The following is a 52,955-nucleotide window of genomic DNA, read 5'->3' as shown; positions in this document are numbered from 1 at the left end:
TTTTTTTTTCTTTTTAATGCAAAATAAGGTTTTTCCACTTCATCGGCTTAGTGTGTTTATATAAAAAAAATGACATAGAGCCCCAAACTGAAAATGCCTAACTTGTCAAAAATTTTGCTTTTCTGCGGTCCACTTATATCAAAGGAACAGAAACTGTTCAGTTTAACACAAGACAATTTAGTGATAATGTGTTATAGGACAGTCATAAACAACACTATATGCCAAAATTGTTGGCTTCCGGGACAAATGGCCGCAACACAAGGAAATAGGCAAAAAACACACCAAAACTTAAAGATTCGTGACAACTGCTAGTGTGTTTTCATGTATGAGGTGGCTACATGATGTAGAAAATGCAGGATAGCATTATTATACCCATTTTAAAAAAAATTTACTTGTAAGAATCTGTTTTGAAGGCTAGATTTGCAATTGAAATTCAGAGTACAGCACTTCATATTGTCTATAAGATGCTTATTTACACCGATTTGCTATAAAATTCACTATTGGAATCATTTACACACAAACAAGCACTACAGAGGACTAACATCTTCATTCTTCTGAAATATTGGATTCAGAGCTGCATCTCCTGATTCAGATTGCAGGACTACCGCACCTGGGGAAAAGGCCGCAGGCTAACTGGAGCTTATTGGCACATCATGATCTGCAAGCAAGACACAAAAGCAATGTTTTACACAAATAAAACTATCTGCCACTACTGTTAAAGTTTGAAAAAGGCCTGTAAACAACTCATTTGAGCATACAAACCTTTAATATAGTCATAAATGTGATAAATATGCAGAAAAGTTCATGAATTCAAAGATTTTCAGGACAAATTTAATGAATATATAGTCTTTGGACATTTTGCAATCAGTTTTTAACAACTCAAAGGTAAACCTCATCTTATTGAGTACCCAGATGCATTTGGCAAGCATTCAAACCAGACATGCTTAGAATTTCTTCTTACTGGAGATGGTATTCCTTTCTTGAAAATCCTTGCCGAGAGCCGGTATGGAAAACCACAGAGACCACAGTTTTACCAGCACTGGTTCTTGTCCTTGAAAATTCCTCTGTGGCTACAGCAACCAGGCTGGCTATTAAAATAAGCAATAAATTAGGGTTTTTAAAACATAATATACTGTATTAAGGTTGTGTTTTTTAATGCATTAAGGGAAAAGGCTCTATTCTTTATGAAAGCTGCTCACTTTATTTATTTTGCTTGAGAAATGTCAAGTTTTTCAAGAATAAATTGAATAAATGAATGAATTAATGAATATATATGAATGATTGATAGAATGAATTAATGAATTAATGAAAGGTGGCATTATTCTTAAATTGGGATCTCATTGTGTTGCTGTGATTGTTAAAGTATATGTTTTCTTGTCCATAAGCTGAAAATCATATGCACACTAAATAAACATCATTCTGCATCCTATGTGCAGTAAGTTTTGTTTAAGCTTATAGAATTGCAATTATTGTAATGTTTGCTTAAAAGAGCAAACAAAATGTGTGAATAGATGCCAATACAGACCAAAGACTGATACAAGTCAGCAGTTTCATTAGAAAATAATATTATTATCAAAGCCACATCAGAAATGATTGACAACATGAAAGAAATTCATTTAGGAATGGAACAAACAGTCTCAATGGGCTTTTATGACCAAACTGTCTCACTTTGTACTTCAGTTTGGATACCATTTTCTAATATATTATCTTGAAGTACTTACAAATTACAGCATGTTGGCAAACACCAAGTACAGCTTGCCTCTGTGTGGGCAGCTTGGGGGGGGGGGGGTCTCAACAGACAGTTCCTCCTGGGTCTGCTTCCTATGTTAAAAAAATCCCTCCATTTATACTTTGGAATTGAAAGTGAGGCTTTCATTCATTAGTTACCATCATTTGGAACTATTCCAAACATTAAATTGAAAGTGAAAGTAGTTTTTTTTAAAAATGTCAAAAATATATAAGAAAATTATATTATTATTAATTTATATTATGTATATAAGATTTTCACATTTCATACTCAAACACCAATATTCTATGGCAAGCACTGTCAACTGGCCAAATTTCAACCAGATAGCTGTATAAATTAAGAATTTATAACAATTTAAAATAGGCCACCCTCCAAAAGCTTCCTCTATATCAGGCGTGAGACCACAGTTATTTTTACATATGTCATATAGACACTAACCTGGCTTTTGACTTTATACACAACCCCAATTGAAAAACAAGGACATGGCATCTCTAGAACATTCAAGACACAAAATATAATCACAAGAAAAACACCATGTTGACCATTGACCCGACTGTCAAAATTGAGTTCAAATACATAACCCTTCCGCCAGGGAGTCAATCGGCTACAAACAACTAATTTTCAGACTTCCACAAGCTATGATTTTTCCAATATTTACATTGAAAACTATCAATTTCTGGAATAGAGTGTCAAATTCAGTCAAGTTCTCTGCAAAAAGAACATTTTTTGCTTCTTTTTCATTCAATTTTAATAAAATATTGATACTTGAACACAAGCACTCTTTGTTTCTGTATTCACATCCGGATCTTGGTCAACGGGGGGCAGATAACTGTGGTCTTGAGCCTATTTAAGCAACATTTTTTCAGAAACAGACTTCAAAACTCCTATAGTTCAGCTTCAGGGTATATGCAACACATAACTGAAAGTTTGGCAATGATATATCAAACACTAAATGAATGAGACAAGTTTAGCACCTGTGGTATTTTCATAAAAAGCAGAAACAGCCATTTCCCTCAAATGTTAAGCCGCAAACCTTTGAAGAGCCATTATTTCTTATGCATTGGAATAATTTGACCAAGTAAAGTTTTCCTTGTGCTTTTAATGGTGTCTATAGAACAGCACCACAAAACTGGCCTGCCTACTCTTTTAAGATTTTTTCTAAGCAAAATAAGGTTTTTCCACTTCATCGGCTTAGTGTTTTATATAAAAATGACATAGAGCCCAACTGAAATGCCTCAACTTGTCAAAATTTTGCTTTTCTGGTCCACTTATATACAAAGGTAACAGAACTGTGTCAGTTTAACACAAGAATTTAGTGATAATGTGTTAATAGACAGTCTAAACAACACTATATGCCAAATTGTTGGCTTCCGGGACAAATGGCGCAACAAAGGAAATGGCAAAAAAACACACCAAAACTTAAAGATTCGTGACAACTGCTAGTGTTTTCATGTATGAGGTGGCTACATGATGTAGAAATGCAGAGATAGCATTATTATACCCATTTTTTAAAAAAAATTTATTTAAGGAATCTGTTTTGAAGCTGATTTGGCATTAAATTCAGAGTACAGCACTTCACTATTGTCTATAAGATGCTTATTTACACCTGATTTGCTAAAATCTCACTCATTGGAATCATTACACACAAACAAGCACTACAGAGTTGACTAACATCTTCATTCTTCTGAAATATTGGATTCAGAGCTGCATCTCCTGGATTCAGATTGCAGGACTACCGCCTGGGGAAAAGGCCGCAGCTAACTGGAGCTTATTGGCACATCATGATCTGCAAGCAAGACACAAAAGCAATGTTTTACACAAATAAAACTATCTGCCACTACTGTTAAAGTTTGAAAAAGCCTGAAAACACTCATTTGGCATACACAAACCTTTAATATAGTCATAAATGTGATAAATATGCAGAAAAGTTCATGAATTCAAAGATTTTCAGGACAAATTAATAGAATATATAGTCTTTTGGACATTTTGCAATCAGTTTTTAACAACTCAAAGGTAAACCTCATCTATTTTGAGTACCCAGATGCATTTGGCAAGCATTCAAACCAGACATGCTTAGAATTTCTTCTTACTTGGAGATGGTATTCCTTTCTTGAAAATCCTTGCCGAGAGCCGGTATGGAAAACCACAGAGACCACGTTTTACCAGCACTGGTTCTTGTCCTTGAAAATTCCTCTGTGGCTACAGCAACCAGGCTGGCTATTAAAATAAGCAATAAATTAGGGTTTTTAAAACATATATACTGTATTAAGGTTGTGTTTTTTAATGCATTAAGGAAAAGGCTCTATTCTTTATGAAAGCTGCTCACTTTTATTTATTTTGCCTTGAGAAATGTCCAGTTTTTCAATGAATAAATTGAATAAATGAATGAATTAATGAATATATATGAATGATTGATAGAATGAATTAATGAATTAATGAAAGGTGGCATTATTTCTTTAAAATTGGGATCTCATTGTGTTGCTGTGATTGTTAAGTATATGTTTTCTTGTCCATAAGCTGAAAATCATATGCACACTAAATAAAACATCATTCTGATCCTATGTGCAGTAAGTTTTGTTTAATTGCTTATAGAATTTGCAATATTGTAATGTTTGCTTAAAAGAGCAAACAAAATGTGTGAATAGATGCACAATACAGACCAAAGACTGATACAAGTCAGCAGTTTCATTAGAAAATAATATTATTATCAAAGCCACATCAGAAATGATTGACAACATGAAAGAAATTCATTTAGGAATGGAACAAACAGTCTCAATGGGCTTTTATGACCAAACTGTCTCACTTTGTACTTCAGTTTGGATACCATTTTCTAATATATTATCTTGAAGTACTTACAAATTACAGCATGTTGGCAAACACCAAGTACAGCTTGGCCTCTGGTGGGCAGCTTGGTGGGGGGGGGGGGGGTCTTCAACAGACAGTTCTCCTGGGTCTGCTTCCTATGTTAAAAAATCCCTCCATTTATACTTTGGAATTGAAAGTGAGGCTTTCATTCATTAGTTAGCATCATTTGGAACTATTTCCAAACATTAAATTGGAAGTGAAAGTAGTTTTTTTTAAAAATGTCAAAAATATATAAGAAAATTATATATTATTAATTTATATTATGTAATATAAGATTTTCACATTTCATACTCAAACACCAATATTCTATGGCTAAGCACTGTCAACTGGCCAAATTTCAACCAGATAGCTGTATAAATTAAGAATTATAACAATTTAAAATAGGCCACCCCTCCAAAAGCTTCCTCTATATCAGGCGTGAGACCACAGTTATTTTACTATATGTTTCATATAGACACTAACCTGGCTTTTGACTTTATACACACCCCAATTGAAAAACAAGGACATGGCATCTCTAGAACAATTCAAGACACAAAAAATAATCACAAGAAAACACCATGTTGACCATTGACCCGACTGTCAAAATTGAGTTCAAATACATAACCCTTCCGCCAGGGAGTCAATCGGCTACAAACAACTAATTTTCAGACTTCCCAAGCTATGATTTTTCCAATATTTACATTGAAAACTATCAATTTCTGCAATAGAGTGTCAAATTCAGTCAAGTTCTCTGCAAAAAGAACATTTTTTGCTTCTTTTTCATTCAATTTTAATAAAATATTGATACTTGAACACAAGCACTCTTTGTTTCTGTATTCACATCCGGATCTTGGTCAACGGGGGGCAGATAACTGTGGTCTTGAGCCTATTTAGCAACATTTTTTCAGAAACAGACTTCAAAACTCCTATAGTTCAGCTTCAGGCTATATGCAACACATACTGAAAGTTTGGCAATGATATATCAAACACTAAATGAATGAGACAAGTATTAGCACCTGTGGTATTTTCATAAAAAGCAGAAACAGCCATTTCCCTCAATATTAAGCCGCAAACCTTTGAAGAGCCATTATTTCCTTATGCATTGGAATAATTTGACCAAGTAAAGTTTTCCTTGTAGCTTTTAATGGTGTCTATAGAACACGCACCACAAAACTGGCTGCCTACTCTTTTAAGATTTTTTCTAAGCAAAATAAGGTTTTTCCACTTCATCGGCTTAGTGTTTTATATAAAAAATGACATAGAGCCCAACTGAAATGCCTCAACTTGTCAAAATTTGCTTTTTGGTCCACTTATATACAAAGGTAACAGAACAACGTTCAGTTTAACACAAGAAATTTAGTGATAATGTGTTAATAGACAGTCTAAACAACATATGCCAAATTGTTGGCTTCCGGGACAAATGGCGCAACAAAGGAAATGGCAAAAAACACACCAAAACTTAAAGATTCGTGACAACTGCTAGTGTTTTCATGTATGAGGTGGGCTACATGATGTAGAAAATGCAGAGATAGCATATTATACCCATTTTTAAAAAAATTTACTTTAAGGAATCTGTTTTGAAGGCTAGATTGGCATTAAATTCAGAGTACAGCACTTCACTATTGTCTATAAGATGCTTATTTACACCTGATTGCTATAAATCTCACTCATTGGAATCATTTACACACAAACAAGCACTACAGAGTGACTAACATCTTCATTCTTCTGAAATATTGGATTCAGAGCTGCATCTCCTGGATTCAGATTGCAGGACTACCGCCTGGGGAAAGGCCGCAGCTAACTGGAGCTTATTGGCACATCATGATCTGCAAGCAAGACACAAAAGCAATGTTTTACACAAATAAAACTATCTGCCACTACTGTTAAAGTTTGAAAAAGGCCTGTAAACACTCATTTGAGGCATACACAACCTTTAATATAGTCAAAATGTGATAAATATGCAGAAAAGTTCATGAATTCAAAGATTTTCAGGACAAATTTAATAGAATATATAGTCTTTTGGACATTTTGCAATCAGTTTTTAACAACTCAAAGGTAAACCTCATCTTATTGAGTACCCAGATGCATTTGGCAAGCATTCAAACCAGACATGCTTAGAATTTCTTCTTACTTGGAGATGGGTATTCCTTTCTTGAAAATCCTTGCCGAGAGCCGGTATGGAAAACCACAGAGACCACAGTTTTACCAGCACTGGTTCTTGTCCTTGAAAATTCCTCTGTGGCTACAGCAACCAGGCGGCTATTAAATAAGCAAAATTAGGGTTTTTAAAACATATATACTGTATTAAGGTTGTGTTTTTTAATGCATTAAGGAAAAGGCTCTATTCTTTATGAAAGCTGCTCACTTTTTATTATTTTGCCTTGAGAAATGTCAAGTTTTTCAATGAATAAATTGAATAAATGAATGAATTAATGAATATATATGAATGATTGATAGAATGAATTAATGAATTAATGAAAGGTGGCATTATTTCTTTAAAATTGGGATCTCATTGTGTTGCTGTGATTGTTAAAGATATGTTTTCTTGTCCATAAGCTGAAAATCATATGCACACTAAATAAACATCATTCTGCATCCTATGTGCAGTAAGTTTTGTTTAATTGCTTATAGAATTTGCAATTATTGTAATGTTTGCTTAAAGAGCAAACAAAATGTGTGAATAGATGCACAATACAGACCAAAGACTGATACAAGTCAGCAGTTTCATTAGAAAATAATATTATTACAAAGCCACATCAGAAATGATTGACAACATGAAAGAAATTCATTTAGGAATGGAACAAACAGTCTCAATGGGCTTTTATGACCAAACTGTCTCACTTTGTACTTCAGTTGGATACCATTTTCTAATATATATCTGAAGTACTTACAAATTACAGCATGTTGGCAAACACCAAGTACAGCTTGGCCTCTGTGGTGGCAGCTTGGTGGGGGGGGGGGGGGTCTTCAACAGACAGTTCCTCCTGGGTCTGCTTCCTATGTTAAAAAAATCCCTCCATTTATACTTTGGAATTGAAAGTGAGGCTTTCTCATTAGTTAGCATCATTTGGAACTATTTCCAAACATTAAATTGAAAGTGAAAGTAGTTTTTTTTAAAAATGTCAAAATATATATAAGAAAATTATATATTATTAATTTATATTATGTAATATAGATTTTTCACATTTCATACTCAAACACCAATATTCTATGGCTAAGCACTGTCAACTGGCCAATTTCAACCAGATAGCTGTATAAATTAAGAATTTATAACAATTTAAAATAGGCCACCCCTCCAAAAGCTTCCTCTATATCAGGCGTGAGACCACAGTTATTTTACTATATGTTTCATATAGACACTAACCTGGCTTTTGACTTATACACACCCCAATTGAAAACAAGGACATGGCATCTCTAGAACAATTCAAGACACAAAATATAATCACAAGAAAACACCATGTTGACCATTGACCCGACTGTCAAAATTGAGTTCAAATACATAACCCTTCGCCAGGGAGTCAATCGGCTACAAACAACTAATTTTCAGACTTCCACAAGCTATGATTTTTCCAATATTTCATTGAAAACTATCAATTTCTGCAATAGAGTGTCAAATTCAGTCAAGTTCTCTGCAAAAAGAACAATTTTTTGCTTCTTTTTCATTCAATTTTAAAAAAATATTGATACTTGAAAACACAAGCCACTCTTGTTTCTGTATTCACATCCGGATCTTGGTAACGGGGGGCAGATAAACTGTGGTCTTGAGCCTATTTAAGCCAACATTTTTTCAGAAACAGACTTCAAAAACTCCTATAGTTCAGCTTCAGGCTATATGCAAACACATACTGAAAGTTTTGGCAATGATATATCAAACACTAAATGAATGAGACAAGTATTAGCACCTGTGGTATTTTCATAAAAAGCAGAAACAGCCATTTCCCTCAAATGTTAAGCCGCAAACCTTTGAAGAGCCATTATTTCCTTATGCATTGGAATAATTGACCAAGTAAAGTTTTCCTTGTAGCTTTTAATGGTGTCTATAGAACAGCACCACAAAACTGGCTGCCTACTCTTTTAAGATTTTTTCAAGCAAAATAAGGTTTTTCCACTTCATGGCTTAGTGTTTTATATAAAAAAATGACATAGAGCCCAACTGAAATGCCTCAACTTGTCAAAAATTTTGCTTTTTGGTCCACTTATATACAAAGGTAACAGAACTGTTCAGTTTAACACAAGAAATTTAGTGATAATGTGTTAATAGACAGTCTAAACAACACTATATGCCAAATTGTTGGCTTCCGGGACAAATGGCGCAACAAAGGAAATGGCAAAAAAACACACCAAAACTTAAAGATTCGTGACAACTGCTAGTGTTTTCATGTATGAGGTGGCTACATGATGTAGAAAATGCAGAGATAGCAATTATTATACCCATTTTTAAAAAAAATTTACTTTAAGGAATCTGTTTTGAAGGCTAGATTTGGCATTAAATTCAGAGTACAGCACTTCACTATTGTCTATAAGATGCTTATTTACACCTGATTTGCTATAAATCTCACTCATTGGAATCATTTACACACAAACAAGCACTACAGAGTTGACTAACATCTTCATTCTTCTGAAATATTGGATTCAGAGCTGCATCCCTGGATTCAGATTGCAGGACTACCGCCTGGGGAAAAGGCCGCAGCTAACTGGAGCTTATTGGGACATCATGATCTGCAAGCAAGACACAAAAAGCAATGTTTTACACAAATAAAAACTATCTGCCACTACTGTTAAGTTTGAAAAAGGCTGTAAAACACTCATTTGAGGCATACACAACCTTTAATATAGTCATAAATGTGATAAAATAGCAGAAAAGTTCATGAATTCAAAGATTTTCAGGACAAATTTAATAGAATATATAGTCTTTGGACATTTTGCAATCAGTTTTTAACAACTCAAAGGTAAACCTCATCTTATTGAGTACCAGATGCATTTGGCAAGCATTCAAACCAGACATGCTTAGAATTTCTTCTTACTTGGAGATGGATTCCTTTCTTGAAAATCCTTGCCGAGAGCCGGTATGGAAAACCACAGAGACCACAGTTTTACCAGCACTGGTTCTTGTCCTTGAAAATTCCTCTGTGGCTACAGCAACCAGGCTGGCTATTAAAATAAGCAATAAATTAGGGTTTTTAAAACATATATACTGTATTAAGGTTGTGTTTTTTAATGCATTAAGGAAAAGGCTCTATTCTTTATGAAAGTGCTCACTTTTATTTATTTGCCTTGAGAAATGTCAAGTTTTTCAATGAATAAATTGAATAAATGAATGAATTAATGAATATATATGAATGATTGATAGAATGAATTAATGAATTAATGAAAGGTGGCATTATTTCTTTAAAATTGGGATCTCATTGTGTTGCTGTGATTGTTAAAGTATATGTTTCTTGTCCATAAGCTGAAAATCATATGCACACTAAATAAAACATCATTCTGCATTCTATGTGCAGTAAGTTTTGTTTAATTGCTTATAGAATTTGCAATTATTGTAATGTTTGCTTAAAAGAGCAAACAAAATGTGTGAATAGATGCACAATACAGACCAAAGACTGATACAAGTCAGCAGTTTCATTAGAAAATAATATTATTATCAAAGCCACATCAGAAATGATTGACAACATGAAAGAAATTCATTTAGGAATGGAACAAACAGTCTCAATGGGCTTTTATGACCAAAACTGTCTCACTTTGTACTTCAGTTTGGATACCATTTCTAATATATTATCTTGAAGTACTTACAAATTACAGCATGTTGGCAAACACCAAGTACAGCTTGCCTCTGGTGGGCAGCTTGGTGGGGGGGGGGGTCTTCAACAGACAGTTCCTCCGGGTCTGCTTCCTATGTTAAAAAAATCCCTCCATTTATACTTTGGAATTGAAAGTGAGGCTTTCATTCATTAGTTAGCATCATTGGAACTATTTCCAAACATTAAATTGAAAGTGAAAGTAGTTTTTTTTAAAAATGTCAAAAAATATAAGAAAATTATAATTATTAATTTATATTATGTAATATAAGATTTTCACATTTCATACTCAAACACCAATATTCTATGGCTAAGCACTGTCAACTGGGCCAAATTTCAAACAGATAGCTGTATAAATTAAGAATTTATAACAATTTAAAATAGGCCACCCCTCCAAAAGCTTCCTCTATATCAGGCGTGAGACCACAGTTATTTTTACTATATGTTTCATATAGACACTAACCTGGCTTTTGACTTTATACACACCCCAATTGAAAAACAAGGACATGGCATCTCTAGAACAATCAAGACACAAAATATAATCACAAGAAAACACCATGTTGACCATTGACCCGACTGTCAAAATTGAGTTCAAATACATAACCTTCCGCCAGGGAGTCAATCGGCTACAAACAACTAATTTTCAGACTTCCACAAGCTATGATTTTTCCAATATTTACATTGAAAACTATCAATTTCTGCAATAGAGTGTCAAATTCAGTCAAGTTCTCTGCAAAAAGAACATTTTTGCTTCTTTTTCATTCAATTTTAATAAAATATGATACTTGAACACAAGCACTCTTTGTTTGTATTCACATCCGGATCTTGGTCAACGGGGGGCAGATAACTGTGGTCTTGAGCCTATTTAAGCAACATTTTTCCAGAAACAGACTCAAAACTCCTATGTTCAGCTTCAGGCTATATGCAACAATACTGAAAGTTGGCAATGAATATATCAAACACTAAATGAATGAGACAAGTATTAGCACCTGTGGTATTTTATAAAAAGCAGAAACAGCATTTCCTCAAATGTTAAGCCGCAAAACCTTTGAAGAGCCATTATTTCCTTATGCATTGGAATAATTGACCAAGTAAAGTTTCCTTGTAGCTTTTAATGGTGTCTATAGAACAGCACCCACAAAACTGGGCCTGCCTACTACTCTTTTAAGATTTTTTCTAAGCAAAATAAGGTTTTTCCACTTCATCGGCTTAGTGTTTATATAAAAAAAATGACATAGGAGCCCAACTGAAATGCCTCAACTTGTCAAAATTTGCCTTTTCTGTCCACTTATATACAAAGGTAACAGAACTGTTCAGTTTAACACAAGAAATTTAGTGATAATGTGTTAATAGACAGTCTAAACAACACTATATGCCAAATTGTTGGCTTCCGGGACAAACTGGCGCAACAAAGGAAATGGCAAAAAAAAACACACCAAAACTTAAAGATTCGTGACAACTGCTAGTGTTTTCATGTATGAGGTGGTACATGATGTAGAAAATGCAGAGATAGCATTATATACCCATTTTAAAAAAATTTACTTTAAGGAATCTGTTTTGAAGGCTAGATTTGGCATAAATTCAGAGTACAGCACTTCACTATTGTCTATAAGATGCTTATTTACACCTGATTGCTATAAAATCTCACTCATTGGAATCATTTACACACAAAACAAGCACTACAGAGTTGACTAACATCTTCATTCTTCTGAAATATTGGATTCAGAGCTGCATCTCCTGATTCAGATTGCAGGACTACCGCCCCTGGGGAAAAGCCGCAGCTAACTTGGAGCTTATTGGCAACATCATGATCTGCAAGCAAGACACAAAAGCAATGTTTACACAAATAAAATATCTGCCACTACTGTAAGTTGTGAAAAAAGGCCTGTAAACACTCATTTGCAGGCATACACAACCTTTAATATAGTCATTAAATGTGATAAATATGCAGAAAAGTTCATGAATTCAAAGATTTTCAGGACAAATTTAATAGAATATATAGTCTTTTGGACATTTTGCAATCAGTTTTTAACAACTCAAAGGTAAACCTCATCTTATTGAGTACCCAGATGCATTGGCAAGCATTCAAACCAGACATGCTTAGAATTTCTCTTACTTGGAGATGGTATTCCTTTCTTGAAATCCTTGCGAGAGCCGGTATGGGAAAACCACAGAGACCACAGTTTTACCAGCACTGGTCTTGTCCTTGAAAATTCCTCTGTGGCTACAGCAACCAGGCTGGCTATTAAAATAAGCAATAAATTAGGGTTTTAAAACATATATACTGTATTAAGGTTGTGTTTTTTAATGCATTAAGGGAAAATGCTCTTCTTTATGAAAGCTGCTCACTTTTTATTTATTTTGCCTTGAGAAAATGTCAAGTTTTTCAATGAATAATTGAATAAATGAATGAATTAATGAATATATATGAATGATTGATAGAAATGAAATTAATGAATTAATGAAAGGTGGCCTTATTTCTTTAAAATTGGGATCTCATTGTGTTGCTGTGATTGTTAAAGTATATGTTTCTTGTCCATAAGCTGAAAATCATATGCACACTAAATAAAAACATCACTTCGATCCTATGTGCAGTAAGTTTGTTTAATTGCTTATAGAATTGCAATTATTGTAATGTTTGCTTAAAAGAGCAAACAAAATGTGTGAATAGATGCACAATACAGACCAAAGACTGATAAAGAACAGCAGTTTCATTAGAAAATAATATTATTACAAAGCCACATCAGAAATGATGACAACATGAAAGAAATTCATTTGAATGGAACAAACAGTCTCAATGGGCTTTTATGACCAACTGTCTCACTTTGTACTTCAGTTTGGATACCATTTTCTAATATATTATCCTTGAAAAGTACTTACAAAATTACAGCATGTTGGCAAAACACAAGTACAGCTTGGCCTCTGGGGGCAGCGTGGTGGGGGGGGTGGGGTCTTCAACAGACAGTTCCTCCTGGGTCTGCTTCCTATGTTAAAAAAATCCCTCCATTTATACTTTGGAATTGAAAGTGAGGCTTTCATTCATTAGTTACCATCATTTGGAACTATTTCCAAACATTAAATTGAAAGTGAAAGTAGTTTTTTTTAAAAATGTCAAAAATATATAAGAAAATTATATATTATTAATTTATATTATGTAATATAAGATTTTCACATTTCATACTCAAACACCAATATTCTATGGCTAAGCACTGTCAACTGGCCAAATTTCAACCAGATAGCTGTATAAATTAAGAATTTATAACAATTTAAAATAGGCCACCCCTCCAAAAGCTTCCTCTATATCAAAGCAACATTTTTTCAGAAACAGACTTCAAAACTCCTATAGTTCAGCTTCAGGCTATATGCAACACATACTGAAAGTTTGGCAATGATATATCAAACACTAAATGAATGAGACAAGTATTAGCACCTGTGGTATTTTCATAAAAAGCAGAAACAGCCATTTCCCTCAAATGTTAAGCCGCAAACCTTTGAAGAGCCATTATTTCCTTATGCATTGGAATAATTTGACCAAGTAAAGTTTTCCTTGTAGCTTTTAATGGTGTCTATAGAACAGCACCACAAAACTGGCCTGCCTACTCTTTTAAGATTTTTTCTAAGCAAAATAAGGTTTTTCCACTTCATCGGCTTAGTGTTTTATATAAAAAATGACATAGAGCCCAACTGAAATGCCTCAACTTGTCAAAATTTTGCTTTTCTGGTCCACTTATATACAAAGGTAACAGAACTGTTCAGTTTAACACAAGAAATTTAGTGATAATGTGTTAATAGACAGTCTAAACAACACTATATGCCAAATTGTTGGCTTCCGGGACAAATGGCGCAACAAAGGAAATGGCAAAAAAACACACCAAAACTTAAAGATTCGTGACAACTGCTAGTGTTTTCATGTATGAGGTGGCTACATGATGTAGAAAATGCAGAGATAGCATTATTATACCCATTTTTAAAAAAAATTTACTTTAAGGAATCTGTTTTGAAGGCTAGATTTGGCATTAAATTCAGAGTACAGCACTTCACTATTGTCTATAAGATGCTTATTTACACCTGATTTGCTATAAATCTCACTCATTGGAATCATTTACACACAAACAAGCACTACAGAGTTGACTAACATCTTCATTCTTCTGAAATATTGGATTCAGAGCTGCATCTCCTGGATTCAGATTGCAGGACTACCGCCTGGGGAAAAGGCCGCAGCTAACTGGAGCTTATTGGCACATCATGATCTGCAAGCAAGACACAAAAGCAATGTTTTACACAAATAAAACTATCTGCCACTACTGTTAAAGTTTGAAAAAGGCCTGTAAACACTCATTTGAGGCATACACAACCTTTAATATAGTCATAAATGTGATAAATATGCAGAAAAGTTCATGAATTCAAAGATTTTCAGGACAAATTTAATAGAATATATAGTCTTTTGGACATTTTGCAATCAGTTTTTAACAACTCAAAGGTAAACCTCATCTTATTGAGTACCCAGATGCATTTGGCAAGCATTCAAACCAGACATGCTTAGAATTTCTTCTTACTTGGAGATGGTATTCCTTTCTTGAAAATCCTTGCCGAGAGCCGGTATGGAAAACCACAGAGACCACAGTTTTACCAGCACTGGTTCTTGTCCTTGAAAATTCCTCTGTGGCTACAGCAACCAGGCTGGCTATTAAAATAAGCAATAAATTAGGGTTTTTAAAACATATATACTGTATTAAGGTTGTGTTTTTTAATGCATTAAGGGAAAAGGCTCTATTCTTTATGAAAGCTGCTCACTTTTTATTTATTTTGCCTTGAGAAATGTCAAGTTTTTCAATGAATAAATTGAATAAATGAATGAATTAATGAATATATATGAATGATTGATAGAATGAATTAATGAATTAATGAAAGGTGGCATTATTTCTTTAAAATTGGGATCTCATTGTGTTGCTGTGATTGTTAAAGTATATGTTTTCTTGTCCATAAGCTGAAAATCATATGCACACTAAATAAAACATCATTCTGCATCCTATGTGCAGTAAGTTTTGTTTAATTGCTTATAGAATTTGCAATTATTGTAATGTTTGCTTAAAAGAGCAAACAAAATGTGTGAATAGATGCACAATACAGACCAAAGACTGATACAAGTCAGCAGTTTCATTAGAAAATAATATTATTATCAAAGCCACATCAGAAATGATTGACAACATGAAAGAAATTCATTTAGGAATGGAACAAACAGTCTCAATGGGCTTTTATGACCAAACTGTCTCACTTTGTACTTCAGTTTGGATACCATTTTCTAATATATTATCTTGAAGTACTTACAAATTACAGCATGTTGGCAAACACCAAGTACAGCTTGGCCTCTGGTGGGCAGCTTGGTGGGGGGGGGGGGGTCTTCAACAGACAGTTCCTCCTGGGTCTGCTTCCTATGTTAAAAAAATCCCTCCATTTATACTTTGGAATTGAAAGTGAGGCTTTCATTCATTAGTTAGCATCATTTGGAACTATTTCCAAACATTAAATTGAAAGTGAAAGTAGTTTTTTTTAAAAATGTCAAAAATATATAAGAAAATTATATATTATTAATTTATATTATGTAATATAAGATTTTCACATTTCATACTCAAACACCAATATTCTATGGCTAAGCACTGTCAACTGGCCAAATTTCAACCAGATAGCTGTATAAATTAAGAATTTATAACAATTTAAAATAGGCCACCCCTCCAAAAGCTTCCTCTATATCAGGCGTGAGACCACAGTTATTTTTACTATATGTTTCATATAGACACTAACCTGGCTTTTGACTTTATACACACCCCAATTGAAAAACAAGGACATGGCATCTCTAGAACAATTCAAGACACAAAATATAATCACAAGAAAACACCATGTTGACCATTGACCCGACTGTCAAAATTGAGTTCAAATACATAACCCTTCCGCCAGGGAGTCAATCGGCTACAAACAACTAATTTTCAGACTTCCACAAGCTATGATTTTTCCAATATTTACATTGAAAACTATCAATTTCTGCAATAGAGTGTCAAATTCAGTCAAGTTCTCTGCAAAAAGAACATTTTTTGCTTCTTTTTCATTCAATTTTAATAAAATATTGATACTTGAACACAAGCACTCTTTGTTTCTGTATTCACATCCGGATCTTGGTCAACGGGGGGCAGATAACTGTGGTCTTGAGCCAGGTATTTCAACATTCTACACATCTTTTCACCTTTTGTCTAACGTCCCAGCATGCTTTTGTCGTCTCGTATGTCAGCGACAAATACACCTGGGCATTATGAATATATATGGGCCGCGTCGCGACAAAACCTGTCTTAATGACATTGATGACGTTTTATGGAAAACCGGATTTAAATGACGTCACGTATTTTATCCAGGAAGTGAGAAGTTAGATTTGTAAACACTGAAGAAAAAATAGATATTTGTACAGGTTATTGACTTAGATGTGTTAAAATGGATGCAGAGTTGGAGGTAAGTTATCTTTTTATGTATTTCATTATTTTGTTCTGTCAAAGGAGGGCGTAAATTAGGTTTTACCATAAATATGCACTTAGGTATAACATGTAAATAAATGACGTTACATGCATACATCACCTTATATCGGCATCATAACATCCCATAAAACTGGTTAAGTTAACTTATTCCCTGTCTTAAACTCAACCCGTCAATATATACGTTTATAATTGGACATCGTAACGTTTTATAAATGAAAATTACTATTATTTTATTCGTATTTTGATGCAATGACATTCAAAATGAAAATCTCTTTGTTTTACTGTATTTGAATTTATATTGTTTAGTATTTTGTACAGTACTGTAATATGCTATTCCAATAGATATGTTCACTAAACGAATAAATATGTTCAAAAAACGAAATATGTTTAAAATGAGATGGAAAAAGTGTCGAGTCATTATATCGATTTTATGACCAAGAGTTGATGTAATATATAACGTTAATTGAGTGGCAAACTGAAGAGATTGTGGCGCAGTGGAAAGATCATTGTGCTGCACCCGGGAGACTCAAGTTCAATTCCTGATATGAGCTATACTTTTTTTTTGCTTTAATCACATTTCCACTAAATTGTGTTGGTATATATTGTTTTATCATTGATAAATTTGGAAAAAAATGGTTCAAATAATACAAAACTACCCGGTTCATATGACAGATATAATGAGGTTTTTCCTATAATATATTTTCAGGAGTAAGAGAGTGTGTACTCAAATCATTTTGGAAGAACGCCAGTTTCCAAACCATTTGCATCACAAGAGTTAGACGAGTCGTGTGAAGTTGATTATGAAGTCGACAACGATGATATTGACACAATTGGCGGGATATTGGAAGGACGTGTGAGAGATTATATTTTGCAGCAAGAAATCGTAGATGAAGATACAGACAGCGATGGCAATGGAGAGGCTGAATTAGATGAAAGCGATATTGAAGTGGCTGAAAATTGTGAGCTTACATATATAAAGAAAGTGTGTAAAGATGGATGTGGGTGTCAAAGGAAATGTTCACAACAGCTTAATGTAGGAAATGTGTATGAACACATACTTAACTTAAGAGAAATGGACACAAATGAAAAAGACATGTATATTATGGCCATCTTACAAGACGACCGCGCCACGGCAACAACTAAGAAAGGAAAAAAGAGGCAACGGATGCGTTATACATTTAAATTTAATGGGTCCATTGTTTGCAGGAGAACATTTCACCTCTGCTATGACATAGGAAGAAGTGCCTTACAAGGTCTAATGGCGCACATGGCAACAAATGGGATCGTTCCAAGGATCCATGGAAATACTGGAAGACGGCCCAAGCACGCCCTAACGTTTGACGATGTGCAGCGCGTGGTAAAGTTTCTCCTGAACTATGCAGAACGTGAGGGGTTACCAATGCCTGCAGCTCCAAGAGGGCGAGACAATATTCCACCAACTTATCTCCCTGCAAGCGAAACGAAACTGAAGACATTCAAGGAATATGAGAAACAGGCTGTATATTCGGTGGTTCCCATTCGATGTGTGAAGCTGACCGCCTTCAAGACAATTTGGTCGACATGTGTACCCCATATCAAAATCGCATCTCCGCGTGACGACGTCTGTGCTACATGCGAAAAAATCAGGAAACGCGTGATGGACGCTGTCGAGGAAGACGACAAAAAAGAAGCGGCGGATGCATACAGCGCTCATATAACGAAGGCACAACAGGTAAAGTACAAAGTTTTTTTGTATGCCAAAGAAGTTATTTTGTGATGATAATATGAATAACTGCCGCATCAATTCCCTGTTCTCGAGAGGCAATAAGAATGTGCCCGTGTAGTGGATCGAACCCATGACCTTTAAGGTGCGAGGTGCACAACTATCCACTAGACTCCCCCACCGTTATAGTTTTATTTATGTACATAAATCATGATGTGCATACTTACTTAAATCACAAATACGAGTCTGCTATTCTCACCTATTATTATACGACAATGTCAATTTCTGGTAAAAGTGAGTTATATTCAAGGTAAATAAAAGAGCCGATTATAACATTTTTTCAGGAACGGGAGTTGTACAATGACTGTATACGTCGCAGTACGGAGACGCGTCACACCGCTGAATGTGAGCGGTACCACCATTTCACGTTTGACTTTGCCCAAAGTGGTAGCCTGCCGCATTACTAAAGACAAATGGGGCCCTTATTCTTCTTGTCCCTTCGGAAGATTAGTATATTTGGATTCCGAATAGATGGCGACCCACACCAGCTGAATTTCCTCATCGACGAGAACGAGACCATGGGGAAAGACGGTTCGAAATCACACGGACCAGATGCCGTCATTTCAATGATAGACTGGACCCTTCAAAACTACGGCGGCCAATCAACGTCTTGCTCCATCCACGCCGATAATTGTCCAGGTAAATTTAAACACAAAACAAATCTTTCACAAAGCATATACAATTTATTACTAGCATACCAATTTATTTTAGTTCAATTATGTAAATATAAGCGGTAATTTGCATTGCTCGATAGACATTTAACACGTTCCGTAATTCGATAAGCAGGATGTTTATATCAGCTAGATAGTTTTCTGATATTTAGAAAACTAAAAAATATGTTTTTCTTTGAATGAAAGCGAAGAGTACAAACAGGCGACGTTTCTCTTTAACAAAGATCAAGATCATGTTTTCATTGTTATAACAATAAGTAATAATATCAGTAAGTAACGGTCCAGACTCAAGATCCTTTCATTTCAATCTTAAGTAAAAGTTGTTGATAGGAATATAATATGCTGCTTTCTTTCAATGCTCACTTCGATGAATCTATATTAATATTATGTTATTAATTAGGTGATTTCATATTGGCCTAGTTATTTCTCCGAGGTTAGCTGTATTTGTCTGAGCCCGAAAGGGCGAAGGCAAATACAGCTGACCGAGGACAAATAACTGGGCCAATATGAAATCACCTAATTAATAAGTATTTTATTAATTTACTATTACCATTTTGGTTAAAAACATTCTTATAACTTACCTTTAAGTTCACAGTTAAGACGTATTTATCCCTTTTTCATTCATGGTGTCTGCTTTTATAGATTTGACTTTGCTGATTTTGACATGCATCCTTAGAATAACATTGCACATACTCATTAATAAAGCACTATACATTGTAAGGAAGCATGTCTTTTCGTCTTAAATTCGTAAATCATTTGCCAAAACGTCAAATGTTTCACCTTCGTCGTCCATTTTACCGGTGTACAAAATCGTAATAGTCGTAAAATCCACAAACGGGTTAAATACAACTGTAATATCAAACCGTACAACGGTGGTTCAATCATTCAATAGGTTCAAGTATTCCAAATAGGTTTATAAGAAGCACAGCTTTTCAAAACTGTCGGAAAACGAAAAACAAAATGGCTACCTTTAAAAATAATTTCCGGCATATTTCTCATATAAGGCGAGTTTCGACAGCAAATGAAAATGGCCCATTTCTCAAATCCTATATTAGGCGAGATTTGTAGGCAATCAAAACGGAGGAAACTCATATTAGACGAGTTCTGTTGATATTGGCCGAGTTCTGGCATATATTGTCTTCAATTGTCTGGTATTGGTACCGCAATTGTCTCTGTATCTCGCCAAATACGTAATAGTTGATTAATAGTAGGTTATATTAAGTCTTAAAGGGACTAGACATCAGATGGCCCCAAATCGGCAAATACATTATTTCCTCGAAATAATCCTAGAAATTTCAATAAAATCTACATTGGGACCGATAATACATCGGTTTACATGTTTGAAATAAAATCTAAAACATTGAAATGTTTATTTGAGTAAATTTTAAAACTACAAATTTAAACAACGTCAAAATGTGAAGGTAACGTAGGGAAATGAAAACTAACGTAGGTCGCGTTTGTGTTATGTTTAGTAGTATTGTTGTTGTGGATGTAGTTGTTGTTGTTTCGTTAACTTGATAAGGTTGAATAAGGAACAATTCAACGTGCTTTAAACAATTTTTAAAAAAAAACCTTAATAATTCAATTTCTTCGTAAAGGGTGATAATGATTACAGCTCTCTTGTTTATACCATATTTTACAAATAGTGACGTCATAACTTTATATTATATACATCATTATAATATTATTTTACGATGTTTCCATTTAATTTTCATCTGTTGTTGGAGGTGGGTAGGGTTAAAATAAGCCAATGATTTCTTTCGGCATGCATGATATGCTTATAACCAACGAGAGACAAGCTTTTCTGATTCTCACTAACTGAACCGAGAATTTAAATATCCACTATACGATGATACTGGCGTTTTGAAAAAAACAATCCCCGTTCATTTAATGAATTAATTGCGGGATAAATGTCAGTATCGGTGTATAAACACAGTTGGGGTGATCAAAGTGCATACCCTTTGACTATACAACAGAACGGCCCAACCGTAACCGGAAACAGATTATCAAATGAAGTCACAATAACGCTGGAAATGATCATCCACTTGAAATAGCTATTAAACGTAAATTGAAACACTAATGGCAACAATACGTTTAACATATCATAAATTTACACTTTCTAAAATGTTGATTTATTTTTTACGGGACCAATTCGTTATCCGAACATATCCAATGATGTTGCTTTCATCGGATAATAACCGCAATAGCCGAAAGGCAGTTCATTTAAGGAGTGGAAGTTGAGGTATAAACATTACCATTTGTACCGCATAATGCTTTCAGCACAGCACTTAGTGCGGATTTTCTATTCTGATAAAATATTTTCTATACAAACACTAAATTCCAAGGTCGATATGATACAATATGAAATCAAGAACAACCTTATATGACAACGAGAATTAGAATAGATATTATCGGCTTATACTATGACAATTATAGGTTAAACATTGTACGCACGTTAACAGTAGCAGTATCCAATATTAGGTATCATATTGTATAAATACCACGAGATGCAATGTACACGTTCTTTAAACCAAATATGAGAACAGACAGAAATTTAACACTTTAAAACATTAGGATATCATATTTTCTAAGAAAATGTATTACATTGTTTTTTGTCATAAAACGACAGTGTAGATCGAGTTTAACTCAATTTTTAACGCCTTACTCATCGTATTGTGAAATTATGAGTCTTATAAAGCGTCAATTTTCCCGTTATTTAATAGTTTTCATTTGCTTTCTGTAACATTTTAAGACTATATTTTGTCTAAAGTTCCATCGGAATTGCATTTTGTTTACTTTCCACCTTCGGTATTGTTTGCTTACGCCATGGCACGTAGTAATTGAGGTTCAATTTCGATGTCAAACAGTTCGTTTTAAAGATTATTTATTTTCATTTTGTATTGAAATTTCTTGGAGAAAATAATATTGAACGGCGCTGTATTGAAATGCCATGATTTATGTTATATACACCTTGCAATTAAGAAATATGAACTGCTTTGTTATTGTGCCTCATTCATGTGGTTTAAGGGGTACCATATTATTATTATTATATTATTATACCAGATTTGTTGAGCGCCCTTTTCATAAAAAATACGTTCAAGGGTGCTTTACAATTAAACATGTGACATATCGCAGATATGTGGAAATCACCAAAAGTGACATATTTTAACATATTAAACCAATTCAAGTGAAACTCATATGTTGTAAAAACATACACACATAAAGTGTCTTAAAATGCTATATGCAATAAAATAAGCATAAAAAAGTAAAATGAGAATAAAAAATCAACAACATGAAACCAAATATATATAGTTACTGTATACTATATATAGAGTTACTGTAGTTCTGTATCGTAAAAATAAGTAGGGATAAAAACAGTCACAGTTGTTATCTATACGTTGTAAGAAGTTTTGAAAAGTTGTGTTTTGAGAGCTCTTTTGAATTAATTAAGTGATGATTCTTTTCTGAGAGTGTCCGGGAGAGAATTCCATAGTTTTGCGGCAGCAACTTTGAAACTCCTATCACCATAAGAGACCAGTCGACATTTTTGTGGCACAAGGGTGGTTGCTGCACTTGCTGAACTCAGGTTTCTAGTTGGCACGTAAACCTCTACTAAGTCGCTAATGTAAACCGGTAACTGACCATACAAGGTCTTGAAAGTTTGAATGATAATTTTATATTTAGTTCTATCTTGTATTTGAAGCCAGTGAAGGTCTTTAAGTATTGGCGTTATGTGTTCAAAACGGCTTGTTTTCGTAATGATACGTGCAGCTGTGTTTTGAACAATTTGCAGTTTGTTCGTTGTTGATTTCGGCACGCCATATAAGACAGCATTGCAATAATCTAGCCGTGATGTCACAAGCGAGTTTACGAGAGTCTTGGTGGACTTTTCCAACACGGTCAAATTTACCGGAAATGCCTGTGCGGTGTCCAAGTACGAAATGTAATGCACAACTGGTTTCAAAACAAACTTGATTCTGCTATAAGGAACTTAAAATAGTTCGAAATGTTACCAATTCGTTATCTATTTATAATCATTATTATTATTAGCAAATGTCAATTTTCGAAATTGGTTGAAACTACAAGCAGACGTATTTATATTGAACCATGTTATGTAGTTCTGAGTTTCCCTAACAAGCCAACCACCTGCTTACCATCTTTTCACTGATCACTGGATCGGAGTGGGGTTAATGATATATTCTAAATGCTGTATTCCACGGTCTCCTGTCGATCATTGTTAAAGCGCTTCCTGACCTTATCACTAGAGTGAATGTTACCACATACAGCCTGCAACTTCAGCAATGACTGACAAACAACCTTTTTTGGATTTTAGTAGAAATGCAAATATTCTGAATATGTGTATACAGCTATCCAAAATAGCAAACCTAAATAAACATGCGATAAATTCAAACACCTTCACCAGAAATCTCTATTCTTCAAAGCTCAAAATATACTATTTCTTTATTTCCAAATTTAAACACAGTATAACACTTTTAAACACCATTTTCCTTGACCTGCCAACCGTCTGCATTACTATAAACACAAACTACACTCTTTAATTCTCTGCTTAAAACAAAATGTTCTACTTAAACTCTGAAATATAATTTAAAACACTGGCATGTATAAAACTTCTAAATATGTTCCAAAAAGTGTATTTCACATTGAATATCAACCGTTTTGCTTTTTCTCTTTTACACCTGGGCCTGAAGGGACACAGGAGAACCATGAACACACACTATTGACTGCAACACAAAAATAGAGTTAAAAGAATAAATTCAAAGGACTATGAATGATCAGATTTTTAATTTCAATGTTATATGTGATTAAATACTCACCAACACTTTTTTGGTAATTTAGAACCCGGAATGGTTAGTGCTGAATGCTGTTGTGTGCCCCTGTCATCACACCATAATCATATTAAAATTAAAAAAGATAAATAAATGTTAACAAAGATGAAAATATATTTATGTCATTACTAAACTTACTTACTACTTATATGGCACTACATACTGTGTTTATTCGAAGTCCCGCTGTAGTCAGATAATTCTTAATGATCACTGTCACTAAAGATGATAAATTAAACGATGTTCATAAGGAAACACTTAAACAAATGTCATATGCAGATTATGTTTTAATCACACTATATTCCGTATACATATGCTCTGGATAGTGTCAACATCAGCACATAACACTTTGTCTTACACCCGAAAAGCGCTTGTTGTATATAATGAATGCATATCCTTCCGAAAATTTAAAGCGGATGTTTATATCAATTGTTTGCTTCCGTTCTGTTCCGGAAGAGATTCAACATGTGCATTAGACGCATCACAACATTTGCCACAGTTTTAATATCCTGATTCTCGGACTAAATGACGATACTATTCAATATGTAACACTTGATCTGACGATAATCTATCAATTTCGGACGACAAATTCAGTAAAATCATATTACGGAATTGGTTACCTCCTTCCAAAGACAATGAAAATGTTTGCTTTGTATTGATATACTTGATTTGCGTCTATAACCTTACAATATTAATACTGCAAAGGGAAATAAAGATTGATCCGATATAGCCTTTACTTTCTCAACTTATATTAACCACTAGTTGTTGAAACATTTATCACCTATCGAAATGTTACAAATATATGTATATGTATATGTTATTCACAATCAGTGGACGAATTCGATGAATGATGGACTCAAAATTTAGACGCTTTCGAGGCTCGGCGTCTTCCTGCTTTGTGCAATGGGAAATGAAAATGTGCGTTTTTCATTTCCAACTCAATTCATAGCACTTCAACTTTACTTACTTTTATTGAATGTATCTCAAAAGATTAAGATCTTAAATGAACGATTTATTGTTAAATTCCTGTTCCGTTTTAAGCGTTTTGTAGATTGGCGTTCTTATTTTCAACTAGGAGCACTTTAGATATTGACATTTTTTTTAATTTTACCCTGCTATCACCCATTCTGATGAACCGATAAAGGCATGCTGAATAAACTCACTGATATCCTCTGCAGGAGTGCATGTGTGTACAGTAATATCAAAATACACTGATGACGAAGGGAGAATCGCCTACCACAACAATGATATGAAGAATGCTCTCAGGAGCGTCGAAATACTATGGCCATATCGAAATTAACATAAACGGCCACTGCATATTTAGGAAGAGTGCCGTTAGATAGACATTGTAGTGCTATAAAAATGCAAACGAGAGAATAGCCGGTGACGGCAGGAACATGAACTTTGACGAGAGGAACAATAACGTAAAAAGCAGTGGAATCAACTACGGCAATTGAAGCACCGAGAAACACATAAGTGTTTCAAACTGGGCAACCGTTACACGTTGCGGTGATTTTTTTAAAGAAAATATGCATTTGCCGAGATTTGGACCATCTGGTGTATAGCTCATTGAAGATAAAATGTTGGAAAAATAGTCACATATTTATTTCATATTTATATTTTAAACCCTGTTTAATAAGCGTGCCGTCAAATATCGCCAAAGCCAATGACTTTCGCCACAACTCCCTCCACAGTAAATCGTTCGACATAATGTCGGTTGTTAACGTGCTTACAAAGAAATATCAGTCTGATACATACAAAACACAGAATTTAAAATGTTTCAAAATATAATTTTACTTTTATTTGAGGTTTAATATTGAGCAAGCATAGTTCATATATTCTTTGCGTGAGTGTAGCTGTAATTTGGAGATGAGCAAATTCTACGAAAGAATAGTTCCAATTAAAAAGCATTTACTTTAGTCTATAATATTGCATTGTTTACTTAAGCCGTAATCGGGTAATTAAATAGATACATCATTGAGCTTGAGAAAACTGTAGTACTTTTACGTATAACATTGGACATTTGGTATGATATTCGAAATCAGCAAGGAAATACCTTTCAAATCACACCATACATACATCATGGTCAACGGTCATCCAAATTAAAATTAAGTTGAATGAAACTATCAGAAAACGTCGGAGTCTTAAACGCAATGGAAACGGCGGCTTACCTTACGAAACAAAGCCAGACATGATAAGGCATGTGAGCAGACCCAATGCATACCAGTATTTGAGATATGGCAGACTGCACTGCCTCTTTAATATTAAATTATTTTTATTGCAACACCTACTTCGTAAAGTCGGTGTTGATGACAGGTGGTTCGTTTATGTCCACGCAGCCAACAGACGAGGCCATCGCAAGTGCGCCGAGGCTCATGGTATACACATTACTAATAAACTTTAACATAATGTTATTTGGTTACATAAGACATCGAATTCTAAATTGATTAATCTTAATCATTTTTGAGTGTTGGTCTGGTGGGGCTGGTTTTCAAAGTTTGTAATAAACGTACCTTTTCAGGTTAAGCTACATCTATCAACTTTGGCGTAACAAAAGTAAATTGAAAAATATTTTTAATTCTGTTTTGTTTTTGTTTGACAGGACTGATTTGCAAAGATTGTAATAAACGTAAACAAACATACATTCTTAGGGACATATTTTGGGGTAAAAAGGAATTGACCAAATGTTACTAAAGAAGATTTGATCAGATTTTTTATCAAAAAGCATTCGCAATTTTTTGGAACGGTCTGTCGACATTATAACTTTGTTTTGTGTCTACATACCCTTCAATACCTTATCAACAATTTCTTGTGGTTCCTTTATAATATATTTTCAAATAAGAAAGAACGTCAATAAAATAATGAAAACAGTCAATTGGAATTATTTCCTGATAATAAAAAAGCAAATAATTTTCTTAAATACCTTCAATCACCACCAAGCCCCAAGACATTGTTAATTCGGTTAGTACTGACAATTTTGGGACAAAAAAAATTCATTCTGTATTTCTATACAAACAAAATGAGCTGTTAAACTACTGACCATCAGATCATGTACGATAAGTAAATAGTTTGGTTGTCGTTCGTCCATTAGTCTTGGTCCATCAGCCTGTTTCAAAGTCTGAAACAAATATTTCCCGATGCTATATCGGTCCTTCGTTTTCAAACCGTGACCTCGACCTTTCACTCGTCTGTCTGATCTATATATATGCTTGTATGTAACTACTCGAGGTTATCCTTAAAAAATAACCTTTATTTAAAGAATGAATTTTATCGTCGGATTGATTTCTTTATCGTCGGAGTTTGAACGCAGTTGGGCTGGTTTAAGTGTGTGGAGACTCGAGCCGTATTTAAACCAGTCCAACAGCGTACATATTCCCGATAATGACATCAATCCCGCAATTCATTACTTATATTTACACAAAAAGTTAATTATTCATTCAATGGTAATTAAAAATACTTTATTACATTTTAAAAAAAAACTTACAGTAATGTTTTTTCGTCCATTCTTAAAAAAGTCCCGACCGTAACCGGAAACAGTTTATCAACTTACGACACAATTTAGCGGCAAAAATGAAACACTTTAATTCGCCTTGAAACGTTTAATTGAAACAATAATGATAACAGTACCTTAAACATATCATAAAACACTTGCTTACATAGGAATTATTGTTTTTCGGGCCATACTGACATTATAAAACAAGATAAAAACAATCAATTAACATGTTTAATGTAATGCGGTGATTCGCGATCCGAACATATTGTAAGATGTTCCGTTCATTGGGAAATGTTTGCAATTGCCGAAGGGTAGTTCATTTAAGGAATCGAAGTAGAGGTGTTCATATAATATACTGATTGGTCGCTAATTACAGTCACGCATTACTCACAAATGAACACATACCCATGAAACAGTTGAGGTTGCTACCAGAGTGCACAGCATTGTCTCGAGAATCGTATTAAAACATTTTTTATTGAATTTAAAAACACACACTTGCACTAAATTCTATGTTTCACAATAGGATGAACCCGTTTACCATATCTTACCATATCCTTTAAGAAATACGACATTATTCTAATGATGTTTCCTCTTTGCCGCGTTGTTGACATGAGTTATGTTGTTGCTGCTACTACTGGATTAATTGGATTTTAGATTGATGTAGCTAATCGGATATAACTACACGAATCTTTTCATTATATGTATTTTGGTGTCGTTATTAAATAATTAATTACTTAATTTTTTGATTATTATTTTTATAATTGAAATGCGAATAAACAGGTACTATAACAATGCAATACATGTTAATTATTGTATATACAGACATGATATCATCCAAGTTATGTTTGTTCTACATTTAACCCTTTCCCTGATAGATGATTGACCAAATAAGCAACCAACCGCACCCGTATCAGTGAAATGCTTATCAGTGCCTTATAGGGAGCTTGCCCCTTTCGGTTCCCTTTCTTCGTAGGGGATATTGTAAACGACAGTAGAAAATTAATACGTCCTCCGATAAAGCATATTTACTGTAACAAGCACATTTTTTTTCATTTTGATCTATTGATGTATATTTAAATCTAAGGAATTTACATGAATTGATAGGGACTTGGTCATAAATTCCTTCCCATACCTTTGTCCAAGCTTGATATGCCATCTGTCATCTGCTTAACCCTTTGGGTATTTTTTATGACCCGGATCACAGGCTTAGAAAGATTAGATGCCTGTCTCAAGAATGAATCATTTGTTAAAAAACTTTTAGTACTAACAGATTATTTTCATTGCACCAGATTTTTTTATTTTGTGTTGAAGGGATATATATTTCACACTTTGTAGATGTTATTTTATTGCAGGTAATGTTTATTTAGGTCATTGAAACTGAGATGAGTAACAATGCATATCTATCGTACTATGGATAGAGGCGTAGACTTGAGAATGTATGAGACTATCAGTAATGGCGTATATATGAGTATCTACCGCGCTATGGATAGACGAGTGGACTTGAGAATGTATGAGGCTATCAGTCATGGCGTAAATATGAGTATCTATCAGGCTGTGGATACAGAAGTAGAACTAAGTATCCATCAAGTAAAGAAAACAGCAAAATAATATATTGAAACGTAAAGCATATATGTACAAGCAAACACTTTCGAAACATTCTATAGCATAGTTTTGAGAAACGTTAGAACGCTAGCATATTTTGTGTCATGTGTATGCGGTACTGTACAAACGTTCTGATGTGCATTTCCACATTGTTCCACAATAGTTACTTGAAACACTCAAATGTCATTGAGGCCTCTTTCCCCGTGGCCATGTTCTTCGTCTTCACCAGCAACTCCGTATCTCCGAACACGAACGTGTCTTCTATATCCTGTTCTTCAAACGGAATGTCAATGCTGTTTTCCAGTCTTATAGTCCCAATGAGCTCACACCCAGGGTCTGTCACGTACTCGGGCTTCTCCTGTATCGTCCTATAGACGGGTGTAAGGGAAACTTTACTGTAAGGAGTACCCATCTTGGTCACCTGAACGTCCACTCCCACCTTATCGTTCACCCGCCTGTACACTTTGAAACAATTAGGCACCCACCACTCTCCATTCTTCCATACCTTCTTATCACCTGGGTGCTTCTTTTCATCAAACTCGACCAACACTTTTGTCCCATACGTGTATTTCATAATCCTTGAGCTGACAATGGCTGGGTTGTGTCCAAACCTCACTGCGCCTTTTAACACGGCGAGGCCCGCGTCTTCAGGAACGATCATCCTCACGGCTGGTATTTCATTCCTCATTCTTTCCTGAACGTACGGGCTTTCACCGAAGCCACCAACTAGAACGATAGTTTGCACGCGTTTCATTTTTGCTTCTGCTAGAAGTGACCTTATATGCTGGATCAGCATGTCGATTGGACATTTGAACCATGATTGGATAACTGCCCCATCAATTTTCAGCTTGTCCTGACCCTTCAGTGTCATGGAAATTTCCAATGCTGCAATTCTTTCTTCAATCGATTGTTTCGAATGCTCTTTAGCAAGTTTACACAATGAAGCAGACAAACGAACAATAATATGCTTTGTTTTAACGCTATCAAAGGATCGTTTTTTGTGCTCAAATTCACGAGTGATATCAAAATAATCACCCATTTCCGTACTTTGCAGTTCAATGAGAGCCCTTTCCCCAAACAAACAACCCAACATTTTCATGTAATTTTCATCAACAAAGATGCCTCCCCAAGGACCGCCGCTGGCTTTGTGGATTTCCTTCAAGTTTCCGTCTGGTTTTCTTTCGTGTACGGATATATCTGCTGTTCCCCCTGAAAAAATCGTTAGGATATTATTGTTTTCTAAAATGCTTACTATAGTATCCATGTATAATATGCGCACTTATTTTTGTGGCCAATTATCCTATGGTTAATGAAAGACGGACGGTTATAAGTAGGTATGACTTTTGTATTTTAATATAGAGCAACTTTTCTAACCTCCAAGATCGACAACCATGTACTGAGCTCCTGGAATCGATACAGCGCCTTTCACGTCCATACCCAACGTCTCACACCAGATCGAGGCACACTCCGGCTCCAAGGCAAGCTTAAGGCGGTTTGGGTCTATTCCAGCCTTTGAAAAGGTCGATACAGCAGCTTAGTATAGACCTAGGTACATACGAGCTTCGGTATCCTCTACCGGAGGTTTTGAATACATTGATGAGCTTGAAGCGCTGGATGTATTATTTCAGTAACGAGGTTAATGGTTGTTTTAACTGCTTTGAAACGTGACGTTATGGACATCGTTCCACTAGAAGCGTACTTTTATGTAAATATCGTTAGTTCTGATTATCATAGTGAGAGTCGTATGAGAGCTTATAAAATACAACGATTTCCATAATGTTTCAACGCGTTTACGTTATTGATCGCAAAGCCTCAATTCAAGTTGTTTTCAAAGTTAGTAAGCATGTCTATGTTTTTTCTTTGGACTACTTAATCTATATTCAATGGCCCATTTTACATTTTAAAAATACTAACATGTATATGACGAAGAAGGTCTAAACTATCAGTCAGTTATTCCAACAAAGTCTTGGTTGTCTATATAAAAACAAATTAATTTATAATGCAACGCAACAAAAAAACAATGACATACTGCAACTGCTGCATCCCTCATGAACCTCTTGGCATTGTCTTCCCAGATAGCCGGGACGGTCAACACATACGATATGTCCGTCTCTTCGATTCCTATCTTTTGCTTGTTAACCGCATCTAGTAAGTGCTCTCTCATGAAATGTATAGACATGACAAACAGCGGGAAAGCCTTCATCTGTTTTCCGCAAATGTCCTCCACCGTAACTTCTTTCGTCAAGTGCTAGAGGTGACATTAATTTTACTTTTATAAACGTTTTACGTCCTTATCATCTAGCTGAAGTTGGCTCCTTTTAGGTTACTTATTTAATTAGTTTCTTATTGATCAATGCTAGAAATCATAACAGGTTGTCTACTTGATATTTCTAAAGCGGTTACACTTATATGTAATGATACAGATATCTTGATATCTATCATGCCGCCGCATGATTCCCGTTGATTTTCTGCCATGCATTAAACTACGTGTCTCTTAATAACATTATTGTAGAAGGACCAAGCTGATATTGTAAATAGGATGATTCTCACTCAAAACGTATCTTACTAGTATTAAGGATGAGACGGTATTAAAAGTTATAAACAACATGTTTAGCAAAGTCTGTATTATTTGAAACTGCCGGCATAAATTGCCAGCCTGTGGTGCGGGTTGAAAACTCAAAGACTACGTCCAAAATGTCCGCCATAAATTTTCAGTAAAAGGTTTCTTTCTGAATATGGTATAATTATTCAATAGATTTGAATTAATACTAACATGGATATTACTTGTCGGATATTGGCATACTACATTGACCATTTCAAGGTCAATGTTAAGGTCACATCTAAAAGTTTATTATGATTATTTTGGATAGAAAAGTGGTGCAAGCTTTGTTAAATATATGTGTCTTCAATTAAAGACATACTGTTAGGTTCATTTGTCGGATTTAAAACACATATATTTCATCCGCGTGGTGGTGTGAAAAAAAGGGGTGTATGCAAATTACTATTGTCGTGATAGTTGTATGTTGTTCACTTTAAAGTATATCTAAGTTTATCTAAATGTGTGTCATGTCACTATTTCATAATTTGCTCCATGTCGGCAATCATTACTGACATCTTTGGTGTAATGCTCAAGGTCTGTTCAAATTATTTTTTCTAATTAAGTATATATTTCAAGTAAGGTGTTTAATTTTGGTTTAGAATGCGTTTTTCCATCGGGACTAAAATGGAAAGAAACTTGCTGTCAGAATTGTACAATAAGTTGTGAATGCTTAATTCTTTAAGATATATGAATATGACTGTCATGTATTTGTTTCATAATGTGCTTTGTATTGACATACATTAATAACATGTTAAGGTCAAGGCAATTTCAAGCTCAAAATACCCAAACAAGCATACACGAGATATTTTGTTTCTTTACCTATTTATATGTAATTGTTTTGTACATAACGTCTTTTTTTCTTATAAAAATGATTGTTAAACTGTAAATAATACTTTCCTCCATGTTCAGCAACCCTTCAGTAAAATCGTTTGAACACATCGAGGCGTCATACTAGCCTGTCCCAAGGCTGTTGACAAAAGATGCTGTTTCTGAGAGCTTAAATATTTAGCGTGTAACCACTACATTTTGAATAATGTATTGAAATGACTATATTGTAACAAAATGACACACCTAACATTTTAAAATCAATGTCGCAAAAAAAAAATCAGTCAAATAAGAAATATTTATGCTGACAGTTTTATATTCTACAGACTTTGCCAAACAGTTTGGTATATTTCATTTGTTGTTCTACTCTTGGTACCACCTACCCCCCTAAAAACCACTGAAAGTCACCCTGCAATATCAATTTAGTATATGAGGTTAATATTTGTGTAATCAATAACATAAATAATACAACGAGACCTACAGAGACAAGCACGAAAGTAAAACAAATAATAAGGGGGAAAAAGAAAATCATAATAACATACAATGCTAGTACAGGATAACATTATTAATAAAATACCTCATTACTATGCAGAACCATTTTAAATCTCCGGAAAAGCCTCCAGCCGTGATGCTCATCGTCTTCCGCTAGGTCTGCGTACTTATCTTCAGCTTCGAATCCAAACGAATCAAACTGTCCTTTGGGTTTGAGAAGAACGGAGGTAGGAGTCTTTAATGACACCAGTTTGGAAGATCCACCGCCTGCATACCAATTCTGGTTTGTCTGAATCTTTTTAGGATCGTCTCGAAAAGAGAATGCATAGCCGCTGTATGTGGTACCAAAGTCGAAAGCAGCAACTATCACAGTGTTGTTTTGAGCATTGCTGGCCATGGTTGCTTTGCCCTAAAAGAAGACAGATATGTGAAAATGAGAGTTGTCTAGTGGTAATGTTTCCCGTCGTCACTTAAGAGGTCTTGGTTTCCTATTTGTCCTCAACCAAGACATCAGGTCTAGATTCAAATTCGTTCTTAGGAGAGATATTCAACAGTAGTACCAAAAAATCCCTGCTAGCGATGAATTCAAACTTACGATTATTGATGAACTTTCCGCCATAACCCAATACCGCATAACTCTCATAACTTATTTTACCGCAAACCGTCATAACAGGATTCAAAATCGAATGTTTTATTCTCTTGACAAGCGGATGCTGTCGTAGATAATCTTGAAATATATCGTTGGTCAATATCATAAAGCGAAACCATTCTAGAGCACAAAATTGCTAAAAAATGATAAGTTCTATTCAATTGTTTTAAACATAATTGTTACCTTATTTAGTTTTAACACAAACATTGTCTCATTTACGAGAGAATGCATGTTTCAAAAAGAGATGCCGGGATGAAATATTGAAGTTCAGCTGTGATTTGGAGAAGTTACTTCATACTGAGATTTGGAAATGACTTAAGTAGTTTTGTGATTTTTGCAAACGTTGTTACTATCAATAAAATAATTTACAGGCAAAAGTGAGTTTCATTTTGAGAATGAAAAAAAGATTATAAAAAATATATTCATATACGAAACTAGGAGATTTCATACCATGAAATACCAAGATATTTTGGATGCATCATATCAATCGTAGATTTGGAAATGACTTAGTTTTTTGAAATAGTTTTGTGATATGGCAGCCATTTCTGATTTTTACCCAGGTGTTTATAAATATTTCCAGAAATTGTGGCAGTTCAAACGTTCAGTGTGAAACTGTACTTAACCCATAGCAGTTTATTGATTATTTACCACTGTCTGGCAGTGGATGGTGTTTCAATATTTTTGACAACCGCCTGTCTCTGCCGAAAAGAAATCATAAAGACGAAGAAAATATACATTGATGTATGAACCCTCCCTACTGTTTGAATGTGTATTCTCTAGGCAAATATATTCAATATTTTACGAAAGCACAGAGCAAATAATAGCGTTACGACTTTAAAGGGACTCGCCCATGTTTCGGCACCATATTATTGTTTTATTAAAATTATTATGCAATGGAGGTTTCACATTACTATGAAGGACGATTCTTACGGCCTCTATTTAGTCGCTGTATATAATCTGAGCCTATGAAATGTTGGGATAAGGATATATGGTTGGATTCCGTTTTCTGTGAAATTAATATGATTCATGGAGGAATACATATTATGTTTTATTGTTTTAATCTATCCAATATTTTTTAAATGTTATCCTTGATGGTGAGAGTGCATTATTCATTTTGAAGCATGATAAATAGTGAACTATTTTCAAAAATATATTGTGTGAATTTGGCAATAAACTAGTTTTAAAAACTCCACCAGTGCCACAGGTAAACATGTCTGTGATGTTGTCATTCATGGGAAGCGTTCTACTCACTTCATCCATAGTATTGCTTGTTTTGTCAAACATAGGGCATCAAACAGTTAAATTTAATATGCATTTAATATTCTTTTACATGATAAACCACTAAAAGCTACTGTTATATGCTTAGTATTTATTATTTCATGCATTCCCCACATTTAAGGATTGATTCTTATTTTTGTGCGTTCATGCATTATGTTTTTGTAAATGCATAAACCGCGCTAGTATTAAGAATCAATACTTATATTTACATTTTCTCTTTTTATTTGGCTTTTTTTTTCGACCTAATAGTGTTTGAGAATAAGCCTTTAATTACAACAAAGGGAATCAAAACGTGAAGAGCGAATGTAAATGGTAAGAGCATTTGTCGCCCTTGGTGTTTTAGCTGGGCGTTCTGTTAATCCTCCGCATAATAAATAGTCCATAAGTAATTTGCAGAAAGAAATAAAGAATCAAAGATTTGTTTAATCATTTAATAGTTTCTGTTAAATATGTGGAAGTAATAATGATTTTTGTTGTAATATGTTCATTTTAATCAAGAGAACTTCTGATACATTTTAACTCATGTTTTGCATATGCATGACCTATGTGAGAGGGCATAGACATTTGTGGTCATGGTGATTTAATGGATAACTTCCAGTTCAAGGTAATTAAATGCGTCATTATTTCATTTTTGTTGTCTTTTAACTTTTGCAAAGATATTGAAGTGTTGTGTCGTGCTAGTCTTCTCGAATTGTCAATATTAAGACATTTGTTCGAACTCACGAAAATACATAACACTTGGGCAGTCTCTAATCATTTCATGTATTTAAATGTAGACGAAGATATCGCCTAATTATATCGTAGAAAGATAATCATTGTCTGAATCCGATATTATATCATACATTTGTCCTAGAAAGAAATCGCCGAACTCCGAATCATCAGCCATGTTTGTTTTGACAGTTGTTGCAGACGAACCGTAGAATAAACCGTGTCAATTTTAATTTGTTTGTTCACTGCGTGTTCTTTTGTTATCAAATGCAAAATAAAGCATTTTCCAAATGATATTTCTAGAAAATAATGTCTTTCATTTAAATTCTTCGTAAAACATCAGAAGAAACATGTAAACACGCCGGCATTTAACAGAACATGTGCCCTGCTATATTTATCAATAAAGTAGAACATAGTAAAATCACTACGCGCAGTGATTCACCAGCGCCCACTCAGACCGTTGCTTTGTTACGAAACTCCGCCTACAAAAGTCAGGAAAGGTCGACCGGTTCATGCAAAATGATCTCAATTTTTATCGTTCAGAAAATCAAGAACAGATGTAAATATTTAAATGTAAACGAGAAAGTCAAAAACCTCTTTCGTTTCGTTCGCTTTGGTAGACTGATTATGGAATTAACTATTGACGTGTATATGAGGAATAAACAGGGCTGTAAAAATTAAAATAAAATATATCCATGTTTGTTAAATTCTGATCATGGCCCTTATTATACACAATTAGTAAAAAAACAATTTTGGACAAATTGAATGACATCATTATGTTTATTGAGATCTTATATGCAACTTTTATATTTACATATCATTTTAAATTGATATAAACAGTATTTAGGTATAAAACAACGTAAAGGAAACAATTACCTGTAACGATCCTGTTACTATCCACTGAGACTTATCTGTGGGCCTTTGTCTGTTTTCGAAAATTATTTACTTCCTTGTCTGTGAAACCGTCTGTGTTCTAAAATGAGATTGTTCAGTATATGAATAGAATAATTAGGTTCAATGAATTATATTGTGAACAATGTTTGCATTTGTATTGACATTTCCAAAACAATTAAATAAACCACAATGCAGTTGAAACTTAAATCATCAGAAAACTTATTGACTATTATAAGCTATTATTTGAGTTTATGCTTGGTGTTTAGACCGGTGGCGATTCATAAAATAAAAAAAAAATTCTAACTTTCTTTGTGTTTTGTGCGAAATGCCTCCATTCTAGCCAGTCCAAATTAGCCAGTGCGCATAAACGAACTTCTCAATAACGAAATTAAGGATTAAATGGGAATGTGACGGTTATTTTCGTCCGTGGTTCTCTTATTTATTTAATGTGTATCTTATCGTTGATATCGCTGGCGAAATCATGATGGAAGACACAAAAGACTAGTTTATATCTAAAGTATAAACGCTTATAACATATCTTCTTAAATTTATATACAGATAAAGACATATTATATATTATAAAAAATTTTTTTAATAATTACTTCGTGGCCATATTTCCCCCAATTTAAAAGCGCCATAATTGTTTACACGGAACATGTGCGTTTTTGTTTTGATAAATACAGTCAGATCATTAAACATATAATGCATTTAGTTTTTTGCACTAATCTATCATCTGCGCCTTCAAAGACTTTTCAAAACAGGAAATAATCAACTTTACAAATCTTGTAGGTATAGGGTACTAACATGTTTTCATTTATATTTGTTAAATGCGCATACTATATTTAACTTGTGTATATGTTTACATTTACGAAAAAAGACATACATAAGTGGTTGTATAAGGTATCTCAGACACTTCCCATAAAGCTTCTGACTCATAGCAAAATGTGTCGATAGGATTGAGAACTTTGTTAAAAGTGTGTCCAGGCGACCTCCTGAACATAAACGTAGATATTTGAATGTAACAGTTCTCTCTTGACCTCTTTCAAAAAACTGCAAGCATACGTCAGTGTAGTGGATACTGTGTTAAGAAATGAAGAAGAATTGTTTCGAAATACTTTCTACATTTAAGCATATTTGTGTATGCCGTTTCACTGATTTGTTCTAGTTTATTTACCATATGCAAAACGTTATCTAAGTTTGTAAATGCCTTCTGCATCAATTATTTGTTTTCATGATAACGTCATCGCCGCTTATATTATAAGGTTTTTCTGTACTTTGGTGTTATTTCAGATCCAAATTTGCCCATGTATGGGGTTCTTAATCTGGTAGTTAACTAAAGCTCGCGAATCAAAATGATACTGTAGTGCGGTATTGTTTTAAAAGTACTGCATTGATTCTCAAAGTTAAAATCAAAATAATTTTCAACTAAATACGATAAATAGTTTATAAAGTTGGTGGTGTTAAGTTGCCAGATAATTAAACAGATATTTAAATACGTTATTGTAGATTCCTCTTTTGTTATATCCTAATTATGGTAGATTTGCAATCCTTTTGACACGACTAATTTAACATTGCATTGTTTGCTGTATGAATAGTGTCCTATCTTCATATCGACTAGTCACGTACATGAGTAATTCATTTATATTGAAAACAATCGGGTATCCGCGTTATTTAAACTATGCTTTACAGCCTTACATGTTAAATGTGTTACTAAAATATATTAAATTTTATAACGTCGTGGTTTGCATGTCTGATTGACTGATATTCATATTGTAGGTTCAAGTCCGATCAAAAAACATATGTTAGTATTTGAAGACTAATACTCAGCCTAATTACTTAAACGAAACATAAAACATTATCGACAATAATAGCATTCATTCACGAGTATACACATTAATAATATAACAATAATAAAAGAAAAGTATATTTTTAGATCGACAACAGGATTCAATACCGGGACTTCTGTAACCATAATTACTAACAGTCTCAAGTGACAAAACCTCAATTTTTCATTTCATTGAAACTTTCTTTCAAGGAGGGTTTTACATTTTGATATTTTTTATTACTATTTGAAATTGTACAATTATTCACATATATTGGTAAAACGAATAAAATAAATAGATTTCTTTGTAATTCAGTTAAAATGCTTTTCTGTACGTCTTTGTGTTAAGACCACTGGCTTCAAGTAATAGGTGTGATACTCTATAGCATATACGAGTAATGGCTTACATCTCATAAATCAGTGGCCATTCACAAACCTATAAATTTGACACTCAGGACTAAAGAGGGATAAACTTCAAGACTGTATTGTAAAATTGATGAGTAAAGTCGGTGGAATGAGTTCTATTACGTTAAAATAAACAGGTTTAATATGATTTAAAATCTATTTGTTGACAATAGTGGATACGGGCCCTGGTTTTTTTTTATTCATTGCAGTCTTTTAATTTGTCTTATTCATTGTGGTCATTTAAATAAAACACGTTCCAACGCTTTACTCCATGAGGAACAGCAGATGTATCCGTACACGAGCGAAAACCAAACGGCAACTTGAAAGAAATTCACAAGGCCAGCGGCGGTCCATGGGGAGGCATATATATGAATGAAAACAATATTTAAATGTTGGATTGGTTGTATGTGAGAGTAGCTCTCATTGACATGTAAAACAGAAATGACCGTTTATTCTGATATTTATACTTAGATACCGAGAACCAAAAGCATGTTCTTGTTCATTTGTCCTTTTTCATTGCGTGTTTTACAGGGGGAGAAAAATGTGCAACCAAACCGCGGCACGAACCCGGGACTCCTCGCTATCAGGACGAGTGCTCTACCGACTGAGCTCACCGGCTCGCGTACACACCTCCTCACCACATGTGTAGGTATTGGTACCGTGACACGTTACCTTGTTGATAAACATTCCAAACAAACTCAAGAGGAAATAATTACCGCTTTGGCAATTCAGGACAATGCCATAACATGCAAGGGTAATAATAAGCTAAAGATAAATGTGGCAGTTAGCCAATATTTGTCTAAAAGACCAATATATCTGCTAGTGCAAACTGTTATTCTGGTCGTCCATTTCGGCGAAATCCCTTACGTTCAGAAAAAAATATGAAAAATATGAAAAACACGTAAGTCAATGCGTATAAAAAGATTGGTGCAAAACACCCAGGGGAGAAGACGTTTTGGTAAAATGATAAGTGGTTCAATGTGTATGTGCAGGTGCATGAGGAGGTGAGAGTGGACAAAGCTGCCATTGTAAATAAGCCTTATTTAACAATTGGATCGTTTAATTTAATGCCATGAATGGTTAAACAGATCTTCAAACCTCCTGTATGCACATTTCATCGCCACAATTATTCGAGGTTATCACAGTTCATGACCACTTTGAAAAGTTGAGAGTAAACGAGGTTTTGTAAAAACTAAAAAGATATATCACTTGAGGGTCACTCATGCTACCACAAAAAAGTGATCGCCTGACAGTCAACCATCTGATCTAACTCAAGGTATCAATTGAGGATCACACTCATCATACCCACATTGAAGTGATCAAATCGAGGTCAAACATCTTTACCAATTTAGAGGTCAAACATTTTACCTCACTGAAGTGATCTATTGAATGCAAACATTTTACACAACTCAATTGATGATCATTTATCTTACTCAACTCGAGTGATCACTGGATGGTCGCTCAAAGTGATGACTAGATGGCCGTTCATCTTTTCTTACTCAAGTGATCACTATAATGGTCGTTCATCTTATCTTACACGAGTGATCACTAGATGGTCACCCATCTTACCTACTCAAGTGATCACTAGATGGTCGTTCATCTTTTCTTACTCAAGTGATCACTATAATGGTCGCCAATCTTACCTACTCGAGTGATCACTAGATGGTCGCCCATCTTACCTACTCAAGTGATCACTAGATGGTCGCCCATCTTACCTACTCCAATGATCACTAGATGGTCGCCCATCTTAACTACTCAAGTGATCACGAGATGGCCGCCCATCTTACCTACTCAAGTGACCACTAGAAGGTCGCCCATCTTACCTACTCGAGTAATCACTAGATGGTCGCCCATCTTACCTACTCAAGTGATCTCAAGATGGTCGCCTATCTTACCTACTCAAGTTATCACTAGATGTTCGCCCATCTTACCTACTCAAGTGATCACTAGATGGTCGCCAATCTTACCTACTCGAGTGATTAATAGATGGTCGCCATTCTTACCTACTCAAGTGATCACTATATGGTCGCCAATCTTACCTACTCAAGTGAACACTAAATGGTCGCCCATCTTACCTACTCGAGTGATCACTAGATGGTCGCCCATCTTACCTACTCAAGTGATCACTAGATGGTCGTTCATCATACCTACTCAAGTGATCACTAGATGGTCGCCCATCTTACCTACTCAAGTGACCACTTGATGGTCGTCCATCTTACCTACTCAAGTGATCACTAGATGGTCGCCCATCTTACCTACTCAAGTGATCACTAGATGGTCTCCCATCTTACCTACTCAAGTGATCACTAAATGGTCGCCCATCTTACCTATTCAAGTGATCACTAGATGGTCGCCCATCTTATCTACTCGAGTGATCACTAGAATGCCGCCCATCTTACCTACTGAAGTGACCATTAAATGGTCGCCCATCTTACCTACTCAAGTGATCACTAGATGGTCGCCCATCTTACCTACTCAAGTGATCACTAGATGCTAGCCCATCTTACCTACTCAAGTGATCACTAGATGCTAGCCCATCTTACCTACTCAAGTGACCACTACTTGGTCACCCATCTTACCTACCCAAGTGATCACTAAATGGTTGCCCATCTTACCTATTCAAGTGATCACTAGATGGTCGCCCATCTTACCTACTCGATTGATCACTAGAAAGTTACCCATCTTACCAACTCAAATGACCACTAGATGGTCACCCATCTTACTTACTCAAGTGATCATTAGATGGTCGCCCATCTTACCTACTCAAGTGATCACTAGATGCTAGCCCATCTTACCTACTCAAGTGATCACTAGATGGTCGCCCATCTTACCTACTCAAGTGACCACTACTTGGTCACCCATCTTACCTACTCAACTGATCACTAGATGGTCGCCAATCTTACCCACTTTAGTGATCACTAAATGGTCTCCCATCTTACCTACTCAAGTGATCACTAGATGGTCACCCATCTTACCTACTCAAGTAACCACTAAATGGTCACCCATCTTACCTACTCAAGTGATCATTAGATGGTCACCAATCTAACCTACTCAAGTGATCACTAGAAGGTCACCCATCTTACCTACTCAAGTGACCACTAGATGGTCACCCATCTTACCTACTCAAGTGATCACTAGATGGTCGCCCATCTTACCTACTCCAGTGATCACTAGATGGACGCCCATCTTAGCTACTAAAGTGATCACTAGATGGTAACCCATCTTACCTACTCAAGTGATCACAAGATGGTCGCCCATCTTACCTACTCGAGTGATCACTAGATGGTCGCCCATCTTACCAACTCAAGTGATCACAAGATGGTTGCTAATCTTACCCACTCAAGTGATCAATTGATGGTCGTTCATCTTACCTATTCAAGTTATCACTAGATGGTCGTTCATCTTACCTACTCAAGTGAACACTAGATGGTCGCCCATCTTACCTACTCGAGTGATCACTAGATGGTCACCCATCTTACCTACTTAAGTGATCACTAAATGGTCACCCATCTTACCTACTCAAGTGATCACTAGAAGGCCGCCCATCTTACCTACTCAAGTGACCATTAGATGGTCGCCAATCTTACCTACTCAAGTGATCACTAGAATGTCGCCCATCTTACCTACTCAAGTGATCACTAGATGGTGGCCCATCTTACCTACTTAAGTGATCACTAGATGGTCGTTCATCTTACCTACTCAAGTGATCACTAGATGGTCGCCCATCTTACCTACTCAAGTGATTACTAGATGGTTGCTAATCTTACCTACTAAAGTGATCACTAGATGGTCACCCATCTTACCTACTCAAGTGACTTGAATGTAATTGAGTACACTGACCGTTGTGCTAGGTGCATTATATTTACAATGTAAACATCAATATATCAGTTGTTTGTTGATTTATTATTTTCTGATACTGATTAATGTTAACGATATCATAACAGATGCAAACACTCAGTTAATAAATTTATAATTGTGTCAATATCTTATCAAACTCATATGACAGTTTCACGAAACGGAATTTACATAATTTCACGAAACAGAAAGTAAAGAACTTGCTAAACAATTTCCGCAAATACCCGATTACAAAATTCGGCCATGTAAAGAATGATATCATTTTGACTAGCGGAACTTTAAAGGTAATTAATGTATTGTATTCCTCAATTTTGTTAAAGAATTGTTCAATACATTGATAACTAGTATTTTTATGCTAGTTTTAAACAACTAGGAATAAAATTGACGATATTTATTTCACGATCAGTAGATAGAAATAAACATTAAATATTCAGGATCTAGTTTAGTTTTAAAAGTGTATTATTATTCAGTTACACGTACATAAGTATAAGTAATTGTTCACTTGGAGGTATTTTCTTAGGTAGTGTAAATGTTAGAAATCAAAGCACACTACTCAACTGTCCTCAACTTTCCTGTATCGCGTCAGAATCTGAAGGAATAAGTTTGCAGGTCTTTTTTCCTCAAGGTTTTGTCATTTTAACAAATCTAATATTTTACATTTCGTTTTTTACTTTGGATATGGGATTCTACCTGAGTTTCAATTAAATATAAAACAAAAGGCTATATTGATGGACGACAAGTTAGTTCCTTATTTCTTATTCCTTTTCGAATAAAAACTTTGGGAATAAAATAATGCACGAAAATAGAAAATATATCGAATAAAGAATAAGGAACTAGTTCCATATTCCTTACTTAAACGCGAATAAGAAATAAAAACTTTTTAAGTAATACATTCTTTTCAACTTACTTCGAAGAAGTGGTTTACATAAAAAGTTTACAGAAATGCATTGTCTATGCAAGAGAGTTTTAGTGATTAAAGTGCTTTTTTAACGTACCAGACAATCCAAATTCCGAATAAGTAACAGAATTTACGAAAAATACTCAATTTCAAAGTGCTTTATTTGCTCATTTTTTGACGAAATATCAAAAATTGATCTTATCAAACAAATATAAAATAATTTGAATAAATGTATTGACTTATTCAAAGGGATGGAGTGTTACAATTACTTTATAACGCACAATGAGTCGAATAAGGAATAAGGAACTAGTTCACTATTCCCTATTCAAACCCGATTAGGGAACATAAAAGGTGAATTTTTAATATTTTAAGTAAAACATTTTTGATCGAATAACTATACAGAAGTGCTCTACATAAAAAAATCAAAGAAATGCATTGTCTATTCAAGAGGGTTTTAGTATTTAAAGTGCTTTATAAAAGTACCAAACTCCGAATAAGGAACATAAATCTTAAAAACGTCAAAAATTTAACTTACCAGTTTTATCCCTTTTCGACAAAATAACTGCGCAGAAGTGGTCTATACTCTATACTCAAACGATAATAAACGGACTTCTCATATAATGGCTCTTACCAACAGACATTGTCAACGTATTGTTTTACAACATTCTGTTACGTTTGTGATATCACGGTCCAGCTTAGAGAAAATGTACTGATGTAGGAGAGCTTTTAAAACGCGCGTGAATCGCTTGACTCGCGTGTTGATCATCTTGACAGATTCCACGATAGAGGTCAGATAATTTCAGCTTCTAGTCTCCGTAGAATATTTTACTTTGGCGTTGTTTGTGTGAGCGCCATGGAGACTGCGCAGGATATGTCAATAATATGTGATACCGTGACAAATGGTGACGTCATAACACCTACCGAGGAATCCGCTCAGCTTAAGGTCACTGATGAACGCCGCACCGGAAGTGACGTGAATGTTTGTCATATTAAGGGCGCTAAATGCCATTTAGCACGAGCTTCTGCTGCGGAGACTTTTAAAAGAATGCCCGCGATAGTAACAAACACCGGTGATGGACACTTCACCAAGGTGACACAACGTTCGTCAAAGCGTTTCTTTGTAAGAGGGTACCACACATGTATGACAGTGCAAAATATGTTTTCTTATGTGAATAGCCGGGGTCCAACGGTTACCAACGTTCAGATTTTTCCATTGCGTAAATCTCCAAACAGAGTTATATCCGTGTAAATTGTGTTTCTGACGACGCATGTTCTGTGTGATGGGATTCGGCCGGACTATGTGATATGCAAACCCTAGCTCACACGAAACGGTTTTCGGGACCAGTACTAGGGCGGACCGGGTGGCGCTGACCGTCTTCGTCCTGAACATCGTGGTCGCAACGGGACTTATCGTGCTCAACCTGGCGAGGGGGAACTACAGCTGGGACGCATGTTGGCGTGATGGCCCAACATGAATGGCCTGATGTACCCGGTCCGCACCGAGGCCAGAGACCACCGTCATGAAAGCGGGGCCCTCTACCCCATTGAACGAGGCCACACGGGTTAGAGACGCCGAAACCACACTGATGACCAGAGAAGGTATCGGTTCGAATAGCGTTGTAGTGGACGGGCCGGAAGTGGCTAAAGCCGGTAGGGTAAAGACACGCCCAAAGACATAATTTCCAGTGCTTCTTTTCTTGCTGACAATTTGTTAAACATACAATTGATATATGTGGAATTTCTGAACATTGGCTCAGGCCACAGAACAGGCGCCTATTTGATAATCTGACATCAGATTATTGCTACCATGATGTGTGTGATAATGCTTTGTATGCAATAACAGTAGAATAGTTGTAAAGGGTGGGGTAGCCATTTTATGGCATAAAAAGTATAATGTGCCTCTGAACATCGATAGTGACCGCATAATTGGCATACACTTTAAACTATCACCTAACCAATACATGTTTTATTTTCAGGTAAATTTACCTTGTTGTAATCACTCGATTTCAATGTATAGGGGGCATATTGTCGTATAAGTCGTATGATCTATGGTATCAATACTCCAACATTTTAATACCAACGGATAATGTAAATACTCGTGATAACTTGTTAAGATGTTTCTTGAACGATTGTTTTATGTTACCTGTCAACTGTTTACCACTTTGTACAGGCTCGCCATATTCATATGTGTCATATAATGACAAAAACCATACATTGATTGACTTAATTTCCGTATCAAGTGAGCTGTGCCATTGTGTAGAAAGTGTAACATTAATCACAGTTGTCTTAATATTTCTAGACCAACAAACCGTGTTCAAGTTGAAAATTTTACGTTGATGTGGTACGTGACCCAAAGTTGATAACGGACGGATGGCTAACTACTTCCAAGATTTATATACGCCGTCGGCGATCCTGGACACCGATGTCTCCTGGGAGCACATATTGAATTCTTATGTTCAGGACACTCTGAGCTCACTGCAGTCCAATCCCAGTGCTGTAAAAACACCGGATACAGTACGTGATGCTAAAGCCTCTCTCCTGAGCGGTTAAGCGGCTGGCGCGGACAATATCCATTATAAACATTAAAGTTACGCTAAAGATTATATACCTATTATTGCTAACGTGTTAACCTGGATGTTTCCTTACTCGCTAAAGAGGGGAGTTATTTTAACGCTGCATATAGGTGGCAGGAATCCCAAGGACAACCCCGACAATTGTTCGTGCGATTACGCTTTCATCAGCTATTTTAAACCATTTGAGCATATTCTTTTAGAGCGACCTAAGGAGTGTATAACGAAACATATTGACAAGCAAGAAGGAGGATTTCAGGAAGGTCTTGGATGTACAATGACTTCCTTTATTGTTCTGAAAAGAGTTGTTTTTTGCAAGCTAACATGGGTCTAAGGTCTATGTAGCGGTTTTCGACTGTAGGAAGGCCTTCGACACTGTTTGGCACTCAGGAATCATATACAAACTGAAAAAGGAGTGTTGTCTAGAACCAACTTCGTAACTATGTTATTCAGCGTATGAACCGATATGACAAGCTGCATACGTTATCACGGAAATACATCAGAGTGGTTCTCAGTACGAGAGGGAACCAGACAGGGAGGCAAGTCGTCGCCAATAATATAGCTCCTTTAAATCAATGAGATTATAAACTTACTAGAAACTAGTGGACAAGGCGTGTGTATGTATGTTGTGAAACTTGGAACACCCACCGTGGCAGACGACATGCTACTCATTTTCTTTTTCGTTAATGGACTTAATAAAATGCTTGACCTTTGCGAAAACTATTCAAGACGCTGTAGATATACTTACAATGCTAACAAATGCTCGGTTATTAATGAACGAAAACCCAAATTTGTGCAACGCACGAACATTCGAACAGGGAAGTAAATGATGTATCAATGACACAAAAAACTATACTCATCTGGGAATTGAATGTGACGCATATCGCAGTACGACCCCATCGATGACGCGTGTGTTAAAATACGTGGTACGTTTATAAGCATTTGCAACAGTGTTGTTCACCCAGTTACATTATATCCGTTGACTTTTTTTTTTATATATTCTGCTGTTATATCATGCTTGTATGGATGCGAGGTGTGATCAAATAATATATTTCACCCTCGGAGCTACTAAAGTTGGAAAGAGCGCACAGGTTTTGAGTGAAGTATATGCAGTCTCTACCTAGAAGAAGCAGTACAGACTGGTCACTTTGTGCAATAGGGATTGCTCCCATTGAAACTTTTATTGATGTGAGGCAGCTGCATATTTTGGACAATTGTATCGGTGACTTAAAAAATATCTGTTTAAACAAGTATTTAATAGTAGGCTATACAGATTCATTGGCCATGATAACAAGTCCAGGGGAACTATTAGAAAATTTTATCGTCTATTGTCACAATATGGGCTGCTGGGTATTATGTTCAACTATTTACAGACTGTGATATTTCCAACAAGGTGTACACAGAAGGCGATTTTGGATGGAAACATTAAAGCTCCAGCGTTGTTGTAAATGCGATTCACTGACTGAAAGACTTATTTTGCATAGATGTGAGATTATATAATGTCAAAATACAACACTAGAACATTTATTGGATTGCGGATAGAAAGCCCGGTCAATCAATGCGTACGCTTATTATTACTTGCAGAATATTAACCAGATGATGTATATTTTGCAAACAATATATGCACCATGTGGAAGTAAAATATTGTTAAGTCGAAATTAAAAAGCCATTATGTTGCGTTTATCAACACTACAGTTTGCATACCTAGTTACTATGTTTTCGTGCTAGGTTTGCAATACTGTGTGAATAACATTTCTTTTTGGGATGTTATTCATAATTATATTCATGAACAACATGTTAAATGTTTCAATTATAACATAAGTGTGATGCACAGTTGGATTCAAGAATTTCGCTTTCGGACAAGCCTTCGCCTAATAATTTGCATCTAAACTATGTTCCGTGTGTCACTGCTTGTGTGTAATATGTTCGAAACTTTTTTTGTCGACATTGTCTGGACTTAGAAAAATTAGTCATCGATTTATGTGCTTTGTTTATATCCGCAATTGAACGGTCTTGTTACATATTACCGTCGTGAAAACGTATTATTGAAAAATAAAGTGATTTTTTTTATTTGTGTCAAATGTATTTAATTTAGAACCCTGACTCCCTTTGGCCGATCCATATATCCCCCCCCCCCCCGGATTTTATACTGGATCCTTCTCTGAGTTGTTCGACCAGAGCAGTGGAACTAACATTTGACATATTGAAGTTATTCTTTCTGTGACCATTTGGAATGGTTATCAAACAATAAAATCTTAATGTTTTATACAAGACCAATAAACATGAGCTTGCGCAATAAATGTCTCTTTGATAATATACAAGCAATTTTAATTATTCACACTAACCAATTATCCTCCAATTATGAAAAGTTATTTTGACACGCTTGGTAATTTAGCGACATGCCGCAAACCGTCACGAATATTTTCGCAACTACAACTCGATCTACAGTTCGACATAAGGAACAACGACAATGTGTGACATTCGACCACAGGGACTGAAACAGGAGGTCGACATAGCGAAAAATCGAGATAGAAAAATCGACTCAAGCAGAATTTTTATTATAGAATAAGAAGGAATAAATTTGGGACCGGGGAAAATAGTCGACACAACCGGAAAGTCGTCTTGTTGTTTTAAATGTATAATTCCTGCTAATGGGTCTTTGCATCTAACCTCGGTCATGACCTTTAAAATCGTGAATGAACAGAGTGAGACTTTCCACACACTATTGTACACCAGTGCAACGATGCCATCAGATGGACTACTTTCTTAATTTAGGCCGTGATCGCGTCACTTGGCGTCACCTGGCATTACCTGGGGCAGCCCATTCGGTTTTCGTAGGAAACTAGATCAATTGAGGGTCACTCCCCTTACCACTAATCACTTTAGAGTCACTCATTTTACCCGAATTTCTTTCTCTATTGAGGATCACTCTTCTAACCCTACCGAAGTGATCACTTGAGGGTCACTTATTTTACCCAAATTAAGTGCTCACTTGAGAGTCACTCATTTAACCTAAACCAAGTTCATCATTAAGTGTCACTCCTCTTTCCCTACCGAAGTGATCACTTGAGGGTCACTTATGTTACCTACATTTAGTGATCATTTGGGGGTCACTACGCGTCTTACACCACTTAAGTATTCCTTTGAGGATCAAATACCTAACCCGACTGAATTGATCACTTGAGAGTCGCTCACCTTACTCTAATCAAGTATTCAGTTAACGTATTTATGCGAAAACTACAGAAACAAGCTCAGTAGCAAAATGTTTAAACATAAACCCGATTTAATGGCACTGGGTAAACGCCAAAGACATAGAACATAAAAACAAAAAATCACAAACAAGAAACATGGAAAAACAACACAAAACTCACATTGCATACATATTAAATATATAAAAATCTAGGTATGTTTATCAAGGATTGTTAGGTAACGCCTTGGAACGGTCAGTAAAATGTAAATTTACTGGGGGTTTAAACCAGTTAAAGTGCACAATCCTCACTCTTATCCTAACAATCCTAAATAAAGAAAAAAAACGCAAAAGGTAATTCTTATCATAGTATGCATTAACCTGAGGAAACTTAACAATAATACAAATAATAATAAACTTACTATACCCCAGTCAAGTGATCACTTGAGGTTTACTCATCTTACCCCACTGAAGTGATCAATAAATTGTTATTCGCTTTACCCCACTCAAGTGATCACTTGAGGGTCACTCATTTCCCACTGAAGTGATCAATGAATTGTTATTAACCTTACCCTTCTCAAGTGATCACTTGAGGGTTACTCATCTTACCCCACTGAAGCGAGTAATGGATTGTTGTTCACCTTACCCCAGTCAAGTGATCACTTGAGGGTTCCTAATCTTATCCCACTGAAGTGATCAATAAATTGTTATTTAGTTTACCCCACTCATGTGATCACTTGAGGGTAACTAACTTCCCACTGAAGTGATCAATTATTTTTTGTTAACCTTACTCAACTCAAGTGATCACTTGAGGGTTACTCATCTTACCCCCACAGAAGTGATCAAATGATTATTATTCACCTTACCCCACTCAAGTGATCACTTGATGGTTACTCTTCAATTTCCATTCAATCGAACAATTGAGTGTCTATCATTTTACCCCACTTAATCCACTTCACCCATTTGAGGGTCACCCCTCTGAAGTGTTCTCGTGAGGGTCACTAACCCTTCTCCTTTGACGTCATCAATTGAGGGTCATACATCGCACTATACTGAAGTGCTCATCTAAGGATTATTTCAATTACCCCACTCGTTTGATTAATTGTGGGTCACGCATTAGTTCCCCACTCAAGTTGTGATCAGTTTTGGGTCACAAATCTTACCCAACTAAAGTGATCGATTTAATGTCATTTATCTTACCCAACTTAAGTGCTTAATTGAGGGTCACTCAGCTAACATCCCTCAAATGATCAATTGAGTGTCACTCATCTTTACCCATTCAAGTAATCATTTGAGGGTCAATGACTTTACCACACTGAATTGATCACTTGAGGGTCACTCACCATAACCCACTCCAGTGATCACCCGAGGGCCACTCCTCTTACTTAGCAAAAGTGATCACTTTGGGTTAAACATGTTGACACACTCAAGTGATCACCTGAGGGTCACTCCTCATACCCTAACTGAAGTGATCATTTTAGGGTCAAACACTCTCAATAAGCCTCAATGAAGTGATCAATTAAGTGTCGCTCATTCTTCCCCACCTTATCGACCAATAAAAGGTCTCTCATGTGCACCCAATGAACTGATTACCTTAGGATTACTCATTTTACCCCACTGAAGCGAGTAATGGATTGTTATGCACCTTACCCCAATCAAGTGATCACTTGAGGGTTCCTCATTTCCCACTGAAGTGATCAATGAATTGTTATTAACCTTACCCCACTCAAGTAATCACTTGATGGTTACTCCTCGTACCTTAACTGAAGTGTTCCCTTTAAAGTCAAACATCTTTCCACACTGAAGTGATTACCTGAGAGTCATTCATCTAGCTTCAGTGAAGTGATCAATTGAGGGTTACTCCTCCCAACGCCTTCAATCGATCAATTGAGGATAACTCATCTTCACCCATTGAAATGATCACCTGAGGGACACAACTCATACCCCACCACTGACGTGATAAATTAATTGTCTCTTTCACTGCACCACTCAAGTGATTAATGAGCGTCACTCATCTTACTCCAATCAAATAATCGATTTTGGGTCACTCACCTTACAACACTTAAGTGATCAATTGAGGTTCACTTATCTTACCCTACTGAAGTGAACACCTGAGAGTCACTCAACTTATCCTACTCCACCGGAGTGATGACCTATGGAACACACACCTTATCTTGCTTAAGTGATCAATGGAGGGTCACTGATCCTACCCGACTTAAGTTATCTTTACAGTGTAAACACCTTACCACATTGAAGGTATCACTTGAGGGTCATTTATCCCACCCCACTAAGGTGAACACCCGAGAGTCACTCATCCTATCCCACTAAAGTGGTTTCGTGATCAATCAATCATCTCACCCCACTTAAAGTTTGATTGTGACAAATCCAAATAGCTCGTGTCTGTTTCCTCATTATAAGTGGGTAATTGAGATATTTGCGCATGCGCACTGGTTTGAATAGAGGCATTTTGCGCTCTACACTGAGAAAGCATTTATTTTTGACTTTATATTCATTTTTACGGCACCGGGCCGTTCCCGGCATGCGACTTAATTAGAACATCAACACAAACCATTACTTTTGTTCAAAAGTGTTCCGATAATTTAAGCCTCAATATGACTCAATATGACTAAACAAATGCAAACACTATTTTCGAAATTTCCTAGTACCTCTTTACTATATTAATACATTCAATTGTTCAACAAATTCATAAAATGAAATACAGGAAGTTTGACTAAGCAGGAAATATATTTATTATTTATAACAAACGGCAGCCCAGATATCGAGTGGAAAGTGAAAGGATCGTTACATGTAAGTATTTCGTTTACGTTTTTATACCTTTATTCTGATAACATTGATTCGAAGAAACCACAAAAATAATATTTGTACATAAAATGACAATTGACGTAATAATAAAATGTTTAAATTGTTTCATACTAAATATGTCTTATTCAGTTAATGGTCAGCATTTAGCAAACAAGGAAGTATCCAAATGCATATAAACAGCTTATTTGAATTGTTTCATGCCCTATGTTTGAGAAAACAAGTTATTCTATGGATGTAGTGAGTATAACGATTCTCTTTAATTACAATTATACAGAAGACGGGACGAGTATACCTGTGACACTGTGTGTTTTTTCTGGCTAGGTATTTATAACGCCTTGTGTCTCTAAGGGACTTCTTTACAGTTTTTGGTTAATTGGCTTGTCCCTTTAATTTTTCTGGTTAAATGTTTATCATTCTTAAGCAATAGCAAGGGCAGTAATGTCAGGTGCGTCTAGATCTTCTAGATTTGGGATGAACATAGGTTCTAAAAATGGGTGTGGTTTGTACGCAAGAGAACGGTATTAAATAGTCGTTTTGAAGTAAAAAATGCATTGAGTGAGTCGGGAAGCTTAGTAAGAACATGCATTGTTTTCACGAGATATTTTAATACAGACACTATTTAGATCTAAAACAAGCGTTTTCGTAAATGAGCAATTGCTCTTCATTCGGTG

The 52,955-nt window shown here is 35.3% G+C and overlaps 2 protein-coding genes and 2 long non-coding RNA genes across 4 annotated transcripts; 1 reads left to right on the top strand and 3 right to left on the bottom strand.

The window, feature by feature from the left end:
* Positions 1 to 1,776: 1,776 nt before the first annotated feature.
* On the bottom strand, positions 1,777 to 3,903 carry LOC128246588 (uncharacterized). Its single transcript, XR_008263289.1, has 3 exons — positions 3,838 to 3,903; positions 3,420 to 3,533; positions 1,777 to 1,821 (listed from the first exon to the last, which is right to left on the bottom strand). It is a non-coding gene; the product is annotated as an uncharacterized LOC128246588 (long non-coding RNA).
* Positions 3,904 to 13,332: 9,429 nt separating this feature from the next.
* On the bottom strand, positions 13,333 to 15,799 carry LOC128245587 (uncharacterized). Its single transcript, XR_008263187.1, has 4 exons — positions 15,715 to 15,799; positions 14,943 to 15,070; positions 14,523 to 14,636; positions 13,333 to 13,370 (listed from the first exon to the last, which is right to left on the bottom strand). It is a non-coding gene; the product is annotated as an uncharacterized LOC128245587 (long non-coding RNA).
* A 2,735-nt stretch (positions 15,800 to 18,534) lies between these two features.
* On the top strand, positions 18,535 to 39,614 carry LOC128203768 (uncharacterized). Its single transcript, XM_052905310.1, has 3 exons — positions 18,535 to 18,618; positions 18,954 to 19,308; positions 39,483 to 39,614. The coding sequence occupies exons 2-3, from the start codon at positions 19,083 to 19,085 to the stop codon at positions 39,557 to 39,559; spliced, it is 303 nt and encodes a 100-aa protein (XP_052761270.1). The 5' UTR covers positions 18,535 to 18,618; positions 18,954 to 19,082; the 3' UTR covers positions 39,560 to 39,614.
* Positions 29,273 to 36,807, bottom strand: LOC128203766 (heat shock 70 kDa protein 12A-like). The gene is made up of 5 exons (XM_052905307.1): positions 36,707 to 36,807; positions 33,281 to 33,604; positions 31,309 to 31,527; positions 30,654 to 30,789; positions 29,273 to 30,488 (listed from the first exon to the last, which is right to left on the bottom strand). Exons 2-5 carry the CDS (start codon positions 33,590 to 33,592, stop codon positions 29,443 to 29,445), a joined length of 1,713 nt encoding a protein of 570 aa, XP_052761267.1. The 5' UTR covers positions 33,593 to 33,604; positions 36,707 to 36,807; the 3' UTR covers positions 29,273 to 29,442.
* Positions 39,615 to 52,955: the final 13,341 nt, after the last annotated feature.

The sequence above is a fragment of the Mya arenaria genome, chromosome 9 (assembly GCF_026914265.1).
Source record: "Mya arenaria isolate MELC-2E11 chromosome 9, ASM2691426v1".
NCBI classification, from domain to species: Eukaryota; Metazoa; Mollusca; class Bivalvia; order Myida; family Myidae; genus Mya; species Mya arenaria.
The sequence above is the reverse complement of the archived record's forward strand: the minus strand, read 5'-3'. Positions and strand labels throughout refer to the sequence as shown.

Excerpts from the sequence above, each read along its gene's own strand:
- LOC128203766 (XM_052905307.1), bottom strand. The coding sequence starts at position 33,592 with ATGGCCAGCAATGCTCAAAACAACACTGTGATAGTTGCTGCTTTCGAC. Across the intron at positions 31,528-33,280 it reads TGGTTCTGCATAGTAATGAG|CACTTGACGAAAGAAGTTAC; the intron begins GTATTTTATTAA and ends TGTCACCTCTAG. Across the intron at positions 30,790-31,308 it reads TGAGGGATGCAGCAGTTGCA|GCTGGAATAGACCCAAACCG; the intron begins GTATGTCATTGT and ends ACCTTTTCAAAG.
- LOC128203768 (XM_052905310.1), top strand. The coding sequence starts at position 19,083 with ATGGGGCCCTTATTCTTCTTGTCCCTTCGGAAGATTAGTATATTTGGA. Across the intron at positions 19,309-39,482 it reads CCACGCCGATAATTGTCCAG|GGGGAGAAAAATGTGCAACC; the intron begins GTAAATTTAAAC and ends CGTGTTTTACAG.